Source organism: Lampetra planeri, chromosome 1 (genome assembly GCF_965212315.1).
Source record: "Lampetra planeri chromosome 1, kcLamPlan1.2.h2, whole genome shotgun sequence".
Taxonomy (NCBI): Eukaryota; Metazoa; Chordata; class Hyperoartia; order Petromyzontiformes; family Petromyzontidae; genus Lampetra; species Lampetra planeri.
In genome coordinates this window covers 18,843,154-18,915,082 of record NC_136107.1, presented here as the reverse complement: position 1 = coordinate 18,915,082, position 71,929 = coordinate 18,843,154, and the positions used below count along the sequence as shown (strand labels likewise).

Here is a 71,929-nt window from a genome sequence, read left to right as displayed (position 1 = left end):
GAAGCGGTGGCGACACGCGTGATTGAGTGCTGGTGTTCTCTGGGCGCTCCTTGCAGGCTCACCACGGAGGTGTCTGGAATGGGCAACATGTAGAGGGGGCTGCCTCCCTGCCCCACCCCCAACCCCGACCTGCCCCGTCCTGCCCTGCCCTGCCCTCTCCCACCCGCGCCCCGGCAACAAGCTTGGTCTCGACGCGTGCTATAAGATCTCACGTGCAGAGGCGGTGCGCCTGCGCAGGGGTTTTAGGGTGATGCCAAAAAACACCCCCGCATAAAAATGGAACTTTCCCGTAAGCGGTGCTTGTGTCCATGTGCCGCATCGCGCTCCTGTTTTTCTGTAGGGGTGTTTTATATCGAGATGTTTAAATTCACACCGGGTTCACCCCCCTCTCACACGGTATTTTATTAAATTTGGTTTAATAGCAAGGGGGACAGCATGTGTAACAACAGGCTGAGCATATTGGAAAAAAAAGTAGTTGAAAAGGACAACTTTAAAGATTTTCAGAAAAAAAGGATATTTTTTTTTTTTGCTTCGAAGTGTGGCTGATTTAGAGCACAGTGCTGGCAAGTCTTGTCAGTTATTACTGCCTGCGTGTAGTGCAAGTGGTAAAATTTAAGTGTTTTGACAATAACCTGTGCTGGAATTATTAAACTATTTTGAAGTGGAGGTGTCAAGCTGTACCAGTATCGGTGTACAGTCCCCTCACCTCTTGGGCTCAGTGAAATGCTCCAAACTTTCTGTTGTCTGAAGCTATGATGAAGCCTCTTGCTTTAAAACTTAATGATGTCTCCTTTTATACTACAGTACTATTGACATGTCAGTAAAGTCACTGTTAAAAATAAGCCTGTATAAAATACATTGTTTGATTTTAAGAAATAAACCAATGTAATACAGTATTTTCTGCTTTTTTTTGTTAATTCAAGAGAATCTCAGTGTAGTGGTCAAACGGGGGTGAGATCATTGTCTTCAGCAGTTTTAAAGTCATTAGTCATTACCATTGTTTTGTAAACATTAAAAACATGTTGGGTTTTTTTAAAGTATTCATTCCTATTGATATTGGGACGCAGGATTAAGCAGAGTTTTCACCCTTTCACTCATTATCTCCGTAAAGCAAGCCATGTAAGTCGCTTTCACTGGGCACTCGGGTTGGGGGTGCTGCCCGGGCCATAACTAGGTTTTGTTAGACGATTAGAAACGGACGTACGTATGCAGAACCCTCCTTTAAAGTACTGATTAGCATCGGCTTAAATTGAACTGTTTAAATGTGCAGTCTCTCCAATCAAAATAAGTGAACAGTGCTAATGCGCATACTTACTGGCACTTCCCGTATCTTGCCAGCGCATGTTTTATAAGGTTAGAAAAAACAAATGCTTGTGTGAGTTGTATTCAAGAGTGTATATCTGCATTCTGTACTGGAAGGTGACACATCCCGCGATTACGCATGCGCCCGAGACCTTTTGAGCAATACAAGACTTGATGTACCGGATTCTTGTGGTCTGTTTTATCGTTCTCCTAAAGTGAATGCAATACTCAAGCTTTCTCGTGACAGCGGCGTAGTGCTTGAAGAGTGATATTTCAGAATGAAAGGAGCTATTACTGGTGGTGTGGGGGTGTTTTGTATGGTGTGTGTGTGCATGCACTGTTTGGCGTGTGCATGTATGTTTTTTCTGTGGTGCCTATCCTCAGGAGTGCGCATGAACACTAGCTGGCCCATCCACAGCGATCTTCTAGACCAGTCGTTCTAAGAGCAAGGTGTCCCATGTTTTGGTAGTAAATGGGTCACGAAAGGTAAGTGTCAATTCATCAATGGGGAACGGCTTTAATGCAGTGTTTCCTGGCGAAACAGCATATTTAGGAAGCTGGGACGTCTTCTAGAATAAGTTATTGTAAATCCTTTAAGTGGGAATTCGTATATGGATTTTATTTATTTGGTTGTGATACATTTTTATACAACAGGACCCATTGGCATTGTAAGTGCTGTCACAAACTCTTAATATTCACACTACAGAGATTAGTGGGCAGTGGCAGTAATCAAACCATTCTCCATATCCTGCCTCGATGGGAAGTGTGCTACCGCCACTACCAAGACCAGGCAATGTCCTCCCAAACTGGTGGCTTCCAGAGGCTGGTGAATGCATCTGTGTGTATATTGAGATGTGTGCAATTTAATGCGAGGTCGTGAAGGCTAAATATTTTTCACCTGTGTGTGTATTGCTATTGCACGGTAGTTTTAATGCACGCAAAATTTTATGAATGTTTTCATGCAACCATTTCTGGTGTATTTTGCAGTGGCCAAAATGTGTTCAGAAAGTCCCCTAAAAATTGTGATGTTGACTACTAAATATTAGATATAAGTGGACCCTGCAGTTAACCATGGGCCATACTACATCAACAATCGTATTTGGCCCATTGTACCAAGTCCCAGTCGGTGTCTTTGGGCATCTTTACAGCAACCACAGAAGAACCACACATTCACTCTGACGGCCTCTTATTTTTTTCGATTTCACTTAAGGAAAAAACTCATGCATTTATCGCGTAGATGACATGTGTAGGGTGAAATCATGAACAGGTGGGTACAACATGGCCATGCCTGCTCGTACTGAATGTACCACGCTTCCTCAAAAAATACATCACTTGGATTCTATAAATTTCATAATTTTCAAGAGATTATTCGAATGTCATTTGCGTATTGTATTTTATGTGTGTACAGTTCTTTGCTATTAGCATTTAAACCTCATTACAAATGTAATTCAGTGCCCTTTAAATCATGTGACCCTTTTGAGATTCGTTTCCTTGTATTTCATTATTTATCATGCAAATGAAATATTTAGCTAGTGTTAAATGTGTTTTATGCTTGATTTGCATTTCACAACCAAGGACTCGTTTCAAGTTTTTGGACAAGTAACCTCAATAGAAAACACTGATAAATGAATGATTCGAATGAGTGAGATTTTTAAGTTGAGGGTTTTGTCCCATCGCCATTGGGTCATTTATTTTGGTTCGTATTTCAACATTTCCTCGTGACATCTCTTCCCAAGCACGACAACGCAAGTCTTTATCCTTCAGCTCTGTGCCCTAGAAACCAGCAACCCAACTGACCATTAACCATATAACCGGACCACAGACTACACCTATAGGGCAACATTAGATAGAACGATTATCAACTTTCTATTGATCGCTTTAGTATATTTAATAATAAATTTCAAGAATCATGTAACTGATAGTCGAATCCAGTTCAATTTTAGAAGGAATACATTTGTTGGTACACGTGAATGTCGACACCACACGGCGCGTTGCAAAGCGATTGGTAGTGGCAGCCATCATAAGGCACCAGTGGCAGGGATACTATCAGTCACCACGTGGTATGTACATGAGCCACACGAAGGACTGGACTTTTATTGTTTATGCTATTGTTCGACGTGTGCAGCAAAGCTAATCCATTGTTTTTATATTGCATACAATTTATCGATAATGCTAAAAACCTGCAATTAACCCTGTGGGTTTGTAAGCTCATAAATTACAGGTCCACTTAAAAATTTGACACCAACGTTATGGGGAATTTAATCCTACACGTCTGTGAAAGAGACGGTGCTTAAGTTATGGAAAAGGTCAGGACTCCATAGTTGTCTCACTGATGTATCTATTTTAGATGTGCATTTTGAGTTAATTAGATATTTTTGGATATTTTTGGTTCCTTGGTTTGGATACTCTGCTCAGGTTTTACATCTTATAATGCTGACAGCACCGTTAAGTTACGTTTTTGGAAAAGCTAGGAAAACATAAAACGTACAAAATGCTTAAGTTTCAGAAGGCGCCAACAAGACACCTGATAAATGTTTAATTAACATTTTGCACAGTATTTCACTGCATAAACAGCAATAATCCATATGCTCTGCTGTACACCAGAGTGGTTTCTATGATCATTAGGTAATATGGCCACGTGATGTGAAATACAGTACATTTGTTTTTGGGACCAAATGTTTCTAATATTGTGAGGCTCACCCTTTGAGGCAAGTTTATCTTGGAGCAGTATATTTTTTAAAGGTTAAATATTCAAGTGTGGATTCTGTTGCCTAAAACAGTGATCAAAAATGTGTGCTGTACTACGTTGAATTATGTGTATTGCTAGTTTTTTTGCATTATCCCATGACTTGCCTTAAGTAAAAATTCCATATCTCTATAGCTGTTTTGCCTTTAGCCCCTAGAGGTAGAAATGGGAAGGTCCCCTTGCTGCTTTCGTCTGATATACTGTGGGCTGGCGAGTGATTTGTCAATTTATTGTTACAGTATATCCTGCGGGTTCCATCATCGCCACAAAGATCTAATTAATCATACAAAACGTTGCATTTCACTCTGCATGCCGTAGTAACACCACACTTGCTGTGGCTGCCTTTGCTTTTACATTTCCATCGAGCACTACGTAACTCATCCCACGACTCGTATTTCCATGCATGTGGGAATCTGTCGGCTCCCGTCTCTCGTCCACTCTTGCATACTTCCGCTTCACTTGCAGCACGTAATTTATTTGTAAGCAATGTATCGTCATCGCCAAAATGCTTCCCCCAACTATGGTTGCAAACGGTTTCATGAAGCAACCGTACGCTGGCGGATAGCCGTAAATATACCTGCTACTTATTGACAAATGTAGTGTGGTATCTGTGGTGGGAATGAGTGCTGAGTTGGGGAGGGTGGGGCGGGCGGGACGAGGTGGTGGGGGGGGGATGCTTGCAGGCGTTTGCCGTACGTGCCTTGTTCTGCTCTGCCGAGGTCAGCCGCAAGTGACGCGGCGGAGGTCAAGGCTCGGAACCACGATGTGCTCAACTGTGGCGCATGCCGGCCCTCCCCTGTGACTTTCAAAAGGCGCCAAAGAACAACTTGAGCGACCGTCGGGCGTGGCAAGCAAGGAGCAACGTGGCCTGCCGCCGCAGGCCCCACGGCTGCCTCGGCTCGGACTTTCGCCAGGCCTCCTGGACGCTGCCCCCGGGGCCGTGTACAGGTACACTGCCCTGATGGTCGACGTGATAGTCGGCAGCGACGACCGTCGAGTGTCCCCCCCCCTCCCCCAGGAGTAAAAATCTGCACGTTCTGCCGCCATTTCCGGAAGTACAAGTTCACTCTGAAGCCACAAGGTCAAGCGAGAAATGCCCCTCCACTTGCGGGCGGGCTCATCCCTTGCCTCGGGTTGTAAAGTGCGCACCTGTACGCGTGAAAGCCGTAGCCACGTTAGTAATCTTCTTAAGGGCAGTGTCTGCACAATGGGCGACAAGGCTGCTTGGATGGACGTGGTTGGTGTCCTGGTATGTCCTGTGTCTTGACCGATCGGTTGCCACAAAGATAAGTTTGAAAAACTTTGGACACGAGAGGAAGTGCGGTTCTGCCGATCACCTTGTGTTAGCACGTGCTGCACACTCTAAAAATGTTTTACACAAAGGCTCTGCTTTTTGCCTGAGCCCACGGAGCACCTGTGCCAGCACCAGTCCCATTTTTCGTGGATATTCAGCAGCCACAAATGTTCATGAGCACAAGACGGCTGTAGAGCCATGTGGACCAGCAAACAATTTGCCTACAGCAGGAGAGGGAGGAGCAATCACCACGCCGGGTGCCCGAGAATGGAAGTAAAAAGTTGGTCTCTGAAGACTGCCGTAAATACATTGTTGCCTTCCCCTGGTTAATGAGCATAACTTGAGGTGATGTGACAAGTAGGCCACTCGGGTTGCCCTGTTGAGACCCTGGATGGAACTGCTGAACGGTGCTGACAAAAGTCCATCCATGTTCTGTTATGTCCATGCCCACTTAAGTTGCAAGCATTTTTTTAAAGAGACATTGTGAAAATGATTCCCAAGTTCGCTCTAAAAATTACTTCTTTAGCGTGATTATTATCGCTTAAAATTCGGAAATGTAAATATTCCAAAGAGGGTTATTCTTAGGTAAGCATTTGGGCCATGCATTCCAAAGATTCACTTCCAAAATCACAGCGGAAGATCTGGGACTTCAAGGAGTTACAAGATGGTTCCCACAATTCCAAAGGAGTCTTCCCTGGCCCACATTTGATGCCTCCATGAGCAATGCTTGAAAACTGGTGAAGGGGGACCGCCCCCCCACCCCTCCGTGTGTGTGTATGGAGAGTGGGAACATTTTGTGGACTCATTCTTGGAAGTCTGATGACAATGTTACGTCTTCCATAGCACTTTTTGCACTTCTCTAAAGGCATACAAACTATGGTGACTTTTAAGCTCCAACCCTTGAGGAAGCATCCATGAAAATTTCACAAAGGTCAGCAATTACATTTAATATTAGTTAATATTAAAATAATTATTGTGATGCTTAATATTTTGACTCCCGTTATCAAGGAAGATTTGTTTAAAGTTTGAGAGTTTTTAAAATGTTATTAATTGCACGGTTAGATATATTATTTCTCAATTGGTATCAGCATTAACGTTTAAATGTATACCGACGTAATTTTACATACAGCGTTGAAGCAAGTCAACTAGTATTTTCTTTGCAGAATATAGTTACCGATGTGGCTGGCACCACACGGAGGGGAGGATTGAAGAGGGTTGACTGTGTTCACACACGGGAGTTTCATCTCCTCAACTGTGGCCCTTGCCAGACAAATTAGTGCACACGTGTACAGCGTGCCATGTAGTCCGTCGGGAGGAAAGCGCCGCTAAAAACCCTGGGGTTATGTTTTTGGGAGGGTCCTGTATTTGGATATTTGGCCAATCCCAAAAATGAGTAGCTTGTTGGACAGAAAAAGTAATACCTGGATAAAACCCGTGTTTATGAAGAGTAGCACTCAACACTGCCAATTTCTGGCTACTCCATTTGAGTGCTCAACACTATCCTTTGCAATAGGTATTTGCATACGTTTACACTTAATATACCCATGTATTATTATTTATACGTTGCTATTTATATATTCGTGTAAAAATCCTTATTTCTCTGTTTGCCAAATTGTGCAAAATAAGTACCTACGTGGTTTTTCCCCCATCCATATGTAACAATAAAAATATAAATAAAAGGTCAATGTGGAAATTTAAACGCATCTCCGAATCTAAACATCACTACCATTTTTACCGTGACATGCATGCTGTGCCGGTGCATTGCCCCCCCCCCCCTTCGATATTTAGTGCTTGCATTAAATATTTCAAATTTGTTCTGTTGCACATGACCACAAACTCATTGGCCAACATGGAACCGATTATTAGCAATTTAATTCGAGATTAACACCAAATTTAGCTTTGCAGCTTGTGCGGATCTAAAAATAATTCTGGTCAAGTAATGCACCTCCAAAAAAAATTACGTTATCCTGGGGTGACTTAAAACGTAGGTTTTTTTTTGTAGCCAAATCAACGATCCATATTTGTTTATTAGTTTGGCGACATAGTTTTACGCCAACATTCAAATTAATCATTCGCTACCCGACAGAATTGTTAACATTTGCAGAGGATACTATTTCAACGCACCGATGCATTGATACAATTCTGACCAAAAAAATCCCTCATTGGTGGCTGACCAATTTTCACGGTGCCAGTTTAATATCCTGAAATATTGTCGACTAATGCATTGCAACTGCCCAATGTTTAGACGACTCGGGGCTCAGTGGTGCTGAGCGGAGCGAATGTGAAGAGGCAGCTTACTACTCCACTTTGTCCTATTACGATTGCGCTGCTCACCCCCATCGTGTTTGGTTCGTGGAACCTCTCGTCCCGGGGATTTCCAGATTTTAACTTTTACAAATCCCGAGATGTGTGCAGTGTGCAAAGCTTTTAACAAGTATTTGAATGGAGTAGATTGGTGAACGTGGAAAGGTGGACCATGGTGGTGTGCAAGCGACTGGATTTCGAGAAGGCCCCACGAACATGTTATTTACTCACTGCGGAGAATCTACTACGACTACTTACGTGGCAGATGACCACCACAGGGATGGGGTGATAAGAGCAGCTCGTGCAGATGGATTGTGGCTTCGCAAACTTGTGGGATGACGATGGTGTGCGGCGAGGCTTGTATCCAGCAGTGGATAGACCTTTGACTAGTAATGATCACTGATCGTCATAACTATTTCGATGTTTCTCTTTGCTGCCCTAAATATACTGTAGCTTTACAAAACTATAGGCCAGTCTGCATCAACATTACCTTAAGCATAAACATGTGCAGCAAATGCGTGCAGCTTGACAGCGACTGGAAACCCTCCGTGGTTTTGGCCTGCACTTAGGACATCCATCGGGTTCTGATTGGCTGAGCTACGATGTCCATACACTGCGAGCTATAATAATAGTGGAGATGGTTTAGTTGCGCTGGTGGTGGAATGTAAAGTGTCACGATGTCTATAGCTCTTCAGGTAAATGTTTATCGCCACTACATTGTGCGCATCCCACGTAGCTTTTTGCTCATGGCATTTTGTTTGAGCTGAAGAGCTACTGCTTTCTATTGTATGCCTGCACATGGATTAAATCGTAAGCTTTGACGTAAAAAAAAACATAAATACTCAACTAAGCTTATGCATTTCAAATTGACAGAAAGTGAATGAATGAAAGGTTTTTTATTGTATCAAGACAAACACAGATCCTACTCGACTCTTGTAAATCGCCTCACATTGGCTCAGAGTTTTTTGTGCACAATACGCTCGTGGAGTAACATATTAACACACGTTGTACTTCACACCAACACTACACACGACACAGCTTGCACTGTTAACAGTACGCGCTGGCATTGACGTGAAACATGCCTTGAATACTACAGGTGATGAAACGGGGCTTCTCAAATGGCAGTCCTGGAGTGGCCTCGGTGCTCGGTGGATGCCTCAGGACCGTGAAGAACACTGAGCTGGCACTGGCGACTTTGTTATTTCATCCGCCGAGACAGACCAGGTTCTCTAAAGGCGATGGCTTTTCCCTGGTCACCGATTACTGTGCTACACCGCAATAACAAAGGATGTCTAGAATATTTTGACTTTCAAGGCACCACAATGTAAAATGTCTTTTCAAGTACAAGTCAAAATATTACATGGGCCCTTTCTGCTCTGTATAAAAGTTAATCGGTTAGCTTGCGTGGATTTAGGCAGTGTTAACATCGGTCATGAGGTGTTTTCAGTCTGCTTGTACAACACGTCTCGTGCAGTAATTTGCTCGAATAAAGGTTCTGTGTCGAATTTGTATTGGCACAGCTCCGAGGGCCTTACTCGGACATGGCTCATGGCAAATCGTCACTTTAAAAGAGCATAAAGTGTAATGATGGTACCTGGGTCAGGGAAAGCCACCAATGGGACACAGGAAATTATAACCGTGGAAAAGACTCCTTTGTGCGACTACGGCTACGAACACCAAACCACGTACCATACAACTTTGAACTGCCACAAATAATAATGTGAAGGTGGTGTGTCTGCAATTCACAAACTTTGAAAGCAATTTAATTGATAAATGTCTTAGAACTGAAGCCCGTCATAGGTCATACGAAATCATACCGAGGTATCGTCACCGTCCTCAATAATTTCTGCCCGTGAAGATGCTGATGTAGGCATGTAACGATTGACTGAAATTATTCAAATCGCGGGTGTAAGAATTGATTGTTTACGGTGTATGCTATTATATGAAAATTATCTGCTGTTACAATTAGACGAAAGGAGCAAGCAAATTCGTACTAAAGAGACCAATGGTGCAAATACCACAGTCAACAGGAGACAAAGACATTGATTATTAAATCAAATCACGACCCCGGAGCATGGAAATTCATAACATTTCTTGGTTGCCTGACAGTACGTGCCTTCTCGGTTGCCAGTAAGAGGATGTGGATTTGTTGCATTTCCCGTAAGATTACTATTTTACTTTTACCATTTTTATTTTAGCAGGTAAGGTCCACACAGAGCTATGTCTTTTTTCAGAAGCTACCTTGCCACACATGAAAGCTCAACAAAGTGGCTTATGTGGAAATTTATATCAGCCAAATACTCTTTAAACACGTGTTTCTAAATGTGGAGAGAACAACCAGGGGACCCGGAGAAAAATCCGCTCGACCACGTGGAGAACATGCAAACTCCAAATATACAGGCGTTGGGGTTGGGATCGAACCCACAATCCTCTATACCAGGCGAGGTAGTTAACATCTCGCTACTTTCCTGAACATGTCAAGAGCCGTATGGCTCACAGGGTTTATACCTAATAAATGATACTGAAATGTGTAGGGAATCGCCGTCCGAATATCGGTTGCTTTTGGGCTATTTGCTGTTCATTGGTAAATGCCCTGCAACTCATACTACCTGGAATAGGGTGTCGATTGAGCAGTTTTCTCTGCAATGAATCGTGTTTCACTTTGTTCTTGAAAACTTCTGATGTTATGACTTACATGGCAGTTGAAATACCATTTGCGATAAAATAGTATAAATCGTTTGCTTATCTCCGCCCGGTTGTGAATGATGACATCCGTTAATTGATCAACACGAGGGCTGGAGTTTGAGCAGCCTTGCTCCGAGCATCGGATCGTGAACAGTACGCACGAGCTGATGGATGGACAACTTGGTAAGATACTGTGGTTGACTGGTGGGCTCACCTGGTTTGGTGAGAGGCTGACGAGGGGCAAAATAAAACACTTGAAAGCGAGATGCTGCAATGTCAGCAACTTTCATTTGGGCTAATTTAAAGGCCATTCTATTTTTAAGTGCATTTTCCTATGATTGTGTTGAATAATTAATAAGCGCATCGTTTCCCCTCTTAATATCCGGCTCTTAAGACGCTTATATCGCCCATCTGTCTAAAACATCAAGTTGCCGAGTTCCTGCAAACAGCGTGCCATCGGTCTCACCCAGTTGGGTTTATTGTGCGCGATGTTCAACAGAAGCAACTGTTTTCGTTGTTTTCTTGGGACATGTGGCCCAAGATTACCAAGTAAAATGTATAAACATCCCACGTCACAAATCAAATGCATACCATCATCACTCGCTTGTCTTATGTTGCTACAATATTTAGTAATTAAGCTGTTAAATTCTTTATATATACGAAATGGCTATTAACAGACTAACAAATCCCTCGCTTTGAAACAATTCTGGTTAATCCTTATCTGGTTTATCTCCATGTCACCACCACTCCCAAGCACCCTGGGGTTTACAGTCGTTTTAAAAAGCCACTGCCGAGGCCACATCTCCCACTGCACAGAAACCCATTTGGGTGGCTAATTGTAAGTGTGTTTAAAGTGCGTTATGAACACCAACTCAAGTGCGCGTTCATTGACGCCTCCCGCACCCATTTTATTCCAAACATCCGCGACCAGGCTGGCACCACGAGGTTCTAGAAGACACCGCGAGCAGCAGCAGCAGCCGCCGTTGGAGATCTCGTGAATCCCTCCATGAACCACGGCCACATTTTCGCACGATCACAAAAACTGCTTTCTATAACGTTAACGCGGTCACTTCGTTAATTCCATTGCTCCGACCAAAACCACAGGGATTGGAGACGAGTCATAAGACGACATGATTTCGACCACTTGACACAAGTTCTCAACTCCAAACCTCAAGGCCCCTCCATTACACGCCAATACGTGCCAAGGTCACAACGACCCAGTGTAAGTCACTAATGTCTATATTTCTCCGATGCATTTTCTTGTGCCGCGTGTTTGGCATGGTGTGCCAACGTTTCGCTCCCACAAGCTAGGAGCTTCAGGAACTGGGAGCTTGAGTACGTGGTGCAACATGTCGGACATTTACGTGGCACAACCTGAAAACACTTCAGAAAGGATATACAACACAGCTCAAACACGTGTGCAGTACCAATTCCTATTATTTGTAGACTTGATGTCTGGCCTCGATCGTCGAAGGGGGAAGTAATGTTGGTAGACATGAAAAGCTTTTGGAAAAGGTTGCAATAACTTAGAGCGAAGGTTAATGGAAGAACATTGTGGCAGCTTTTGTATGGACTGAGCCCAGTATATTGACCGTGTAACAGCGGAATATTTGACTCGCATGGCATAGAATGGAGAGGGCCTGGGAGGATGAGTGGATTAAGATTTTCCAAAACACCAATGCTTAGCACTGACTGCACTCACCATACAGTCTACACAGTAAAAAAAACAAATGTTTCTCAAGTTTCACACGTACTTTTACAAAAATATCGTTCACAATATGTAACAAGGAATGAGTTGGCGTTATAAATCGTGGCACTACCGAACGTGCAAGTATTGCATGTTGCAACTTCTTTAAGCAAGGAGTTTGTGTGGTGCAAGCTTAGTGCAATACACATTTCACTATTCCGTCCTGTGTCACTGCAATCGAGTTTATTTGACGCTGGTACCCAAAGGGTCATTTTAAGCGACGGACAACGGCAATGGAAACCGTCACAGCGTGTCCAAGAAGAAGTTTCACAGGATGCGTCACGTGCACATTGAGACGCTGCCATGGCTGATTTTTTTCTCGGGGGTGAGCCAGTGACTCAAATGTCACCTGCGCTGTTTCCGCATGGAAACTGCATGCGGCGGAGATGGGTGAAAGTTGGAGCCAAGGGCCGTGCGTGAACCTGAAGAAGAGACCGCATGGCTGCGTCTCGAGCGTTGGCCATGCCGCGCGCGCCGTGCCTTCGATGTGTACGTGAAGACTGGTGGGGGATTAGTAAGCATTGCAAGCTCGTCCAAGGGATGATGCTCGAGACGGACTCCACCTCTTCCTGCAAGCCGTCGGGATTGTGTTTGCTCAAGTCTGATGGGTCTGTCCTCATCTCATGTCACACACACACCCACGTATCAAGACTAGTTTCTCCAGCCGAATGTCCCATACCCTAAATGTCGACGTATCATTGAAAAGGTGCAGCGGTGATGTCAACGGTAAACATACAAACGTGTGTGCTAAATTTAAAGCATTGATCCAAATAAAATCCCAAATTTCAACCCTAATCCTAACCATTAACAACTTTCTGATCCTTACCTTATCCTTGACTCCAACCCTATTCCTCAATCTTGTCAAATGTCCGAAGCCCAAATTTGATCCTTCATTCTACCCCAACCAACATTATCCACGTTTTCGAGTAACTCGGGCAAATTATTTAATATTTTCAAAACGGAATGCCCCTTGGTAACAAATCCACCGCCGTCTCGGCCTGCGGTGGGGAGGCTGAGTGAGTGGCGCTTCCCTTTTACTGCCCCTCCTGCCCTACTGCCCTCGCCTGGAGCCCCACCCCAGCACCCACGGCTGCCTCCAACACCCGCAGCTTCCTCGCCGGGCTCCCGAGTGGTGCTGCGCCCTCCTCGGTCGAGCACGTCCTTCCTGACCGCGCATCTTTGGCCACGTTGGGAAATCCACTCGACAGGATCATCCCTTCCTCGAGCGCCCTTTTCCTAGTGCCGCCACGTGCCAGCGGTGGACGCGTCGATGATGGCTGCGTTTCGATGTCTTCGACGGAGCGAACGTCTCCTTCGGCGTCCGCGCACGGCTCCGAGTTTCTCTCGAGGAACCCTCTGGCGCAAGTCGCTGCAATCTCAGAATTCTCAGTTTCCCGAACGTCGCGGCTCGTGACCTCGCACCGAGATGTCTCAGCGGTGTCCTCATCCGCACAAGCGAGCTCGTCCGCTGGTGTCGTGGTAGTGGTTGATGTCCTGAGCCTCTTCATGTCCGTTCCCTCGCTGGCGACCCTTGCTTTGGAATTGGCATTCGTCGCCGTATTCAACAGCGCGGAAGCGCGTGCGAGATCGGCGAGTTCCTTCGCCCCATCTCTCCCGGATTTGCCGAACTGAGAATCATCGTCGTCCTCGTCAACCTTTGAACCGCACACCCCACCGCCGGTGGCGTCGCCCGCACCTGGTTGGTGGTGGTGTTCAGCCCAGCTCGCGTGATGGGCCGTGTCGTGTCCCTCCGTATAACCACTCACTCGCGTCGTCGATACGCTCGTGACATCTGACGCGTCCCCTCTGCCCGTCCCGTCCTTGGCTCCATTGGCACCTTCGCCTGCGCTTGGAGAGTGAGCGCTCGTCGTCGTTGGCAAGCTGTCGGTTACGATGGCCGAAACGAGGAGCGCTTCGGATTCGTCGCTTGATGGTCGTTCCTTACGGGATTGATCACTCGCTGGTGCTCGCTCATCAGCAACGACTTCTGTGGCATCTTGTGCTTCGTCGTTGCTTCCCAGTGCTTCGTCACTACCTCCTGGCGCTTCTTCGTCGCTTCCCAGTGCTTCGTCACTACCTCCTGGCGCTTCTTCGTCGCTTCCCAGTGCTTCATCACTACCTCCTGGCGCTTCTTCGTTGCTTCCCAGTGCTTCGTCACTACCTCCTGGCGCTTCTTCGTTGCTTCCCGGTGCTTTGTCACTACCTCCTGGCGCTTCTTCGTTGCTTCCCGGTGCTTCGTCACTTCCTCCTGGCGCTTCTTCGTCGCTTCCCAGTGCTTCATCATTACCTCCTGGTGCTTCTTCGTTGCTTCCCAGTGCTTCGTCACTACCTCCTGGCGCTTCTCCGTCGCTTCCCAGTGCTTCTTCACTACCTCCTGGCGCTTCTTCGTTGCTTCCCAGTGCTTCGTCACTTCCTCCTGGCGCTTCTTTGTCGCTTCCCAGTGCTTCGTCACTACCTTCTGGCGCTTCTTCATTGCTTCCCGGTGCTTCGTCACTACCTCCTGGCGCTTCTTCGTCGCTTCCCAGTGCTTCATCACTACCTCCTGGCGCTTCTTCGTTGCTTCCCAGTGCTTCTTCACCACCTCCTGGCGTTTCATCGTTGCTTCCTGGTGTTTCATCAATGCTACCTGGAGTTTCATCGTTACCTTCAAACACTTCATCATTGCTTCCTATTGCTTCATCATTACATCCTCGCGCTGCATTGTTGCTTCCTGGTGCTTCATTCTTGCGTCTGGGTGTTTCATAATTGCTTCGAGTTGCTTCGTCATTATCTCTAAGCACTTCATCATTACATTCTAGTGCTTCATCATTGCTTCCTAATGCTTCGTTATTACTTTCTAGCAGTTCATTGTTGCTTCCTGGTACTTCAACATTGTCTCCCAATGCGTCATCATTGCGTCTCGGTGTTTCATAATTGCTTCGAGTTGCTTCGTCATTATCTCTAAGCACTTCATAATTTATTCGGGGTGTTTCATAATTGCTTCCTGGTGCTTCATCATTACCTCCTAGCCCTTCATCGTTGCTTCCTGGTGCTTCAACATCGTCTGCATTGTCCTCCGCCATACACGTGTAAAGTTGCTCATTGTATCCTCTGGTTCCTTCACTCGGGCTGATGTTCACGGACGGCTCAGGATCGTCGCGTTCTTGTGATGGGGAGACCTCGTCTTTCGTGGAGCCCGTGACCAGGGCCAAGCATAAAGCGCTGCCTTGAGACGAGCCCACGCCGCTGTCCACACTCTCCGCCACGAAACGGCCTCTCCTGCCGCCCCATGGGAATATCGCGCCGCCAGTCATCTCGGCTCGCGGGCTGATGCTGGTCGATCCACAACTTGCAAAGCTGCTTGCAGCCAGGAGAGAGTCCTGGCTGCCTATGCTTGGCTTGGCATCGGCGTCCATCTCCAAATCGTCCATAAGTGACCGCGTTGCGACGCCACTCAATGTCAAACACGGCCGCTCGTCCACACTCGGACCTGGACGTGACGCACGCTGTTGACCGATCAGTTGCGCCAATGTTGCCTCTGCCGGAAAGTCGAGTTTGGAGAACAAGACCAAACAGCTCGGCGGTGAATTAACAGCGCAGAGGTCTGGGTCCGCTTGTGGTGCGATGATTTTTAACGGAGAGATGGCTTCATCGTCACCGCATCCTGCGAGAGACCCGGCGTCTTGGACCTCTTCGTCAGGCGTCGGCTGCTCATCTCTGATACGGGCCCTCTTAGCGTCGCTCGGCACCGTGAAGGCGGCCTCGCCTGGCCATGCCGCTGCCGCCGCTGTAGTCGCGTCACTCTGTGTTTCACACGGGTCCATGGATTCGTTCTCAGTCGCTGGTCGCTTGATGCCACGTTGTTGCTGAAATCTACTCTTGTGACTCAGGTTGAGCATCCTGGTCGCTGGTGTATCCTTCCTGCAGCAGATGCCCTCGTTTGTGTCCATGGGCTCACCAACAACATGGGTATGGCATCCGCTGGTAGGTGCGGAGTTGGAGTCTTGTTCAAGACCACGGCTGTCGTCTTGTATGCTGAGTAGCTTGTGGGAAATTTCCTGTCCGTGCCCTTCCCACTGGGTGGATATCGCTCCTGTATCTGGTGATCCAAGATCGCACGCATTTAGTGCACTGATGGCACTTTGCCTCTTATGAATCTCATCATCTGCCGGATGCACAATTTTTATATCACAGTTCTCTGTTATTCCGTCAGCTGTGGCCCTTTTCATGACCCCTTCTCCGCATTCTTTACCGATGCCGGGCTCCACGCGTTGCTCATGTCCACACGAAGCGAGTTTCCGTCTTCTGCACTCACTGCTGCAAGGCTTTAGTGAGCTCTCATGAAAGTTGGTGGAATGGACGATTGGTTTTTCTGCGCCGTCGGAGGATTTTGCAATGTTTCCAACTGTGCCGTCTGCCGTAGCGGTGACTTTGTCCGTTTTTTTAGGACAGTGTTCTCGCGTGCGACCTTCTCTCGATTCCTGCAGGTGGGCTCTTTCACACCGTGCCAGAGCTGCGCGTTCTTCTAGCACCCCACCAGCTTCTGCTCTCACGGAGGGGCACATCCCCTCTTGTTCGGGCGAGCTGCCATCACGCGCATTTTTATCCCCATCCGGTGAGGGCGAATCTCCACCGAACACCGCGCTACCATGCCGCCCCGCATCTCCACACAACTCAGAAGCCGTGACCACTTGCCTAGGGATGTCATCTTCAGCTGCTCTGGCATTCATCGAAATCCCACCACCCCACAAGTTGGAGTCCACGGCTTTGTCAACCCCAATGGTTGTGCCCATTACAGCGAAGCGAGTTTCATCCGTGATTGCGCTGGTCTTCTTCCATTTGTCACCAACGTCCTCCTGGAATGCACGGCCGCGGACATGTTTTGATTTATTAGCGGAGTCAACACTTATCTCAGTTGCGGAAAGTAGTGAGGAATCTTCGTCCCTATTGCCCTCCGTGGGACTGACAGCCGTCTCCTCATCTCTACGGTGATGCGAATGTTCCTCTCTGGTTGTACTCACCTGAACGCCATCAATGTCACTTTCTGGTCGCGTCGTGGCATCGGCGAGTCCGGAACTCGCACGGTCCTGCCCAGTGCTGTGTGCAGCTTTCGCCGTCGTGTTTTGCGCGTCCTTCGCATCGTGACACGTGCCTTCTGTCGCAGCACTTCCAGTTTTACGAAAATAGCCAGCACCCCTGTCATCCGTCATTCGCGTCATCGTTGTTGAATCGATAGTGGAAGTGGAACTAATATCGATAAGCGACGATGATAACGATGATGGTGATAAAACAGCACTCTTGGGCTGTGGACGTCCTGCACTGTAACGGGCGATGGATCTTTGTGTATCTTCCACGATCCCTGATGATGCTTGGTCCTTCTGGTATGCTCCTGCACGAGTGGTGTTTGTCTTGTTGTGTGCATTACAGATGTTCGTTGTGTCGGCGTTGGGGGACTTTATAACCTTTTCAGAGCACTTATCATCCGCTACACTGGGAGCAATACTTGATGTAGTCGTGGGCATGGTGCTAATGTTGATAACTGATGATGATGAAAAAATAATAACGGAAGCTTCATCAAAAAGTCCATGATTTTCTTCCTGCGTTCCAACCCTTTGAGCGTTATTATCCACTAGTCGGTGTTCTCCAGCGTCACCTTCATCAGGACTTTTAGAATTTGCATCCCCTGTATCTATAACACCCTCAATGGTGATTGTGTTGTCAAATCTCTGAACATCGCCAGCACCCATCCCATCTGCAGTCTCACTGACACGTCTCAATTCTGCACTGGCTGCGATGTTAACGTCACTGGCCGATGATGGATCAGGTGGTGCATCATCATGGTTACCCATATCTGGGGCAAGTGCATCATCATCAGCCCTGTTCTGTGCTACCTGAGAATCTTTACCGGTTTCACCGATTTGAATTGTGTCATCAAGACGTCGGTGTTTTTCTCTTCGAATGTCACATGACTCGGCACGGTCAATGACCTCTATCTGTGGATTGACACCTTTGATCGTGTTCGCTAATTTGTCTACATTTATTTCTCGACCTTTCCGGTTCCGGCAGTCAGTGTCTCCGTTGTGCACATGGAAGAGTTCCCGAGATTCATCCTGACCCGTTTCACCTGTTGTGGCATTGTCAATCCTTTTTGAAGAGCTCACTTCTGCAAACGATACAGGTGAATTATCGTCATCATCATCGTCGTCGATATAGATCACGCCCAGGTCTTCCTTGCGTACGTTGTAAGAGAGCTCTGCTCCCCGGGTGTTGGGGTCTTGACCGTCAGTGGCCGATTCCTGAAATCCAGGGATGTTACAATGAGGATATTTGTGCTTCTCAGATTCCCCAGCATCTGTTGCGCAGCCTTGGCGGACAGCACTGCCAGTGGTGTTGGCCGCGTCTTTCGCATGTCCTTTATTCATGGGTATTACACTCGTGTCAGTAAATGACGATGACACGGTCTCGTCGTCATCATCATCAATTTCTATGGGAGTCATATCAAGTTTGGTTTCATCGTGCAGTGGTTTCATTGTATGCACGGTTTTGACGAGATCAACATTACTGCCCTGTGACGAGCTCACTTTATTGTCAATGTGTTGTTTATCGATCCGCCGTATTTCCTCCTTGTCAGAAACCTGTGAACTTACATCGGCGTCACCTCCACGTGACCAGTTACCAACGGAAGCGGTTCCCGTGTGAGCTGTGTCATTCGTGTCTGACGCATTGCCGGTCTTGTTTCCCTTGCCCTTCAAGTTGCTGAAAATGTCATCAACTGTGACATTACTGTGCTCTTTCCATTCACCGTGGGATTGATTTAAATGTGTGGTTTTAGTACATTGTCCTGACGATACAGTTGCATTTGTACTACGGATCGTTTCGATAGGTGACAATATCACTTCATTGTCAATTTTCATGGGGCTTAATGTTTCAATATATTCATCGATATAGTGGGTTTTATCTTTCTCAGAAGCAGTGGGTTTCTTCGGTTGGTCTGCATCAGTCATTGCATCACTTTCCGAGACCCCTGCGATTTTGTGCTCCTCCTGGTTTGAATCTGTGGCCACTTCGACCGAGTCATCCAAGGCCCTCAGGTTAAAGCAGACGCAGTTCTGCGTGCGCGTTTGGGTGGTTCGCCAAAGATTAGCGGTGCCCATTCGATCGCTAATTTTTTGGATGCCTGATGGTGTCCACGTCGTGGTTGTGCTGATAACATCAATGAACGAGGACGATGATGGTAGCGATGATGATGATGACGTTGAGCATGACGATGACGTTAGGTCACCGATATTGCCAACGTCCTTGGCACTTGCAGTTTCTTCAGCGGCATTGCGCGGTGCGCGCTTTCCTTGCCGACTTTGCATTTCACAGAGTCTTGTATCACGCACGTACCCATCGCCGACGTCAGCTCGGGCTGAAGCTTCGCACTGCGTGGACGTCATCAGCCGGCATCTGTCCACAATGTCGCTTTCATCCGTCGCACCTTTAGGGTCAGCACCTCGATGGGGATTATTGCTCTCTGTGGGGCGGGCCATTTGGCTCTGTTCCGCGTGCTTTTGGGTTGTGTCTTTGGAGATGTCACGTCTGCTTCCCGCTATGGACAAGAGGGTGCCGCCAATGCTCATCAACACCGGCTCCTCTGTTGGATTGATGGCGACAGTCCCAGTGATGTCAACCCCTGGGACGAGGACAGTCGGTGGACTATGCAGGAGGTCACTGGCCGGTGTGCGTGCGTCAGTCTTTTCAAGTTTTACAGTCAGTCGAGGCACCGTGATTTCTTCACCAGACTTCTGTGGAGCCCCATCTTTCGCAACATCTTTCGCAACGGCCTCTTCGGGGCGATGAGTGTCCACGTCTTTATTTGCGCTTTTATCGCCCGAGCCTTCACGCAGCACCATCTTTGTCCTCTCCATTTCAGCGGCGGCATTTTCAGGATGCACTGCTGTTGCCGTGCCCACGTTTCCTCTTTCCGCTTTTATGTTGAAGTCGGTGGCCGCGGTTCCTTCTGCCTGCCTCGTGGGGTCCAAATCAGCTCTCAGAGCATCATCATCAGCAGTAGCAGCATCAGCAGCAGCAGATGTCACGCGTCTTTGCTGTGGGTACACGTGACCAGCACCACCCAATGGGATCGCGTCGTCGCTGAGCAAAGAGACCACGGCCTCGCTCTCGTCTTCACCACGAGTGATGTCCTCCTGAGGCTGATGGCAAACTGCGCTCGGGACGCCTTTGCTCAGTGATTGATCCGCCGGTTCCTCCTTCGGCAACACGTCCCCATCCACCGCCACTCGGGTGTTGTTCTCCTTTCTTTTGTCTGCCGCCTCCATCCTGACGTGCGCGCCATCCGTGTCTCCAAGACGAGCCAAAGGGAGTGTGGAGTCTGCCATGTCCACCGAGCTCTCTGGCGCGACTTCATCTTCACCAGTGAGGTCGATTATCACAGCCTCGGGCGCTTGCTTGCGGGCCCTGGGTGTGCCCCTACCAGAACAGTTCACCTTGTCCTGATAGACGCCAATGCCCGCCGCCTTACAGGCTCGGGGAGCGCCTTTTCTCTGATTGCTGACGGCAACCTTTTCCTTCATGGCTGTTTTTCTCTTTGTTGTTGACGAGTCTGTGGCGTTTTTTTTGTGTTGCTCGGCGTTTCTGTTTTTGGATCGTCGCTTTTTGGGGCGCTTCTTCTTCTTGCGTTTGGAAGCAGGCACCAGCGGGGGAGCTGGTGGCGGCTGCGGAAGCCGTTGTTGTTGAAGTGAAGCGCTCTCTTCCTCTTCATCCGTGAGGTCGATCACGATGATCTCGTTGGCCCTGGCGGCTGCCTCTGCGCTGCTGTCTCTGCCGTCTGGACCTGCCGGCGCCGACGTTGCTTGCACGGTACCTTGCGTGAGGATGCCCTCTGACGCATCCACCGACGTACTCGTGGACACGTCCTTCTTGCTCATTGGGCCAGATTTCGATTTGGCCTTCCTTTGCCTCTTCCTCGTTTTGATTCTGACTATGGACCGCTTTTCTTGGAAGTTTGGCGTGACGGGCGGTGCCGTGCTGGACTCCACGATGATCACCAAGTCTTCATCCTCCGTGCTGGTGCCGCAGACCGCCACCCCCGTTACCCCCTCCGTGGAGCCGCTGCACACCGGGTTAGCTGGCTGAGCACTGGCCTTGCTATGAGAATCCACCAGCGACGGCTCCTGAGTCCCTACACCCGCCTCCCTCCTGTCGCCTGCCACCTCCGCTGCTTCGCTAGTGATGCTCGCCTCTGCGTTAAAACTCGGTTCCCTTGGCGCAGGAGATTTGTTCACCTCTTGGACCCCCAGGCTACCCGCGCTCGCCACATTCGGCCCATTGACCGACACGATTTCGACATCGGCTTCCTCTACCTCCACCTCCCCTTCACCCCCCTCCTCCCGTTCTTCCTCCTCATCCTCCTTGTCTTCTCCCCCCACGTCCACCACGATGGCGGCGTCGGCGGCGATGCTCTTGTGGTACTCCCTGAAGCAGCGCGCACGGCACAGCGGCAGATCACAGATGCCGCACCGGAACGACGTCTGGATCTGCCTGCCCGAGCGCGTCTTCCTGCCGTTTTGCGAGCACTCGCGGCACACGCGCTTCCTGTTGGGGATCCTCACCAGCTTGTGCGCCCCAATGGCCTCAGCGTAGCACTCGGAGCGGTCGTGCTTCGGCTTGCGTCCCTTCGTCTGGCAGCGGCCCGAGAAGCCGGCGCGGAGCTGCTCGGCAAGCTCGATGCGGAACTGGAAGTGGTCGTAGCCCTTGGGAGGCGGCGGGTCGTGCTTGGACTCGCGGTAGAGGAGCCACGCGTTCACGATGCTCAGGTTCATGAGGAACCAGATGATGTAGCGCCACCACTTCTTGGAGGTGCGTCCCACGTGGTAGTAGCTGCGGTACTGGTCGGAACGGTCCACGCCGCCCATGTACTTGTTGTACTTCATGATGGCGTCGGGCTTGAGGCGCCCGTCAGACAGCGTGAGCATCTTGCCCTCTGAATTGCTCGTGAGCATCACCACCACACGCTTGTCCCTCCACACGGTCAGCACCAGGTTGCCCTTCTGAAAGAACTCCACGTCCCCCTTGTTCCTCAGCTTGAGCTGCTTGGCCTCGTCGGGCAGGCCCACGCGGTTCATGTTGATGGTAGAGCACCCGTAGAGGCTGCACTTGAGCATGTCCTCGAGCAGCCGGGGCGAGGAGAAGAAGCGGTCGAAGTAGACGTGGTGGTTGCGGTGCCAGTACGGCTGGGTGAGGCTCATCACCACCTGGTGGCCCAGCCCGTGGGTGGGTCCTGCCTTGCGGTTACGGCCCGTGTAGATGTCGAAGTTGAGGCAGTAGCCGGTTTCGGACTCGCACAGCTCCCACACCTTGACGCCCCACTTGGTGGGCTTGGCGGGCATGTGCTGCTTGAAGAAGAGGCGCCCCTTGAAGGGAATCATGCCCTCATCCACGGCGACCTCGCAGTGCGGGTAGTAGTACCTGCCGAAGTTCTCCCGCACCGTCTCTACCACATTGCGCACCTTGAAGATGGGGTCGTAATCGCGGCGGTCGATGCGCGGCATGCTCATGTTGTCGCGCACGTGCAGGTACTGGTTGATCTTTACGTAGCGCGAGTGAGACATTGTGCCCGAAATCCAGTCGCAGCGCAATGCCACGTTGCCCGCCCAGTAGCAGTAGAGTCGCGGCAGGTTCTTGATGCCCATCATGATGGCGAGCGCGAAAAACGCCTTGATCTCATTGATGGCCGTCGGCACCCAGTAGGGATCCTTCTTCTTCGCCGCGGCCATGCGCTGTTCGGCGTAGCGGTTCGTCTCCTCGGTGATCGTCTCAAACAGCGACTCGGGCCACAGCAGCGAGAAGTAGTCAAGTGGCGTGGCGTCGAGTGGCAGGCTGTGCTGGGGCCCGCTGCTCTGGGAGAACTCCCTGATGCGGACATCGGACAAACCCTGGCTCCACCGCAGGTTCTGCTGGTTCTCGGCTTCGACGCAGCAGCCCTCCTGGGACATATCTAAGGCCGCCGCCACCTCTTCCTGGACGACATTGTCGTCGTCTCCCTCGCCAGCCACTGGGTCGGGATCGAGCACGTCGATGTCGCTTTCCGATTCGCTGTCCTGGCCATCCCTGCGGTCCGCACCCTCGGCCGCTTGGTCCTCCTCCGGTCCCTCGACGTCCCCCTCCGTGTAGAAGTGGCCCAAGTGTTCGTAGTTTTCGAAATCGTCTACGTAGAACTCCATCATCTCTCGTCGGGTGCGTAAATTTCAATGCAAGGCGGGAAGCGGTCCGTTTTGTGTTTTGAGTCTCAATGATTGCCCTGGACGACGCTGCACAGATGGGGAGCGCGTGGTAAAGACTGGCAGGAATATATGGAGGTTCCACGGGACTCCGCAGCAGCGGTGTTGGTTAAGGTATTGTACTGAGGACGTGCCAGCAGCTAAGACGTCCCCTGCTTGTGGCCGTTTGAGAGTCTCCAAACGCTCCATTCAAGTAAAGTTGCGATGCAAATTTGCATTTCACCAAATAACAAGCGTCAATTCAAATTGTAAAATTCTTAAACCAAGGCACACATTTCAAAGCACCTGTAGTTACATGAATTGTTTATTTTCCTATTCATGCTGCTGCAGCTAAAGCAAAAATCGTCCGGGGATGACCTAACGCTGGACGCGTATTGTCGCTGCGACACCACAAGTCCGAGCCAACCAAGTGGCGGCAGCGTCTTTTGTGCCCTCCGACAACGACGGCTCCTCACGCAATCCGCACGGGATGTGGTGGTGGAGGGGAGGAGAAAAAACTTCTCCTGTCACCGCGTCGTGTGCTCCACCCTCATATTTAAAGCCAAACACAGGCCGTTAGAATGTTCCCGTCGGTCGCAGCATCGCCCCCGTATTGCACGCCGTGTCTGCGAGTCTGTGGACGACAACAACAAAGGTGCAGGTCAGCGGTGTTTTCATAACAGGCGGGGTGGTGGGGGGCAGATAGCTCAGTGGCTCTGTCTGGGCGATGCCATCTCACGCCGCCACGCCAGCTGCATGAAGGACTACCACTCTTTCTGCAGGTTTCCAAGTGTGGGGGGCTCGAGCAACGTCTCCATTAATCTGCCTCGACCAATTTGTAACAAAGTCAATCCAGCCAGCACCTCTGCTCGTTTTTAGCCAGTGCAGATTACCCTGCCGTGACGAAAAAAGGAGATGCAAATAAATATTTTTTGAAAAATAGAGTTCGTATGCATGGAGAGGCGTACGCTTGGGATTCAACTTACAAAGAGGAATTTAGCGGACATACACAAGTTAGAGACATCATATTAACTTAAACGTAAGTGGGCCTAGGCAGAACAGGTCGATAGAAAGGATGAAGCCCGGTGGTCAATACTAACAAGAGAGTGACAACTCAAAGAAGGGAGTATGCCTGATAAGTAATCTGCCACGGAGACTGAGTGATGAAACCAGCTCGTACGCAGGTGCTGGAGGGATTTTTGCAACGCAAGATCGTGAGTGATGATGGCCTTTATCCAGCAGTAGCTAGACCCTGGCTGATAATGATGCTGCCGGGGATTTAAGATTTGGAAGTGTGGGAGGTTTCTGAGGACGTGAAATATCATGGGATTTGGATTTAATCTCAGTCAAGTCTGTCCAGGTCTGTGACATAGGAAATATCTCCGCACCCAGGACACCACATCCATCATACCTTTCACTGTGGCGATGACTTCTAAGTTACAAGCTTACTTTAGTCTACCAGCGACTAGAATGTGTGGTGTTATAAACGTAGCACTGATGTCATTCCAAGATGCTTGTCTAACCTGCCATACCCCTGCAACACCCCACCACTCTACTGCTGTTTTCTCTAGAGTCATCAAAACCCAGTTGGTTGGGAGTGTCGCGGGCGATGCTACTGCTGGACTTACGCCTGCGTGCTCAGCTCTGTTCTGTCATCACGAAAGTGAGGGCTCTGGGAAACAAGGCGTATGAAGGGAGCTGGAGAGGGAGACACACACACGTGCAAGGCTTGTACACAGACCGGTTCATTGTGGCAAAGCATGCTGAGGGCTCCTCCAAGCTGGGTTCTGTAGAGAGTTGGTGCCATGACTAAGTGGACAATCTAGGCCCTGGTATATTACGCAGGGTTGTGACGATCGCCTCCCCCCTCCCCCCCCCCCCCTTGCAATTCGATTAATTGTCAAGATTTGGGGGTCGCAATTCAATGCAAGATTTGATTCTTATTTTTTTATTTTACGATTTAGAAATGTAGCACCTCTCGTGGCTGCAGGGGTCACATGAACCAATCACACGCAACACAATCTACGAATCGAATGTAACAACAGGTTTGTATCCGTATGACTCGGTGTATCACGCTGTGGGGTCACCTGACCGACTTAAATGTTGGGGGCGTGTGACGGTGCATCGAATCATCCGTTAAATCGATTCTTACACTTGCGTACTCCCGGTACACGCATCAAATCGTCCCGGTAAGAATGTGACATTTATGCTTTATGCAAATCATATGCTAATGTGGCACGCTATTGAAACGATTTACTCGTAGTTTTTTTTTATTTTAGCAGAAAAGGCCCACTGAGCTATGTAGCTCTTTTCCAGAAGTGACCTGGCCACAACGATAGCTCAACGAAGTGATTTATCAAGTGGAAATGTATAGCAGACAAATAAAATTTAGTCTTCCCTTTCTTTCCTACACATCGCCTCTCCTCATTCAGCTGCACTGGCTTCCTGTTTATTATCGTTGCTTCTTTAAATTCCTTACCTTAGTTTATAAATCTCTATACTGCCTAGTTCACTGTACAGCACCTTAGTTAAGGCGCTATATATATAATAATCACAGTAGAGCCTACATGCGCTGTGAGCACTAGTGGCACGGGAGGTAATGACAGGGGTATCCATTGTAAGTGCGAAGGGACTGGTGGCTATAGGAATGATCGAGAAGGGAGCGTGGTTAGGTGGCAGAAAAGGACGGTAGAGTCTGCCGGTGGAGCGAGCGTCCAGAATCACCGAGAATGATCGAGAAGGGGGGCGTGGCCTCTGTATATAAAAGGGAGATGCATGGGAGACTCGGGACTGTTGCAGTGGGGGTCTCCACCGATGTCAAGTGAACGTGTCTTCAATAAAGTTCCATCTCAAGAGAAGTCTGTCAAGTCGTTATAATACATGTATAAGATAAGATAAACGCACGTTTCTAACATGCAGCGGTGCATAACCGCAAATGACACGAAATATGAGAGAAAGCATTGCAATCTGGATTTAAAGCTTTCGTGACTGCAGGAATCCATACTCTTTGGTTCTTTCGGTAAAGTCAAGTAGGTAGAAAATTAATAGATCACTATGTTTCGATCGCAACACAAGCAACCGTCATCAGGTGAGACTTTTTCAGCAGTTTCCCTGCTGTGATTGTCTCACCTGATGACCTTCAGCAGTTTCCCTGCTGTGATTGTCTCACCTGATGACCTTCAGCAGTTTCCTGCTGTGATTGTCTCACCTGATGACGGTCGCTTGTGTTGCGATCGAAACGTCGTGATCTGTTATCTTCTACCTACGTGACTTTACCGAAAGAACCAAAGAGTAAGAAAGCATTGCAATGAGACGGAAAAAAGAAGAGAGACAAAAAATAATACAGGTAGGAACAACAGGTTCCACACTGCCCCCCAGGGATTATTTGTCTGTCTGTCGTGCATATCCGGAATTCCGCCCACCCATGCACCTCCCCACCGAACACCAAGCTACGCCGCGATTGGTTGACGATGTCGGGGAGGGTGGGGGGAAAGGGTAAACATGCCCACTCATCCAACTGCCCCCCCCCCCGACCTGAACGCCGCGCTGTCCAACCAAGTTCCTACCTGCCCACTCCGAAGGAACGTGTTCAACTCGCGGTGATCGTATTTGGACCTCAAATCTCAACAATTCGTCGAATCAATGGGAGGTGAGAGATGAACCTTTGGCATGGCCTAAATCTCAGCTCACGTCAGTGGTTTCACTCGCCCTCTCTGATAAAGAGGTTCCCTCACACCTGGTGATTTCGACGAATTGTTGAGAACCGAGGTCAAAATATGATTATCGAGAGTTGATAAAATGTTGTCTCTCTGCTTTTGTTACCGTCTGTAATTGGGACGGTTTCTCTCACATTTTTTGACAAACTAAACTATTTTTCTATTATACCAGGTAAGGTCCAATGAGCTACTGAAAATCGCTTTTTTTCAGAAGCAACATGGCTACAAATGATAGCTCACAGCCAATACTGCAAACGCGTGATGTTGATTCTAAATGTGCAGGGAAAAACCTGGAAGATGTGGAGAAAAAAATTCACACGACGACAGGGAGAACATGCAAACTCCGAATATACAGGCGTCAGGGTCGGGATAGAACCCATGGCCTGCATACAAAGTGAGGCATTAGCGGCGACGTGCAAAGCAAGGCGGGCCCCTATCGGGCCACTCACGTGCGCGAGCTGGCCTTGTTGAGCTGCTGCTTGATGGCCACGGCCTTCCTCAGGAGGCCTTCGACGTTGGAGAATGTGGTGGTGCTTCTCGCTATGTTATTGACTGCCCTGGAGGAGAAACGCACAAGACGCGTGCCGTCCGCCGTTTGCTCGCCGTTTGCTCGCGCTTTCTCACCCCGCTCCGGGATGTTTTGCCGACTCCCAAGTTCTTAGGTTTTTTTCGGTAAAGTGACGTAGGTAAAAAATTTAAATTAATAAAAGTAAAATAAAAATAAAATAAAAAATAAAAATCACGACGTTTCGGAGGCAACACAAGCTTCTGTCTTCAGGTGGAACCGTCAGCACGATAGCTGTATCAAGTGATTTTTTTTTACTGAAAAACCTAAGAATATGAATCCTTGCAGTCACGAAAGCTTCAAATCTAGGACTCCCAAGTTCATTTAAATCCCATGCTCGGTGCCTCCCCCTGGCTGGTTGGCACGGCTTGGCAGAGCGTGCCGCTATTGGCAGTCGGCTTTACGGTTGGTTTGCCGACCAAAGGGCTTCAAATGAGGTGCGAAGCCTCTTTCACAAATAATAATAACAAAAACTCAACACGTTTGCAGAAGGGCAATCCGGCAAAACCTTAACAATCATTCTAGATTTGAAGCTTTCGTGACTGCAAGGATTCATACTCTTTGATTTTTTCGGTAAAGTCACGTGGGTAAAAAATAAAATAAATGAAAATAACTAAATAAAATCACGACGTTTCGGGCGCCTGAAACGTCGTGATTTAATTTAGTTTTAATTTATTTTATTTTATTTTTTACCTACGTGACTTTACCGAAAAAAACCAAAGAGTACTTACCAATTTTTTTTTTCTTCTCTCTAGGGCTGTGTTATCGATGAATGTGTTGAGTTGTTATTACCTGTGCATGTGCACCACTGCCTGCGTAGAATCGCGCAGTATTTGGCGACAATTCTCGATAGATTTGCGTGAATCTGAAGAAATAAATGGGGTGTTTTTTTTTCTTCTCTTGAAATGAGCTTTGCTGCAACGCTCACAATTCCTGTGAAGTTCTTGGATGACACACAGTGGCTAAATTAAAACACACCTCAATCCACGACGTGGATGGATATTTTCCTTTAACACCTCTATGCCAGCGCATTTGAAAACGCTCTTGAAATTGATCGATTCCCTGCATCGCAAAACTCCTTGGCAGCGACACACGACAGACCAGGTGGCCACTGAGAGCCTACTTGGCATGCGTGGCACAGTGGCGGTGCTGCTCCCATTGAAAAGTTGCTCAATTACCGAGTGCACGCGTTTGTTAAACGCCGACTGCGTGTTCACGCGGCGAGTGACGGAAACGTTTTCACCCCTCGCTTTTAATTTTTCTACTTCGGCTTGCCAAGTCCAACTGCCCATGTGTACACCACGGGTGACCACGGGTTCATGGTCAAACTGTTAACGGAAGACGCGACTAAAAAAAACAGCTCATGGAACTTAACAATAATGATAATACAACACGCAAAACAAAAAGTGATGATTTTTTTTCTGACAGCGAAAAGGGGTGATTGTGGCCATCAGAACGGTCGTCCCATCGTCCTTTGCACGTCGTACGTATGTGTGTTGAACTTCTTTCGCACCGTACGTAGCCAACCAACACGCTAATCGGAGGTGCAGGGGAAGGACACAAACATGTCACCTGACATCAACACACTGCGTGTGTAACGCACACAAGCCTGTCTGATGGGCTCTCCTAGAGAGCTTCTCGTCATTTACGGTAAATTTAACCATTCGTTTAAACGGGTCTTTGGTTCTTTCGGTAAAGTCACGTAGGTATCAAATAAAAGTATCTTGTAGCTACACCCCAAGGCTGTGCGTGCCGGGCTATCCAACACTCTCTCGACGTCTCTTCGACGACAGAAAAAACCCGTAATGCGTTCATTACGGCGACGACGTCACGGTCACAGCACTCGTACAGCGATGATGATCAGGAGGAGGGGGGAGGATGAGGGAGGAGGACGAGGGAGGTGGAGGGAGGGAGGGGGAGGCAGATGGGGAAGGAGGAGAGGAGGAGGTGGGGAAAAAGGAGGATGGGGGAGAAGGAAGAGGGGGGAGGAGGAGGGAGGAGAGCCCCATTACCCGATGGCATAGTCGACGTCGTAGATCAAGCCCTGGCCCTGCTGCTCGAGGCTCTGCATGTCGACCTACAGCACAATGCAGTGCGACGCACGCAGTCAGGATTCGACTCGGACGGTGAAACCGTGCTCTTACAAATGTTTGCGTACACCACCGAGGAAGGGGGCGGGGGGTGGGACATGGGCTGGTGTGGGGGCTGCGGGGAACCCCATGCCTTGTGCTCCACCAGCTCCGGCAGGGACTTGCGCACGTGTTCCTGCAGTCGGAAGAGCGCGACCGAGGGCTCGTTGGCGAGGATGTACATGCTGTCCGTCAGCTTGTCCGACACTGCCACGCACACGCGCGCACGCACGCACGCACCGTCGGAGAGAGCCGATAGCCAGGTGGCTGTGGTGCAAGACAAAACGGTGTCGCCTCGCTCGGCGCGAACGGACACGCTCAATAAAATACGAGCCAGGTGGCCGTCGCTGCGGTCATCTTCACAAAAATCTATGCAAATATTCGGGGCGGTGGTGACATGGTCGGGCGGCAGCGCGTTCACACGACTGTTGCAGAGAGTCACGGTTTCGAATCCAGCGGGCCGCTCTGGTTATTACTGCGGACGTACTAATCGTATAAATACACGGGACGTGCATCACAGTGGGACGTTACTCGCAAGAGCATGCCGTTGGCCGCCGCCGCCGTCGTCATGAATTCAAAATTTGCTGAAAAGAATTACCCGCAGATTATTCAATTTTGGAATATGCAGAGCATTATGAAAACTCAGCAGGACTCTCTTGACAACGTCACGATACTCAGTGACGCTTTCCTAGGTAAACAAGTGCAATAAATGAGTAATGTATATACACTGCAGAAACATTTGTTGTAAGTAATGTGTTTTCCAGTTGTGAAGCAACCGACAAATATTTCCAATAGTTAAGCCAATGTTGTTGTCCATAGCTTGTGCTACGTTCACGTATCTCTTGTGCCCAACTTTTTAGCCTTTTTTATTAAGTTCGTCAATCGTTTCCTTGCAGTTCATTCATATTGGTCATTAGCAATGGCTATGTCATCAGAAAATCTGATACGGATCACATTTTCTGCATGTATACTCCTATCCCTTTGTGTCTCCTATCCAATGTTAGCAAGACAGCAAATCAATGTGAGACAGTCAAGCTAAAGTAGTTTGTAGCACCGCTGCAGTTGAAATGCAAGTCTCAAATGAATGCATGTTTCATGTATTCATCTAACTTAATCATGACCGCAAACTAACGTGGTATTTTACCCTCTGAAAATACATTTTACTCGCAACAATTGGTGTGTTAATTACTCCGAGACCTTCACCTTACCTGGAGCGCTGATCGATGTGAATGGATGGGTTGATAGCAATCGCATCTATAAAGCGAGCACGAACGTGTAAGGAGTGACCATCGTCCGTGTGCGCCTCTGTGTGTGATGGACTAGGCCAGGGGTCGGCAACCTACGGCTCCGGAGCCGCATGCGGCTCTTTACGGGCTGCTTCTTGACAATATGTACGTATGTACAGTATGTACTCAGATGCATTGCGGCTCTTGAAATACTGAATTTTGTACCGAATTGGAAAGAAATGGCTCTTCTTGTTATTTTGGTTGCCGACCCCTGGACTAGGCGGATGGGAGATGCGAGCCTTTTCGCGGCCCACCCTGGTACGTGTTTTCTCGTTACCTTAAACACAACTACCGTCACGTAGGTATAAAATAAAATAAATTAAATCACGACGTTTCGGGCGCAACACAAGCGTCCATCATCAGGTGGGACAACCACAGCAGCAAACAATTGCTGAAGTGGGCAAAAGGGCTGCTGTAACAAGAGGCTATATAGGTAAGAGAGGGAGGAGGAGCCAGGGAGGAGAGATAGAGAGGGGGGGAGTGGGGATCTGAAGCAACACGAGATGCGGAAATGAAAGCAACACCATAAAGCAGTTAAGGTTTTACCTGGTTAATAACATCCTTCCAATGATTGCTCAATTTGTATCAATCTTCTCGGTTGAAGTTACGTCTATGCTTATATATCTGGATGGCTTCATGAACAAACATTTGATAGTAGCCCGAAGGTTCGCAGAGCACCTGTGTTGCTTCAGCTCCCCACCCCCAACCCCTCTCTCTTCCCTTCCCCAACCCCCCCCCCCCCCGACATTTTGTTATCTGCTCGCTCTTGAATCCCTTCTAGTCGCGCTCCACTTGGCGGCACGCCCCCCCCCCTCTCTATCTCTCCTCCCTGGCTACTCCCCCCTCTCTTACCTATATAGCCTCTTATTACAGCAGCCCTTTTCCCCACTGCAGCAATTGTTTCTTGCTGTGGTTGTCCCACCTGATGACGGACGCTTGTGTTGCGCCCGAAACGTCGTGATTTAATTTATTTTATATCTACGTGACTTTACCGAAAGAACCAAAGAGTATGGATCCCTGCAGTCACGAAAGCTTCAAATCTAGATTACAACTACCGTCGTCTGGGCAACATGGGCATCGTTAATGAAAGACGAAGCCACAGTGCAATTGTGATCATGCAACCAAAAGCATGGGCCATACAGTAAACCAATGTAGACTGCACTCCCTCAACGGAGGAGGAGTAGCAAGACTACAGCAACTCTCCTTAAGCCCTCTCGTCGTGGCGAGAAGACCTCGACATTGGCATCTACCTCCTTGCTGCCATGCGTAAGAATAGAATTGATTAGCAGAGCGAGTGGTTTGTTTTCAAACGGCTGCTCCACTTCTCGCTAAACCGCATTGAAGATGAGGCCAAGTAAAATCCAGTTTGCATCGTATCCTATACAAAGTATATTTCCCCGGTACAACCGCACAACGTTCCTGAACGCCACACCGCCCCTGTACAACTACGTACCACCCCTGTCATTTGTAGGCAGCAGAGGCAGCCCAACAAAAAATACTTGTTGCAACTTGACATCTATGGCTCCCCACCACAACAAAAAATAACCTGCAATTACCAGCGTGGTGACGTATCGTCAATAACCCCCATCCCCACGACCCGAACGGCGTGGGGAGCAGGTCCTCATCCAGCAGTGGATTGACAGTCGTGGCGCAAACGTTATATGTACACGTATTACCAAATTTGAAATACACACCAGACAGGGAGCCCCGTATTCGACGTGCAGCACGCATTGTGTGTGTACACTGTGTGGAAGCTACCTGGTCTGTCACTCCGCACGAAGATTCAGATCTTCTCGGCCACGGTCATTCCCTCTCTTCTCTACGCTTGCGAAACGTGGACCCCCCTAATGGAGCATCGTCGCCGGTTAGAAACATTTAGGCTGGCCTGCTTACGATCCATCCTGGGTTTAACCAGGCTGGATTGTGTGAGGAGCTCACAAATCCTTGAAAGATCTGGACAAAGTCCCATCGGTGAGCTCCTCCAGCAAGGCTGCGTTGGCTGGGTCATGTAGCCCGCATGCCCAGCCACCGCATGCCTAAACAGCTTTTGTTCGGCCGGATCGAGAGGATTAAACGGGCGCGGCACGGACTAGAGAATAGATGGAGTGACGTGGTGCGGGAGGACGTGGAGCTGAGTGGACTTGCCAATGACTGGTACCAGCGGTGTCAAGATCGTCCTCTGTGGAGAAGGCTCGTGAAGGACGCTGCTGGGCAGTTGGAGGCAGTCGCCCTCCAACAACAACGGAGGGCGGAGGAGCGACGCTCACAACAACGAGCGGAGCGCCGGGTGGATAAAGCACAGCAAGTTGGCACAGTAGGGGGCACAGGTGGTGCATCAGCCAGTCGTCTCAGTCGACCTGTGGCATCTGGGTCTGCCCCGTGACCTCCTACCAGCGGGCGTTCGACACTTCACGTGGCCTCAAGGTGCACATAGCCTGGCACAAGCGTCGTGGTGACGTCACCGCCACTTAGTGGCGAATGGCGGTTGTTGTTGTTGTTGTAGTACACTGGAGACGCGAGCGGCTTCTGGCTGCTTTGTGTCACGCATTGTGAACAAAGTCTCACAACGCCCGCTGTGGGCAGTGTCGGGCTCTTGGGATTCACTGCCGTCGATTGACTGCGACTTGGCACGAGCCCTACTTAGGCTAAATATATATTCGGCGATAATGTCGGGAATTGGCGAGGTGTGGTTAAAATGTGAATTTTAACAAAGCATCCACGTCGTCTGTAAGATCACAGGCGTCGTGCTTGGCCGAGTTATACAAACCAACGTGTGAGTTAGATTTTTGAAAAATGTAAATTAAAAGTCAATATTGAGTCGTATTTAGTTTTTTTAGTTTGTCGCTAACTTGCGTTCGCTCCTTGGTCCATGTGGTGCTCTCTAAATAGATCATTAGGCTGAGAACATGGCTCGTATGGTGCGTGTAAGAATCGATTATTTACAACTCGTGCAAACCGGATGAACAGCGATTTGCCGTCACATTCACGCATGCAGAGTGAATGTTGTACAAACGAGACAAGAAAAACTCCGAGAAATAATACAAAGCGAAATTAAATTAAATAAAAAAAACCCCAACGCAAAATTAATCTGTTCTTGAATGGAAACGTGACCCAGCATCTCGGATAATCATCGCTTCGTTGGGATTGGAGTGGCCACTCAGTGATGCCGATCCGCGGGCCGATTGAGCGCCGGCACTGTCCTTGGTGCTGAACTAACTTCACACGTGGCGGCGACGTCACCTCGACTCACCGAGACCAATACAGGACCTGTGGCTGCTACCGCACTGCTGGTGCCGCCCGCTGATGATGATGTGCCACCGATTCTTTGTTTTTCATATTGTGTCTAGCCACAGCTAACCTCTCTCTCTGTGTGTGCCATGTCCTTTCTCAGAGACGCCGGCGACAGTGACCTTCCATTTAGCTCTGTCGATGATATGCTAATCAAAAACTTTTGCACTGGGTACGTCCAGTTGTATCCAATTTAAACCACGGCACTAAAACCCCGAAGCTAACGCATTAAGTCAACTCATTTATTTAGTCTATCATGTATTCACTCTTACGAAGCGTGCATGCTTGGAGTAGTTCAGATGCTGGGTCATGGTTAGGTGGTAGCATTTCGTAACGCCTTCAATGGGCGCCATCGATTCTCCAACGCGTCCACTTTGTTCTTTTAACAAAGCAACCGATGAGCACGGTTGTATACATACGGTGCGAAAGAAGTTCAACATACATATAAAGAGCAAGTTAATCCGTGACTGTACGTGTACAGCCCTTTTATCAATCCAATGCTGGATGAGGTGGGACGGGGGGTACGGGCTCATCTCCGTACATTTTGTGCTTCACGAATTTTATTCCCTTTTCATTGCCGTTGTGCCAAGTTTGCAAAACGGATCGGGTATCGGGTTTCTCCCGGAGGGGCCGCGCCTCGCACACGACCCCCGGCTCATCTCGTCGCCACGTCGCACACACAAGAGTCGCGGGGAGAGACGGAGAAGGGAGAAACAGCGCAGGGCCGGGCACGACGGCATGGAGACAAAGCACGCAATGCCGTGGCGACGTCCATCTTACAATACCCCCAACCTAAGTCCAGCCATCTTGCGCTCGTCAGCCAGAGATGGGGGTGGGGGTTGATGGTGGTGGGGGCGATACGGACCTCTCTTTGCTTTGTTCTCCATGTCCACCTCTTCCATGACTTCCCCAACAGAGGTCGGACGGAGCAGGCGCTGGCTGAGCCTCGTGCAGGGGAGAAAGGGAGGAGGAGGGGGGATGGATGGCGAGCGAGGCTGCGAGGCTACATCGCCCGGGTGGCCTCGTGGAGAGGCCCGGGATATCGCCGGCGAGCGGGTGCCCGGCCGTGTACCGCAGTACCGTATTCACGCAAACATAGCGACCCGCGTTAGGGGGAAAAAATTAACCCCCGCTCCACGCCACGCCGGAGCCGTCACACAAATCCCTCTCACACACACAGCGCGAGGCAGTCCGCCTAAGTGTTACGCAAAGACAGAGATCCCCCCCCCCCCGTATAGCTGTTAACAAACTGCGGCTTGCGAGTAGCATCTGTGGAGGGGCGACACGGCCACACGAGGGGGAGGGTGTCCGGCACCACGCCCCGGGGGCGTTTGGCTCCCCAGTGGCGATGTTTACACACGGCAGCGGGTACTCATTTGACGCTGAGTCTACCTATGGGAGGCACAGGACCTGGTTCAGATAATCGTCACTGATGTTAGGCATGAGCGGGAATCGAACTCGGGTCGCCGGGTTCGCATCACAGGACGCGAACCGCCTTTTGCACCGTAAATCAAACCCGAATATGTTTCTCAGTCAGCCTAGGTCTACTGTCGTGAAGTTCAACACGACACTATCAGATCTCGGTACAATCACTCGTGCCGACAGAATAAAGATATTGATTCCGGCAAACCTAACAGGGTGATCTCCAGAGCCGGTTCAGATATTATTCGCTACCGATGTTCGCCATGCCCGGGAATGGAACTCAGGTTTCCGAGTTTCATTGCGTAATGCGCTTATCACGTCTTATAACCAGACTAACATACAATAAGCTAACGTTTCGGCCGACGGCCCTTGTGCCTACTCTAGCCGCAAGTGCAATTCCTTTGCGTGTATTGTTTGGAAGGACCGCGTTGACTCCTCGCACGTGCGTCGCCTAGTGGCCGTGAGCTGCAACTGCCCATCCCAAAGTTTATCCTCTAAATGCCACAGGTGTCTCAATAAAAGCGTGTAAAAATACTTTTTTTAAAACCACGCTTTAATGAAATGTCCTGTCCGAGCTACTCCTCTCCCTGCCCCCTTCCCCCATCGCCCCTCCCCTCCTTCCACATCCCCCGCCCCTCGGCGTGGTTCCTAGAGGCTTGCCGTGACGTCAGGGACCGTGGTGATTTAGAGGCAACGTGAGTTGAGCGTCGACAATTAGAGCCGTTAAAAATATTGTTTAAAAAGAAATATGTTTAATTTTCAATGATAGAATATAGTCTTGTCATCAGTATGACACACCTATACCAAGTTTGCAGTCGATACGACATTTGGAATACGGTTGAAATTGAGTTGCAAGATGTTAGTATACGACAACACACAGAGTAAGTTAAATAAAAGCGTGTAAAATGTTTAAAAAAATATGCTTTGGATTTTTTATGATAGAATATAGTCTTGTCATCAGTATGACATAGCTATTTCAAGTTTGCAGTCGATAGGACACTGGGAAGTGGGTAAAAATTGAGTTACAAGATTTCTTTTTTCAGGATACACCATACGGAGTCAGTTAAATCAAAGCGGGTAATAATATTAATTCTAGATTTGAAGCTTTCGTGACTGCAATTATTCATATCCTTAGGTTTTTTCAGAGTTGTAGCCGTTGCCGATCATTGATACAACTCTGTGGGCTCTCATGAAATTGTCTTTTCCGAGACCAAGGTACTCTGCAAACCTCCTGGCTACCATCAAAGGTTTGTACACGAAGCCATACAAATATACAAACACAGACATAATTTAAACCGTGATGATTGGTACAAACTGAGTAATCATTGGAAATATGTGATTAACCATGCAAAAAAGATTTAACTACACATATTTGGACCATCTTATTTGACAGACAACTATTCTTGAGTTACTGTACAGGTTACTGATAGACAGCCAGTTTTGTTTTATCATGTTTAGCTTCTTTTTTCACACACTGGTTTCCTGCTATAAGTTTTACCCACCAAGCAACATAGCAGGAGGCTGTTGCTTCCTGACCTGCTTTTGTGCTTTTACCATCTACATGGCAGAGGCTCGGTCTCATTAGCAGCAGTTGCACTTTAACAACTCTGGCACCCCCCCCTCCTCTCAGCCAGTCTACATAACAAAGGCTCAGTCCTTTGTTATGTAGACTAGCCGTAGTCTCAAGCCGCACCTTACCATAATAGAGGCTCAGTCCTTTGTTATGTAGACTAGCCGTAGTCTCAAGCCGCACCTTACCATAATAAAGGCTCAGACTTTTGTTATGTAGACTAGCCGTAGTCTCAAGCCGCACCTTACCATAATAATAAAAAGGGGGCCGTTCCTGGCCCACCCCCCCTCAACCAGTTTATATACGGGGTAGTACCTCTTGGAATCTCTCATTTACTTGATACAGCAAGCGTGCTGTGACGGTTCCACCTGAAGACGGAAACTTGTGTTGCCTCCAAAACGTCGTGATTTTTATTTTTATTTTACTTTTATTAATTTTAATTTTAATTTTTTACCTACGTGACTTTACCGAAAAAAACCTAAGAATACGTGTAATAATACAAAGCAGGATCTCTCGCATGGCGCTCTCTCTGGCAGTGCTATAGCTGTCGTCTGTGTAGGCGGTGCAACTGCACAGGGACCGATACGCCTGACTATGGAGCCGGGGTGGGGGTGGGGGCAAGGGGCCCCATTTCATTGCCTGCACTACGCAGGGCCCACCGCGCGATGCAGGAAAGGGAATTGTCTATCAAGATTGTCCTGCAACCAAAAACGCAAATTATATTTTACGGCAGTAAAATAAATATATTAAAGAACATCTAACACCTGATGATTGCTCATTTACCTGATATTATTCTAGAACCCGAGATGATCTCCACGTGTCTTTCGGTCAGGGGGATTGCTTGACTCTACTTCGGGTTGGTGAAAGGGGGTACCTTTGACCGGTTCAGATATAATTCGCCAAAGTTTTTAGCCGTGACCCGGATTCAGAGCGCAATGAGTATGGGTTAGCCATACACGCATACCGTCTCTGTAACGTCATCTCATACAAAGACAAAGATCACCCGTGTAGCATACGCAGATTGTTGGGACGAGTTCTCATATTGGCGAGCGTCTGTTAAAGCGCACGAGCGGGTGGCGTGGGCAGTACCACACCAGGCCGCCAATTGTATCCCAAGAGAAATAATAAAATAATAAAAATAAAACAATAAAATTCTCACGACGTTTCGATTACAACACAAGCAAATCATCATCAGGTGTGAAAACCACAAGCTTTAAATCGAAATGTATCCCAAGAGACAACCTAAGCAGGCCTGGGACTGGTTCAGATAATCTTGTGGAAGCCAGGCACTCACACACACACACACGCGTGTTAGTCGTGGCAGACAACATAGCGAGTAACGGGGTATATGTCCAGCATTGTTAACTTGGCAGATACACTGCTTAGTGGAGTGATGAATATGCTACGTAACATAGGATAGGAGATCCACTTGAGTATAAACCATTGGAGCTTCTAGATTTGAAGCTTTCGTGACTGCAAGGATTCATACTCTTTGGTTTTTTCGGTAAAGTCACGTGATTCAATTTATTTAATTACAAAAATTACCTACGTGACTTTACCGAAAAAACCAAAGAGTACATTGGAGCGTATTCTGAATGGATGCCCTTCCGCCAGCACTGACGTGAGTGAGCAAGAAATTGCCGGGATTAATCCTTACCACCGTTAGCTATCATACTACAAGAGAGAGAAAAAGTGTTGCTGGCTGGCTGGCACCGCGCTGGAGGCCATGTCTTGCCCAGCGAGCGGAGGTGGTTGGGGGCATGGTTTGGGGAGGGGGGCCATTTCGATGGTGGGCACAGAGGGAAAGCGCGGGTGGGGGGGGGGGGGGTGGGAGTGACGTGGGGGGCAACTTTGGGGATAAGTGGGTGGAGGGGGGGCTGTCAGGCCCGGGACGGGGGCACCCAGGGATGGGTAGGTGTGGACGGATACTTTCACTCGATAGCAAATAGTTTAGCTGGCTGGCTGGAGGAACGGACGGACACGTCCACAATACGCGCGGCCTGCTAGTTAGTTTTTAACTACAGGGGGTAGGGAGTGCGTCTTATAATCCAGAGAACATTTTAAATATTGAGACTTTTGCACGGCCTCTCCCAGCCGGAGGACACGGGCACCCCGGGGGAGACATCGCTGATCTGGATCGATTCTGCCGTGGTGCAGACCTTCCCAGCACACACACGGAACCAATCAGCAATGGGAACGTTAGACGACAACTCTCTCTCGACCATCGCCATGGTCGCTGTCTCATCAATACGACAATGTGCATCCGCCAATTAAGCACGGTTGGCTATGTACGGTGCGAAAGAAGTCTGACATGCATACAACATAGTGCAATGTGTATTTTTTCCCGTGTAAACATCTCGGGCGGGACCCGGGGGACCTGTGTCGTGATGGATGTCGCCGCTCATCAATATTGTATTATTATTATTTTTCAAAGTAATTAAAGTGAGTTAAACCAAAAAAGTGGAATTTAGTGCTTACGTTTATATAAATTGATAATTTACCGCCCTCTTATCCAACAACCGCTGGATGAAGGCGCGCCCCGCCTTTACCACGTCAACAAAGCAGAGTCCGTGTGAGACCCCTCCAGTGCATAGGGGGCTCTTGTCCGCTCCTCGACCCCGCCGCGCATGTGCAGCTGCATTTGTAGCAGGTGAGTCTCCCTGGACGCTCATTGGCCGAGCGCTCACACACCCCCCCAAACACACATCCCTATATACAAGACAAATATACCCCCGTGTAGCCTTATAGCAGACTGCTGGGGCAAGTGCTGGTCGCAACCACGCTCGGCCCGCCTTTGTCTCCCGAGTGGCGATGTTTACACATTGCACCAGGTACTGTTCTCATTTCAGGCTAAGTCGTTCTAGGGGAGGCCCAGTGCCGATGAAATTATTCGCCACTGTTTTTGATCGTGGGCAGTGATCGACCTCGGGTCGTCATGTTTGTAGCGCAGTGCGCTCACCACTAAACAATCTCTCCTCCATAAACACACACAAAGACAAAGATCCCCCGTATAATCTGAACAGACTGTTGGGGCAAGTGGTGTTAGCGAGCATCTGTGAGGGTTTGCACGGCACACGAAGGGGTGGGTGGCCAGCACCACGCCCGGCCCGCCTTCGTCTCCCCTGTGGCGATGTTGACGCACCGCACCGGGTACTGATTTGAGGCTGAGTCGACCTAGGGGATGCATCATGACCGGTTCTGGACAATCGTCACCCATCCAAACACGCACGCACGCATACCCCGGAACGGAGCGCGCTTATCAGTGCGCGGTGGGAGTTAACATCTCGAGCGAGTTAACATCTCGCCACCGTGACGCCCAAATAACCAGAGTGATGGGCAAGGAATGCGCCTGAAAGGGGATTTGGGTGGGGGGGGATCCCCGGAACGATAAAGATTGCCGGGAAAGATAAGAGGCCGGAGGGAGGGGGGTATAAGGGGATGTGAGACAGGCTTGGGGCTCCGGGGAAAATCAGGTTGGAGTCAACAACAAGCGTCCACGCAGCGCCTGTCCTGCCCTACAGGTGTTCGTGTTGAACGGGAACATTGACATATTCTATGGTTCTTTCGGTAATAAAATAATAAAAAATAAAGATAATATTATTTTATTATTAAAGAACCATAGAATATGAATTCCTGCAGTCACGAAAGTTTTAAGTCAAAAGGACACATTCAAGTTCCCGAGGCAGGGCGACTTGCGTGGACTTCCTTTCGCGAAGACCCTCCCCATTGCTTTACGTAGAGAATCGTAGACTTACACATAAACCCATAGACACACACAGACTCATAGACTCGCACAGATCCCATAGAGTAATATAAATATCCATAGACTTATATAGAGACTCATAGACTCACAGAGACTCACAGACTCACATAGAGACCCATAGACTTACACAGAACCCATAGACTAACATACATATCCATAGACTCTCATTGAGACCCGTAGACTCACATAGACCCACAGACTCACATAGAGACCCATAGACTTACACAGATCCCATAAACTAAAATAAATATCCATAGACTCTCATAGAGACCCATAGACTCACATAGACCCACAGACTCACATAGAGACCCATAGATTTACACAGATTCTATAGACTAATATAAATATCCATAGACTCTCATCGAGACCCATAGACTCACATAGACCCACAGACTCACATAGAGACCCATAGACTTACACAGAACCCATAGACTAATATACATATCCATAGACTCTCATAGAGACCCATAGACTCACAGAGACCCACAGACTCACCTAGAGACCCATAGACGTACACAGATCCCATAGACTAATATACATATCCATAGACTCTCATAGAGACCCATAGACTCTTATAGAGACCCATATACTCACATAGAGACCCATAGACTTACTCAGAACCCATAGACTAAAATAAATATCCATAGACTCTCATGGAGACCCATAGACTCACATAGATCCACAGACTCACATAGAGACCCATAGACTTACACAGATCCTATAGACTAATATAAATATCCATAGACTCTCATAGAGACCCATAGACTCACATAGACACACAGACTCACACAGAGACCCATAGACTTACACAGAACCCATAGACTAATATACATATCCATAGACTCTCATAGAGACCCATAGACTCACATTGACCCACAGACTCACATAGAGACCCATAGACTTACACAGATCCTATAGACTAATATAAATATCCATAGACTCTCATAGAGACCCATAGACTCACATAGACCCACAGACTCACATATAGACCCATAGACTTACACATAACCCATAGACTAATATACATATCCATAGACTCTCATAGAGACCCATAGACTCACATAGACCCACAGACTCACATAGAGACCCAAATACTTACACAGATCCTATAGACTAATATACATATCCATAGACTCTCATAGAGACCCATAGACTCACATAGACCCACAGACTCACATAGAGACCCATAGACTTACACAGAACCCATAGACTAATATACATATCCATAGACTCTCATAGAGACCCATAGACTCACAGAGACCCACAGACTCACCTAGAGACCCATAGACGTACACAGATCCCATAGACTAATATACATATCCATAGACTCTCATAGAGACCCATAGACTCTTATAGAGACCCATATACTCACATAGAGACCCATAGACTTACTCAGAACCCATAGACTAAAATAAATATCCATAGACTCTCATGGAGACCCATAGACTCACATAGATCCACAGACTCACATAGAGACCCATAGACTTACACAGATCCTATAGACTAATATAAATATCCATAGACTCTCATAGAGACCCATAGACTCACATAGACACACAGACTCACACAGAGACCCATAGACTTACACAGAACCCATAGACTAATATACATATCCATAGACTCTCATAGAGACCCATAGACTCACATTGACCCACAGACTCACATAGAGACCCATAGACTTACACAGATCCTATAGACTAATATAAATATCCATAGACTCTCATAGAGACCCATAGACTCACATAGACCCACAGACTCACATAGAGACCCATAGACTTACACATAACCCATAGACTAATATACATATCCATAGACTCTCATAGAGACCCATAGACTCACATAGACCCACAGACTCACATAGAGACCCATATACTTACACAGATCCTATAGACTAATATACATATCCATAGACTCTCATAGAGACCCATAGACTCACATAGACCCACAGACTCACATAGAGACCCATAGACTTACACAGATCCCATAGAGTAATATACATATCTATAGTCTCACATAGAGAGCCATAGACTCTCAAAGAGACACAATGACTCACGTACACATTCCTGTGCGCCTCGCTAAAGGACGCACGTCTTAGGCCCCCCGCGCGCTTACGCCCACGCACGAGTGCGCGACACAAGGCTTACTTTTATATTTAATTAAAACAACAAAAAACATGTTTTCGTGAAGGTATCTCGGTGTCAATCTTGTCCCACGAACGTTGCTGTCGGTGAGCTGCGTGGTGACTGAGCCGAGCAGCGGTTTGTAGAACGTGGGCTGAGTTTCGAGACACGAATATGTCCCTGGCGCAGTGACACACATCGGGTGCATTGCCACCGGCTAACCAACTTAAGTTTGCAGATTCATGAATGACAACTAATATACGTTCATTTTAAATAATGACCAACGGTACCTTCACTCTGCTATGCTTGCGTATGGCAGTGATTATGTTCAAGAGCTCAAATGCCACGACGAGAGGAGAGTTTGTGCATATTTGCTGTTCCTCCTCCTCCTTAGAAGGATCGCAGACTGCAGTGATTTACGATATAGTCTATAGTTTGGGTTGGCATTGCCACACAGAATCAAAGAGTATGGATCCCTGCAGTCACGAAAGCTTCAAATCAAGATTGTGTCTTTAACTTAAAATGAAAATGTATTTCTTTAGAAGTGCTTTTTGTGTTCAGTGTGTTGTCCGTCCGCCGCGCATCCGATTAGCACGGTTGTCTACGTACGGTGCGAAAGAAGTTTAACATACATTTGGCTATTACTATGAGACATCTCCTTTACCAGTGGCAAAATATAGTAATAGGTTTTAACCCTTTCAACTTTTTGTTTGCATTTTGACTGCTTGTGTTGTGGTTATTGCAAACATGATGACTTGTATAAAGGTGCCAGTTTTTGTACCAGTTGAAAGGGTAAAAACCTACTACTATACATTTGAATGTTGATGTTCTGATTTGGTTGATCGCTACACCTGTGCCCGAGGAATGTCAAAGTCACGGGATGCGGTGATGTTTGAGTCTCGAATGAGGAGTTTTTTTTCTGGATGGTCCCCATTGTTCCACTCTGTTCGCACAGCAGCAGCAGCGTTCTTCCGGATCTGGGTGGTGAGATTCTAGGATGGGGACATCAGCGAGATCTCAGAAGGGAGACCGGGGCTTGAGTCGGCGGCGAAGGTAGCAACGTCGTTGACGCGACGTCGATGTTCCGTGCTGTTCAACATGTGGCGGTCACGTCGCAAAGACGCCACTAGAGCGCGCATGGAAGTCATTTTCACGGGCTGGGGGTGAAGCGGCTTTTATTCCCATTCATGAAGTTTCAGACGCGTGTCAGCCAGCCCCAGGAGACAATCATCCCTCGCTCGGTACGGACACGAGCGTGCCACACAATACGCGGAGTGCACTGGTGGCGGTGGTGCGTTCGGGATTGCGCCAAATCTACACTCGCATAATTCGCAATCTAATTGCCGGCGGTGAAACACACTTTTCAATCGAGTGCAATGCTGCTCCGCAAATGATTGTCCGAGTCTGAAAAACGAGAATACGCGTAGACACGTACGTACTAAACAAAAGGCAAAAGGTCCCCGTATAGCATTGGCAGACCTTTTGAAGGCCGGCATAGAAACACGAGAGGGGTGGGTGGCCAGCATCACGCCCGGCCGCCTTTATCTCCCGAGTGACGATGTTTACACACCGCACCTTGGTACTCATTTGAGGCTGAGTCGACCTTGCGGAAGCCCAGGACTGGTTCAGATAATCGTCAGTGCTGTTGCCCGTGAGCGGGAATTGAACTCGGGTGGCTGGGTTCATAGCGCGCATACAAGAACACTCCCCTCTTTTTTTCTTCTTGGTTCTTTCGGTAAAGTCACGTAGAATGACGCTGTCTTTCCGACAGCCCTGTTCTTCACCTGAGGACGACTGCTTGCGTTGTGGCCGAAACGTCGTGAGAATTGTATTTTATTATATATTATTTTATTGTTTTATTATATCCCTTCTACGTGACTTTACCGAAAGAACCAAGAAGATGAATCCCTGCAGTCACGAAAGCTTTAAATCGAAACTCCCCTCTTTGTCTTTCACAAGCCGTAGAGCCAAGTTGCACCTATGACGCGCGACGTTGATGATGTGTCCGGAACCACGCGCGGCCGCCTTTGTCTCCCCATTTCCTGATTTACTAATGCAATAAGGCCGACTCGACCTACTGGACGCTCAGGACTGGTTCATAATTCCCAGGGGCTCAGACATCCAAACCAAGCCGCTCTAATATCGACTCTTACAACGATTTGGAATTTTCGAGTTGACGCGGTTTGCACGACAGCCTGGATCGAGCAAATCTTTGACGTGCTGCAGCGAGGAACAAAATGCCACAATATCGTGTTGTTGTGAAATAGATTATGGCACATACGGACCGTTATGATAAAGCCCTCTTGCGTTCTCAATGGGTTTCAATAATATTTTCGAGGTGGGTCCTGCATTGGGGATGCTCCGTTAATGCGCGGTGGGCTTCCATGTGGAACGAAACCGGAGAAAACCCCACCGCCCATGCGAGGAGGTAACGCTCAGCACTGCCATCTCCTGGCCACCTCGCAGTCCCACGCATTCATAACCTGTCAAACCCTGGCGGTCATTCACCAAAGTCACAGGCGAATTCATTGATGAATGGAGCGCAAACGTAACGTGGGATGACGATGCACCACCACCATTAGTACTGAGCTCCCACCAGACCAGTTCTCCTGGAGAACTGTGTGAGCTATGTGCGGCCCGCCTGCTGGAGGAAGCGCCGATGATGATATTGCCAGAACATTCCAGTTTCTCAGTGGGTGTGTCTGTGAGTCTTATGGCCTCTGTGTGCGTCCGTGGGTGACTGTGTGAGTTTATGGGTCTCTCTGTGAGTCTATGGGTCTTTCTGTGAGTCTATGGGTCTCTGTGTGAGTGTATGTGTCTCTGTTTTGAGTCTACGAGCCTCTGTGGGTCTCTGGGTGAGTCTATGCGCTTCTCGTGCTGATCATGTCACTGCTGTCGCATTCCAGTTCCTCAGTAGGTCTGTATGCGGCTGTGGATCTTTCTGTGACTCGACGTGCCTCTTTATGACTCGATGGGTCTCCATGTGGTTGTGTGGATCTCTATCTGCGTTTTGGGGTCTCTGTGTAAGTACAACATTTCAAGGTCTCTCAATTCACCTGCACGCATTGTCACCTGAAACTGGAAATCCAGAGGCGGGATTTGTTGGCTCCGCCACCCACCACGTGTTTCAACCACACACTTTTTTTAAACAAATGTAAATGTTTAATCTCATAGCACGTAAAGTGTGCTGAGTCACACAACATTAAAAAGCGAGGTGGCGTTCCTTTTTAGTGTGCAGACGGTGCAACTGGTGGAGGGGCCGCTCCGCGCTATGGAGAGGGGACATGTGGGGTCCATTTCACTCCGAACCCAACCACGCTACGACACTGCCCATGTTCGTCACCCTGTGATATTCCGAGCATTTGTTTATTGCCAAAGATTGTGTGTTGGGTTGAGATGTCTCCTCCACGGTTAGAGGGTTCTACACTTTACGTAGGTTTTCGCGGTTGTGTTGTACGGCTCTCTTACGTGACATTTGGGATTGTACCGCGTGGCGGTCGACACGATGTCTGACGTTTCGCTGGAGGGTGCCTCCAGCTTCTTCAACGTTGGGCATCATGCCAAAAAAACCCACACACGTCGGAGAGCTGCAGAGCTGTAGCTGTTTGTTGAGCACGTTGTAGCCCCGTGTTGCAGAAGCACTTTCTCTGTAACAGCAGCGCGATCAAGGTTGTATTCGTTGAACCAGATGCAAACCCCGAAAGACCAGGATGCGTCTCATTTCAGCAAGAGTGACCCGTGACACGAGTCTGCCAGTAGGGGGCGCAATGAGTGGCAAATTTGGACGCAAAGGCCAACTCGTGCGAATGGCGACACGGGATCACTGTGGTCCACTATGAAGCAGACGGGTCGTTTTAAAGCTTTCGTGACTGCAGGGATTCATCTTCTTGGTTCTTTCGGTAAAGTCAAGTAGAAGGGAAGTAATAAAATAATAACAATAAAACATAATAAAATAATTCTCATGACGTTTCGGCCACAACGCAAGCAGCCGTCATCAGGTGAAGACCAGGTCTGTCGGGGAGATAGCGTATGTGGCCGAAACGTCGTGAGAATTATTTTATTATGTTTTATTTTTATTATTTTATTACTTCCCTTCTACGTGACTTTACCGAAAGAACCAAGAAGACAGACGGGTCGTATTATTGTTCCGGCGATTGCACACGGCAGTAATAATCGGCGGCAGCCGATGGATTCTAACCCTGAACTTTGGGGCAAACAAACAAAAGGGGACCGCGGTTCCGCTCGGCCACGTCCGCCGCCACCCTTGGTCGTGGGAGGCCCGTGGGTCGGTAGATCCACGCGGCGATTTGTGAGGGCTCACGAGCAGAGGTCGCAAACGGGTTTTGATTCCTTACCCGTACCCGTACCCAGCCGCACCAGGGTCGCAAACGGGTACCCGTACCCGGCCGTACCCGACCCGTACCCGGCCGGGTATCGGGTAGGGTACGGGTATCGGGTACCTGATTGCGACCTCTGGGATGAAGCCATGTTGCAGGCGCGGGTGGGTTGATTCTAGGAACTTGAATTGTGAGAAGAGACAAGACGTTGGGAAATGAGTGACAAACGGTTACTCACCAGTGACTCACGGCCTACCCGTACCCGGCCGCACCAGGGTCGCAAACGAGTACCCGTACCCGGCCGGGTACGGGTAGCCGGGTATCGGGTAGGGTACGGGTATCGGGTACCCGGTTGCGACCTCTGCTCACGAATCCGACGGGTGTCGCGAGACGGCCAGAAGGTGGCAGCGGAGAGAAGCGCGGTCGGTTGGGGTTACCTCCCAGGTAACGCGAAAGAAGACGCGAATATTGCACGGCTAAACATCAGAAAACACACACACACACATGGATGGAGACACAGCACGAGTCGTGATTAAACAACCAATTAATTATATTGCATTGTCTATAAAGCAGCATTATTATTATTATATACGTTGACACATCTATAGCCCTTTGTAAAGCTACTGCTGGATGAGGGCCTTCCCCACGCGGCGCGGGTCGTGGGCGGTATTTGTCCATACTTCACCACTCTAGTCAGTGAGGTTTGTAAAGCGAGGGAGCACAGGTGTGGGAGCAGGACGACAATTGATTTTGCGGCAATCCTGCCATCTACCACTTAACCCCCGCCGCCTGTATCACCTGAGATGCGTGGTGGTAGCCAATCCCAGCACGATCCAGGTTCCACCAATACTTTATCTTGCCATATCTGACGACAACGACCGCCAATTCGCCACTAATTGGCGGCGACGTCACCACATCGCTTCGTGCCAGGCTATCCGCTCTTTGAGGCCTTCACGTGAAGTGTGGAAGGTTCACTGGTAGGAGGTAACGAGATAGACCCAGGTGTCATAGTTCAATGTCAGTGTGCCATTTTATTGAGTCCCTGCTGTGTGCTATCTTAGTGTGGTCTGGGACTGTTTTGTGGTTGTTTTCGCTGCCTTGCCCAATCTTGATCAATCGGACTATGTAATGAATGCATTTATTTATATTTAGTTACTTGCTTACCATGTTTCGTGTTTTGCACTCCTATCGTTGTTTTTATCATTGTTTGCCGTTATAACTTGCTGACCCCGTGCCAATGCTGGACATCTGTGAAAAAAAGAGCCTCATCGGATCCGTCCTGCAGTCAAAATAAAGATTCTGATTACGTGACTGAGATGACTCTGACAGATGCAACTCATAGAGTTGTACACCTCTAGCTGCCACTGCAATTTAGTGGCCTAAAATACAATGTTTCGCTCCGGATGATCGCTGCAAAGTTTGCAAAGTATGCAAAGTATGATCTGTGTTTTGATTTAGTGTGCTGATCTTAAAGGTGCATTGAAAAATGTTGATACTCCGACTGATGCTCCTACTGTTGTGGAGTGACTCATGCAGCCAGCTATGGCTGCAGAGTTTGGTAGTACATGTTGTTTACGTCGTTTATTGTGAAAATTCGGTCACAGTTCCTATGACCACTGTTTAATTGCTTTTATGGCTTTATTTTGGTGATTTTCGAAAAGTTTTTTGGTTTGGCCATGTTTGTTTGTTGTAGTACAGAGTTAGACTGATGGCCTTAATCTAAGTTGTCTTGTGGTTGTTGTTGTTTGACTTGCATTCCACTGGGATATTTGCACAGGGTTGGTGTACGGTGATTTTTTTATGCAATATTTTGCGGTCTTTTCTTGGATTTTCTGTTTGCACATAGGGGGGGACACATCAAAGTTCATGTTTTTGTTTTTTGTTTGTTGCGGTTGCACCCGATTCAAGAGCCGAATGGCTCACAGGGCTATACCTAATAAATGAACGTTGAACTTAAATGAACTTTGATGTGTCCCCCCCCCCACCCGTGCCAACTTGCTGCGTTTTATGCGCACCCCGGCGCTCTGTTCTCCCAGTTGTGAGCGTCGCGTCTCCGTCCACTGCTGTTGTAATTGGAGGGCGACTGTCTTCAACTGCCCAGCAGTGCCCTTCCCGGACCTCCTATATACCGCACCTCCAATTAGCACGGTTGGCTCCGTACGGTGAAAGAAGTTCAACGTACACACACAGAGCATGCGCCGAATTGCCGTGGGCCATGTGGACATTACCTGCTATGATACGGGTCGGGCGTATTGGACAATGACGAATACGAATGGGGCAACATCTCAAAAGGATGCATGCTTGGAATGACGTGGAAGACCCGAAAGAGGAACCGGTGCGTGAGAGAGCACACTGCGTGTTATAGGCGTCATGCTGACTGTTGGAGGAAAGCACGTGGAGGCTGAGCAGGAGACGTCTCCAGAACGGATGATGATGATGGCCGGTGGGTCGAGAATAACGTCGGAGTGGCAGGCAAAGCGGTGAGACGGGAGGACGAGAGGTTGTCCCTTCCCCCTCGGAGATGGAGCGATGGTGAAATCAGCTCGTGTGCGGGTGCTGGGTGGATTGCTGCATCGTAGAACACGTGCTAAATGACGACGACTTGGGGAGGACTTCGTCCAGCAGTGGATGATCATGGCTGAGGCGAACAGAACCCGAGGCTTTAGCAAGGAACCACAAGACTACACCACACCGCCAGTAGCATGGGAAGATGTAGTGTGTGGGTGTGTATCACACGGACACATATCTGCCGTGTGGCCTTTTAAATAGACTTGGGGGCTAGTGCGATTAGTGAGTACCTATTCATGCCGGGACTGCAATGACCACCAGGTACTCGTTGAAGATGGAGTTGACCTACGGGAAGCCAGAGACCGGTTCGGATATATCTTGCTATTCTTGTGGCTGAGAATCGAGCTCAGGGTGGTCGGGCTCGTCGCGCAGTGCGCGAACGACGACGCCACCGCCCTGTCATGTTTATTACAAAGGAAGGGGGAGAAAAAAAACATATCCCGCGTGAGCCTTTTAAACAGAGAGAGTTGTGATGATTGGTGTGCGCGAGTACCACGGCAACGTACCTGTGGTGCGTCCGGGCCACTCCCAGCCACACGTTCCCCCCCAGCGTACTGTCATACAATGCCACCGTGTCACACAGAGACATATACACGGATACAAAGACCCCCCCCCCCGTATCGCCTTCACATCACTTTTGGGGGAAGTGCTGTTAGCGAGAAACTATGATGAAGGCGGGCACGCGACACGAGGGAGTGGGTGGTCAGCACCAAACCTGGTCGCCTTTGTTTCCCTAAGTGGTGATGTTTAGACACCGCACCCGGCACTCAATTGAGGCTGAGTCGACCTTGCGGAGGCCCAGAACCTGTTCAAATATTCGTCACTGTAGGTAGGTATTGGCCGTGAGCGTGAATCGAACTCGGGTCTCCAGGTTTGCAGCGCAGCGCGCTAACCGCTGCACGACCGCTCCCCCCACATGCCCGTGACATGCGCGCAAACACCACCCACGTCAACACACTGACTCCCACCCCACCCACCGCCCAGCTCTGGTGATGCCCCCCCACCCACCCCCGTGTCGAAATAAATGAAGGCGATTGCCGACGCGCGCGCACATCCACACAGGGGCACCTCGTGGAGTCGAGGAACGGCAGCAGCCTCTACGACTCGAGCCACGGTAATCACCTGCCTCGCCCCGCACACCCCCACACAAGCGCCGCCACCACCACCACCGCCACCACCACAGTTAGAGAGAAAGAGAGCGAAGCGTGGCTTTCCTGAGGTTCGCACACTTCTGCTGCGCGTGGCTTTCCTGAGGTTCGCACACTTCTGCTGCGCGTGGCTGCTGTTGATGTAGAGCAACAGCTGCCGTGTTTCATTCATTTGTGTGTGCTGTGTGTGTGTTAAGTTTGCTGCCCCTCCGGTTAGCACGGTTGGCTCCGTACGGTGCGAAAGAAGTTAAACGTACATGCAGTTGGTTGATGGGTCAGATGATTGCAGAGTAAGTAGTAGCGGAGTGGGGTGAATCGCTGCTGCGATGATGCCTCCCCCTTCGTGTTTATGAACGGAGCATTGAGTCGCATCGTGCGCCGTGGTTCTGTGTTCTGGGTTGATGACCACGGTCATGGCGCAATGCCTGGAGATAGTTTTAAAAATGTCCATTTGTGCATCATCATCATAATCGTCATCATCAGCTGTTGCTGCTGTCATTGTTGGCGCAGTGGATGCGGTTTAGGGTTTCTGGCCCCATGAGCTTCGGGGAAGATCGAAGCCAGGGTTCATGTGCGAGCACGCACAGCGAACGCGCCCCACCTCGTCGCATCTCGCAAGCTACAGCGCAGTTCAGCCCCGGTTAGCTTTGTACGTACTCGCCGCAAATGAACCACAATGCCTTGCTGAAACCCGTCGAGGAGTATAGAACATCACGCGAACTCCTCGCAGTTGCCTTTGGTTAGCCATCGAAAAACAAAGACGCGCGCTTTCAGACGCTCTTCTGCGGCCATTTGGATCGCTCTTCCGATATCAAGAAGCCACCGGAGCGACGCACTTTTCAATCCAGATTGAAAACTAATTTATTTAGAAATGCTGTTTGTGTTTATTTGTTGTCCTTCCCTCGCACCTCCGATTAGCGCGGTTGGCTCCGTACGATACGAAAGAAGTTCAACGTGCGTAGATACATACGAGTGTTCATCATACATCCGAATGTTTAACATACATACACGGGGGTGGGGGGGGGGACTATATGGGAATGTCAGGTGTTTCGAGGTGGCCAGGTGAAGATGGGTAGTAGAGCAATTTTTTTATTGAATCCATCTGTGCAGAATTTTGAATGCTCACCCCCCCACCCTGGCGTATTCGTTTGGGGTTTCTCCAGATTCTCTCTGATGCCCTCCCACACGACGTCAAACATGAGTCATAGACTCTTGTGGTTAGTCTTTGTCAAATGCAAAGATCACCACGATCACATTATAGATGTACGAAAAAAGTTATAAGTGAACAAAAACAAAACAATAGTAGTTTAACACGTCGGCTTTCGAGACCAATATGATCCATAATATAGTTTTTTTTTGTGTTAGATCGCGTAAATATATAAATGTGTCGTTTAACCCGCCGATTGTGAATGTTGTAGATTTGTTTTCCAACACACCGGTGTGCTGTACTAGTAATGAATTGGTGTACTGTTTACGTGAAACCCCTTTATAATTGTCTGTGGCGGGTTTAACGACACATTTATATTTACGCGATCTAACTCCCCCCCAGAAAAACCTATATTATGGAAAACAATAGGAATAACACTACAGCAGCAAAAACCCGACTGAAAATTAGTCTCGAGACCACTGTTTGTCGCTTTGGTCAGAGCACGCAGCGGGATCCACACAGTCCGTTCTATCCTTTACGGGGGGACAAGACAATAAAGTGCTACTTTTATTGCCAGTCGAAAGTGGTTGTCTTGTAGATACACTCGCCACCGCCATAGGAACGTGGAGTTCGGCTGTGCAAGGGACTATGGAGTGCAGCTCCACGCGAGACAGTGCAGGGTATTTCTGGTACCACCTTGAAGGGGTTTTTTGTTGTTGCGGTGGTGCTGCGATGGCACTCCGATGTGTTTGGGTTGTGCCGCGTGTTGTTCGGAACGATGCTCGGCCTTCTCGCTCCACGTGCTGGCGGCACGTTTCAGGTACTGAAACGTCGGACATCACGCCGAACAACACGCGGTTCGACACAAAAACACATCTGACAGCTTTACTGGCCGTTTGATTTGTTTTCATTACCGCAGTTTGAACGGCAAATTAACTGCACAATAAAGATATCATGAATCACGAGTAAAAAAAACCACGATATACAGCTTAATACCATTGCACAATAATGTGATTGATTGATAGGTCGCAGGCACACTTTTTATTCATATGGTAAGGTGAGGTAAGGTGAGGTACCATATGAATAAAAAGTGTGCTACACTTGCCCCTTCCCCCCTCTCCAACCATTATATAAACGGAGTGGTAGCTCCTGCAATCTCTCATTTACTTGACACAGCTGTCGTGGCTGTGACGGTTCCACCTGAAGACGGAGGCTTGTGTTGCCTCCGAAATGTCGTGATTTTTATTTTATTTTTATAAATTTTAATGTTTTACCTACGTGACTTTACCGAAAAAACCTAAGAATATGAATCCTTGCAGTCACGAAAGCTTCAAATCTAGAATATAATTATTGTCATTGTGGTTTTCATCAGCAGCAACAGCATCGCATTCTGCTTTCCATAGTGCGACCTTATGCTTAAACATAAATGTCGTCTCGGATTGCCACAAAGCGGTGCCACGCGCCGTGTCAGAGAAAACGGCCCGCAGAAGGAGACATCACAGAACTACTTAGATCCCTTCATTGAGACCCCTTTCTCCACGCACATACAAGTATATTGAATTTAAACCGAGATTTGTTTTCTCAGAGCAAGAATTTCGTCAACTTCGGTGAAAGTCCGCGCAGATAGTGTGATGTGTGTGTACAGTCATTTTGTGACCAACATGAAACCCATTAACTCGCAACAGCTTTAGAACCTCGTTTCACCAAAATTCTCAAGCCGGTAACCCAGATCCGAACCCAGTTGCTTGGCGGTGCGTGGCTCAAGAGGCTAAGAAAATACCACTACACTGTAGGCTCACAACAATTCACGGGGTTCAGATTCACGCGTGATTGCCGAATTGCTCCCCTTCGACTGAGTTTCATGGCGACACCGTGCTGCTGTTTCCGTCACCACCACTAAGGTTAAAGGCGGAAGCGGCACTACGATGTCCCGACCGTTTTCGTCCCCACGTGCAGGGGAACGTGAGCCGAGGCGTGTTCCGTGTCGCTGCGCAGTCCAACGTTGATGCTGCGTTCATCTCAGAGTATACCCTCCTCAGCCATCGTTATTCTGATTATCATCATCAGCCATGATCAGCCCACTGGTGGAAGGAAGGCTTCACCAAGTCCTCACTGTCTGTCACGGTCCTGCGACAAGCACCTGCACGCACCTCCGATTGGCACGGTTGGCTATGTAAGGTGCGAAGGAAGTTTGGCGTGCACACATTGCTCAGATGGCGCCTTTGGCTGCCACTCCGTAGTCAGTCTCGACCACCGACCATCATCCATTCCAGTGACGTGTCCTAACCCAATTACTTTCACGAACAGTCGACATGAGGACGCCTCTAACCTGCGTATGTTCTTCAGTCCACATGAGGGTAATTCCCTGCATCCTTTTCTCCATTGGTGTTCGCGTACTCTTCTGCGTTTTTCGTTTTCGCTGTCATTTTCCCACGCATATGATCCACGTCGCAACAGGTGATGTGCACCGATTGTACATCCTCCTATTAAGGTGCATTCACAAGTTGCCTTACGTACACTGTAATTACGCAAGAAGTATTTACAAGAAGTCAAACTATCCCCTGGCTCAAGTGACCGAGAAGGTGGTGCGCATCTCTGTTGGTGGCTTCGAGCCAGTTGTGGAAATTCCACATTTATATGACAGGGCCCGGTCTGCTATGACAATCACTGGGCATTCCACAGAGTGGTGTTAGTGAAACAAAGTTGCTATTTATTAGGCAGGTAGCGATCACCACCTCCATCCTATTCCAGCTGTGTTGAGGCCGTATTTCAGGATCGTGATTAGGTTCAACCGTCTATTGTTTTGTTTTTTTCCGTATCGCTTGTATCGTTCCTCGTTTGTTCTGTCTCATTTGTACCGTTGTGTTCGCCCCATCAGCCTTCATGTGTCATTGGCGTATTCGTGCGCATATTGCTTCCATAATTGGTAAGCCATCTGTTGTTCCGTGCAATAACCTGTGTATGAATTGAGAACGTAAGGACATATTTAATTGATTAAGCGATGCACATCGTTTCATGCCTAGTACTTTTCGCGTCCCGTTATTTAAACCTGCGTAGGTTAGAGTGTGTAATGTAATGAGCGTAGGTGGACCAATAGGTGATTGCAACGCAAAGGTAGCGTGTGTCGACGATGCACCACCACCATCGCTGGCATCCCACCAGGCCAGTTCTCCTGGGGAGATGCGTGCGGCCCGTGTGCTGGAGGAAGCGCTGATGATGATGATGACGCTACTGCCAGAGCATTCCAGTTTCTCAGTGGGTGTCTCTGTGCATCTATGGGTCTCTGTGCGAGTCTATAGCTATGTGGGCGAGTCTACGGGTCTCTTGCGCGGATGATGACGGCACTGCCATAGAATTCCAGTTTCTCAGTGGGTGTCTGTATGTGACTATGTGTCTCTATGTGAGAGTATGTATGCACTGTATGTTTAACTTCTTTCGTACCCTACGTAGCCAATCATGCGAAGTGGAGGTGCAGGGGAAGGACAACAAACTAAACACAAAAAGCAGTATGGGTTGTCATGCGAGTCTGTGGGTCTCTATGTGAGTTTATGGGTCTCCGTGTGAGCGTACGGTTCTCAAAGTGAGAAAGCACTGACTATGACGTTACTGGCAGGCCGTTCCAGTTTCTCGTTGGATCTACGTTTGAGGAGTCTATGAGTCCCTGTCTCTCGGCCTCGCTGTGCGCTGCGTTGCACCACTATCCGAGTAGTTAACCTCGCATTCAATAAACTTTCAGAGCCAGGGTGAACTGGCTCTGAATGAATTGAACGAGGTAAATCTGATGGAAAAACACAGCAAAATACAGCATCTGTTAATATTTGCAATATCGATACAATGAATGAAATCAAGGAGCATTATAACATTGTCTTAGATAACATGAAACTCAACAATAGGTCCTGGATGGACCAGGCACCTACATTAGCACTGATTAGCTATACAAGAGAATAAGCTACTGTGTTAAATAAGGTCACTTCGTGTAATCACCATACTGCAGCCTAAATGTACAGCGCTGCACATAACACTGAACTGTGGATTAGATACTTCTTCATCCTTGCTCTCAAGATCGCATTAAAGTTACATGGGTACAAATCAATTACAAGTAACATTCACAATAGTGCAAGTGGCAGGCTTCATTGTTAACTAGGCCTCATATTTATCATAACAATTTAACAGCATTATAAAGGCTTTTACAGCATTATAACGGCAATCCTAATATTATGACAGCATTTCCAGTATTATAAGAACATAAACGAACTTACAGACAATGCTTCTTAAAGTCCCACAATGAACAGATGCCCCTGTCTTCACTGAGACGCTATTTGTGTCTCCATTTTGTACTCTGTGTGATGGCTGACACCCTGCCTTATGGCTTAGAGAATCTTAAATCGTCACTTCCTGGTCACGTGACCAAACTCAACACCATATCAGGAAATTCCTGTGTACGCACACCCCCATACCTGCCGTGAGGCAGAACACCCTGCGTAAGTCTATGGGTCTCCACGTGGGTCTCTAGGGCTTCTACATTAGCACCTGGGACTACTGCGTCAGTCTCCGGGTCTTTATGCGAGCCTGTAGGTCTCTGCCTTGTAGTTGACGGGACGAGTGTGTGTGTGTGATGTTGTTTCGTATCAACACAGTTGCTGAGTATAGGCCCAAAACGTCAAGCGGCCAGAAGCAAACGGCACCACCAACGCTGTCAAAGATAAAGAGTTAAGAAAAAGTCTAATTGCCATCGGAGAATGGAGTTGCACGAAGTTATCCATAATAGAGAGCGCTGTGGCAGTTGCCTGATGATGCTGCTGGTTGTTGTTGTAATTACCGGCAAAACGTCACGGTACTCGAATTGTAAATGTTGTAGTCGGGTTAACTCTCCAATATGTGGTGGGTACTTCCAGTCAGGGGCCAACAGGGGACAAGAGCGAGTCCGGCCTGTGCCAAGCAGGACTCGTGGGTCAGGCATCCTGGGGGGACGGTTGGGAACCGGAGGGGTACACCCCAGGCCTCCGGGTGGGGGGCTGCGGAGGATTGCGCAACAATCCAGGTCCCTCCAGAAGGTTCCAGATGGTGGGCGTGACCAGGGGCGGGGTGACCCTGGGAGCCCCATAAAAGCCGGATCCCAGAGCGGCTGGAGTCAGTCCGCCTCAAGCCGAAGACCCAGAAGCCCACCTAAAGATAGGACTCTGGTCCTCAAGCCCCGCTGTTCTTATAAGGGCCGGGGCTCAGTGAGGCCAGGGGTCAATAGGCTAAGACCCTGAGGATCCCCTGACCCGACGACCTTCTCAGGGCCGGGTCTGTGTGGGCTGGGTCGGGTCAGCCTCCCCTAGGTCCCGCTAGCCGGAGGGCTAAAGAGTGGTTAGCCCCAATAGTTAGGGCACGTGAGCCCGGAGGCCGTACCTCCTTAGGTTGTGGGTAGAAGGGGCCATTACCCCTTCGTGTTAGGGACCTAGTGTTACTGTTATCGTTGTTATAAATAAATACGTGTTGCCTCCTAAGAAGACTCCGTCTCCATACAAACCCACTACAAATACACAACCGGTGTGCTGAACGACTAACGAATTGGCACGTTTTGTTTACGTGACAACCCCTTACTAATTGTCTGTGTCGGGTGATGGTGGGTTTTAATGACACATATCTCGGCCTCGCTGTGCACTGCGTTGCACCGCTAGTCGAGTAGATAACCTTGCGTTCAATAAACCCTCGGAGCCAGGATGAACGTCCAACTCCAATCGTCATTTATTGATTGTAACAAGGTAAAACTGGTGAGAAAACACAGATACAGCATCTGTTGTAATCCGGAAACACCCACACAATGAACACCACAGCATCAGAACATTGTCTTAGATAACAATAGATCCTGGAAGGACCAGGCCCCCACATTACCCCTGAACAACTAGACAAAGGCACAAGCTGGTGCGTTGCATACAGGCACATCGTGTATTCATCCCACTGCACCCCAATGTACAGCATTAATCTTAACACTAAACTGTGGATGAGATACTTCGTCATCTTTACTCTCAGGATCGCAACATAGGCACAAGTCTGACTCGACCTACTAAATCACAAGTAACATCCACAATAAGGAAAGTCGCAGGCTTCGTTACTAACTAGGCCTCGTATTTACTACAACAACTCAACGGCACCATAAAGGCATTTACATCACTATAACGGTCATTCCAACATTACAACAGCATTTCCAATATAGGAATATAAACAACTTACAGATAATGCTTCTTAAGCTCCCACAATGGACAAGTGCGGCTGTGGTCTCACTGAGATGCGATGCGTGCCGCCATCTTGACTTATCTGTGTAATGGCCGACGCCCGCGTAGTACAGTGGAAATCTAACATCGTCACTTCCTGGTCACGTGACCAACATTAGCATAAAAAAAACAGGAACTTCCTGTGACCGTACGCTCCATATCTGCTGTGATACAAGACAACACATCATATTTACCCGATATAACCCAAAAACCCTATATTATAGATAATATTGGTCGCAAAAGCCTCCTTCTCCGTGTTAAACTTGCATGAAGTTGTTTTGAAGGAAACAGCTACTTTCATTCCGCTTCAATCCATTGCTAAACAAAGCCGTCCCACGAGACACGACCCCTGCCCAACTAAACCTGCCATGCCACTCCTCTTAACTCACGTGATTTGCTTTCTAGTTTGGGCGTTCATGGCACTCATTATCTGCAGCTCGAAACTTCACATCCGCACCTCCTCTGAAGAAAAAGCCATTCCATTTATACACCATCACCTGCGCCACGCTGAGTACACACTCAGAGGCCATGTGGGGAGGTAGTTGTGTTATCGTCAGTTTATTTAGCTAAACTTTGCACCCATGGAGTGTATCTCATTCCTCAGTTATTTTGTTTGTTTGTTGGGGCAACCATCTGATCTACGACCAACCCCACTCGTGTCTCATGCCCTGCCATTCATCATCACCACCACCACCCACCCACCACGGTGCACGCCCAGAACCCACGTCGTTCTGGAAGGTATCTGTCGTTTGTCCAGGGTATGATCGATTCATTATACACAGTGACAGAAGCCAAACCTATTTTCCAGATTCTTTCATATCTCGCGTGTAATGGATGGATTTGACACATTGTTCAGCGACACACACTGAGAGAGATTTTCATACAAACAAGTCTCTTATTTATAGATATGTAATGCGAGCAAGGAATGAGGGGGCAGAGTCTGGGTCACGTGAGGAGAAGGAGGAGTCAGGGTCACGTGAGAGAGAGGATTTAGGGGGAGAACCGGAAGGGATCTGGGAGTTGAGAAGGAGTGGAAACAGGAGGAGGCCACGCTGGGCAGTGGCGAGAGGGTGGCGCGATTGCCACGTGGTGGAAGGCCACGGCACCGTCGGCCAGCGGTGTACGTGGGGCACAGCAGAGCTAGTGGAGTGTGGGAAGCCAGCCGGACGTGAAGAGCTGGCAGAGTGTGCGGGGCACACAGAGCAGCAGTGTGGCTGCAGAGCGGAGCAGCGGTGTGGCTGCAGACGGAGCAGCGGTGTAGCTGCGGAGCGGAGCAGCAGTGTGGCAGCAGGGTGTACGGTGGAGGAGGTGCGGGTCTGAGCGAGGACGCCGTAGGGGCGTGAGAGAGACAAGAACCCGAATAAAGGACAACGGACATCTACACTGTTGAAGAGTCCTTCATTACAGATATAAAAAAAAATCAGTACCAGCTTTTGAGATGTGAAGCACGGTTAATATTGGGTACATTCATTATATTCAGAATACAATTGGCACTACAGACTCTAAGACCCATTATGTTATGGTATCAGTATAATGCGTGATGATGATGTTATCCTTATGAGATGGTTAGGAATGTCAAGGAGTGATAATTATGAGCTCGTATTGATTTCCGGCACAATCTGTAGCAGACGGTCTCTCACGTTCGCGTTTAGGTGACACGGTGGACGCGTCGGAATCTTCTGAGTCACAGTGTGTGTGCGACGAATGTGAAGTCGTCGCTCGCACACCGTGTCTCGAACAGTGCAAATGGTACGAGAGTCAGATTGTTGATGCAGCTGCTGGTGACTTTTCAAGTGTGGTTGGTTCTTAATGATATTGTCCTTCTTTCTTCAACGTCCGATGTTACAGACATGTGCCTTCACCGTGAACATTATTCACGGACGTGTTGTTTTACACTTGTCTTTAGCTCGTGTCATCCACGGCACGTGACCTTGTAGCTCAGTTGGGTGCAATGTTAACGTATCTCCCTCTGTTTTCTCTCCCCTCCAATATTTCTTCTGCAGCACTCACTTTGAACCTCTTTAATCTCACTTGCCGTATGTATCAACTCTATAATATTCAACAACTGCATATCTTAAATTTAGCTTCTCCACCGTTTTACCACGATACCTTCTCCACTCAACCCGATACCCACTTAGCCACCCTCTCAGCCACTCACCTACCCAACCATCCACTCACACACCCACCAACTCACTCACCAATGTAACAACCCACTCACCTAACTACCCGCTCACCTACCGAACCAACACACCCCCACCCACGCATCCGAACTCCACCACACAAACACCCCGGGCAAGGTTGACCTTAGGTCCGCTCGCCGTCCCTGCCATCCGAGCCGGCAGGTGTATCGCAAGAAGATGCCCGTGACGGTTCCCCACTGCCCGCGGCTGCTGCTGCTCTTGCCGCCGCTGCTGCTGCTGCTCTTGGCGCTCGTCACGCTGCCGTGCGGCGCCAGAGTCCGGCCCGGCGTGGGGGCCGGGGATGCGAGCGGCGCGCGCGCGGAGCCGTTCGGCTCGGATCTGCTGTCGCAGCTCGGCAAGTTGGACCCCCGCTGCTGGGAGCTGTCGTCGCTGGCCATGCGCGAGCTGGGGGGTGCTCGGGTGGCTGCGCTGCGCCCGGCGCCCGGGGGCGGGGGCCTGTGGGATGCCATGGTGCGCCTGCGTCTGTCCGGCGACCCACAGCAGGCCAGCATGTTCTGGGAGCTGGCGCAGCTGTTCTGGGACGTGTATGTGGACTGCGTGCTGTCGCAGTCGCACGGCCTCGGCAGGCGCCGGAGGATCAGCGACGATTTCACCACTAAGCAGCCTGCCGTGCCCGGGGCCATCACGGGTGAGAGTCTGATGTTGATGATTATTATGATGACCGTAATGATCGTAATGATGCCTTTTGTTTAAAGGGTAAGGATTTGCATTTATTCCATCGTCGTGGTCTATACTTCAATATCCACCGTCACGTACAGTGCACTTTCCCTCATCTCCGCACCTGCGATTTTCATCCTCGCAGTGGCATTTGGCTACCTATCGAACAAAGATGCTCACTGGATCGCGCGCTTTCAGATGCGCTTCTGCAGCTCTCTGGAACGCTCTGCCGATATTAGGAAGCCACTGCAGCTATGCACTTTTAAATCTGGATTGAAAACTAATTTCTTTAGAACTGCTTTTTGTGTTTAGTTTGTTGTCCTCGCACCTCCGATTAGCGCGGTTGGCTCCATACGGTACGAAATAAGTTCAACATACATTAAATACATACGAGTGTTCAACATACATACACGGGGTGGGGAGATGACTACATGTAAATGTCAGGTGCTGCGAGGTGGCCAGGTGAAGGTGGGTAGTAGAGCCATTTATTCTTGAATCCGTCTGTGCAGAGTTTTGAAAGAAGTTCAACATACATACATCTCATGACCTACCATCACCTATACCGCAGCAGTCAACATCCACTACCCACTTAAAGCTCAACGGTTACCATCGCTGACATCCACTATGATGCTCTATAACCAAGGATGATGTTTAGCCGGGTTTGTCCAGATCTGGCTGCCAGACAATATATTTGTAACTGGCACACCACAAAAATTAATATTCTTTGGGTCTTTCGGTAAAGCCACGTAGATAGAAAAAATAATAAAAATAATAACAATATCATGAAGTTTCGATTGCAACACAAGCAATCGTCATCAGGTGAAAAATAGGGGGAAAGCTGCTGAGGCAGGGTGTTTATAAAGGTTTAGAGATGGGCGGGGCAGCTAATGTTAATGTAGGAGAGGTCTCCGTACCCGGCAGTAGGTCTACACCAATCAAAGAGCTGTTTACAAATGTTTCTAGATGCTTGTAAATCTAAGCTCGGAGAGAGATAGGAAAGAGCCATCACCACATGGAGGTGGAAAAGGATGGCAATCCGCCATTTACTAACACAGCTAACGGTGACTCAGAAATGAAGCTGTGGGGGTGGCCATTGTATTGTGAGAGATTAGCAGAGGTGGGACAAAGTCATTGTTATGCAAGTCCAAGTCGAGTCGCAAGTCATCAAATTCATGACTCGAGTCTGACTCGAGTCCAAGTCACATGACTCGAGTCCACATCTCATAGGTGGGACAAAGTCATTGTTATGCAAGTCGAGTCGCAAGTCATCAAATTCATGACTCGAGTCTGACTCGAGTCCAAGTCACATGACTCGAGTCCACACCTCTGGAGATTAGCATGTCAATGTAAGAAATTTGCTTGTAAATGTAAGCTCGGAGAGTGCTCGGAAAGAGCCATCGCCACATGGAGGTGGAAATTCAACCACATCAATTCCATACACCCAGCCATCAAATTCACCATGGAGGTGGAAAAGGATGGCAAGTTACCATTCTTGGATGTTTTAATCGAAAAGAGACCTGATGGCTCAATGGGACACTCTATCTACAGGAAAGCCACCCATACAGATGCCTACCTAAAACCTGACTCCCACCACCATCCATCCCAGAAGAATTCCCTCATCAAAATTCTACACCATAGAGCTCGTTGTATTTCCGACCATCACCACCTAGCCAGTGAACTGGAGCACGTACACCAAGGCCTCAAGAAGAATGGATATTCAGACTACACAATCCGTAAAGCTATCACCCCAACCGTTGGGAAATAACCATCTGAGGACCCAATCAAAACCATCACCTTGACATACATAGCAGGGGTCACCAAAAATATTTCCAAAATCATGAACAAACACAAGATCCAGATACGATTCAACACGGTATGTAAATTTCGTGATTTGATCCCATCTGTGAAGGATGTGATGCCTGACATGCAATACCCCGGTGTCTACAGACTAAGTTGTGTCTGTGGCAGCAGTTACACTGGGGAAACTAAGCGACATGTCTCGGACCGCGTTCGTGAACATAAGGCAGATCTGAAACACGGTAGGACCAATACCTCAGCCATGGCTGAACATTATTTTAACGCGGTGGGCACACACGAAATTGATTTTTCCAAGACGAAAGGTACTCTGCAAACCCACTGGCTATCAGCAAAGATTCGTTCATGAAGCCATCCAGAAAAATAAACAGACACAATTTCAACCGAGAAGATGGGTACAAACTGAGAAATCATTGGAAGGACGTTATTACCCAGTTTAGGTCATAACTGGCTGTGATGTTCCCTTCCTACCTACCAATATGAGCAGTTATTTTCGACTCTCTGAGTTACATTCACTAACACAGCCACCGTTAGCTGTGTTAGTAAATGGAGGCTTGCCATCCTTTTCCACCTCCATGTGGCGATGGCTCTTTCCTATCTCTCTCCGAGCTTACATTTACACGCATCTATAAACCTTTGTAAACAGCTCTTTGATTGGTGTAGACCTACTGCCGGGTACGGAGACCTCTCCTACATTAACATTAGCTGCTCCGCCCATCTCTAAACCTTTATAAACAGCCTGCCTCAGCAGATTTCCCCCTCTTTTTTTCACCTGATGACGATTGCTTGTGTTGCGATCGAAACGTCGTGACATTATTTTTTTTTCTATCTACGTGGCTTTACCGAAAGACCCAAAGAATATGGTACACCACATCCATCATACCTCTACCTATGGCAGTGGCTAATTAGTCACGTGCCACGTACCTTTAAAGTATTTAGCGAGAACTTATTTCAATCGTTGGAATTCCGCGGCATCTCAAAGGAACTTTCAAATTGCACGGAAAATACAAAACACATGGGGGGGAGGGGGGGGATAGAGGAAGAGAGGGAGGGTAAAGAAAAAGGAAATGCAAATAAACGAGAGATCAACGGCAGAGGGACCCTACTGACTGCCCACACAGCAGGGCTAATGGCAACTTAGAATCCGAGGGAACTTCGGAAAAATTACACAACGGGAACGATGATCAATGAGCAACACCTCCCATTAGCACGGTTGGCTACATACGGTTCGAAATAAGTTAAACATACAGTACACACACGGAGCAAACGCAAACTGGAGAATTCAGATAACCCACACAGGCACACCAGAGGGTAACACTTAAACACACAGTGGATTCGTGAATCCAGCAACACCACACATCCAGTATGCCTCTCGTTCTTGCCGTAGCTCCTAGTCACGTGCCACCTCCCAGAATTTTAGTGACGGGGAAAATAATTGTGCAATCAGTGAGAAATTAAGCCTTGGTCACACGGACTTCCGCTTTAGAAAATATCTCAAACTCGAGGTTTGTACTTCTTGCCTCTGCTATCCCATCAACCACCAGTCAATCTCTGTCAAGCAACTGGCAAATTTACGAGTGAATGGATGAGGAATGAGACTATGGACCACATATTTTCCCCCAGGTGAACGTAGTATCGCAGTCCATGGGAAAGAGAAAAGAAAGCGGGTGTGAGTGGATGTTGACTGTGAACGCAAACACGGACCAAACAACAGCACCGATTCCTTAGTCACTCTCACAGTGTCGTAGTGTGTGTTTGTGCATTTGTTTCAAAGGCCCTTAAAATAATCCAGTCTGACACGCTGATGTTTGTATGACGGCAATAATAATAATGTTAGGTCCCGGCAAACCCACGGCCCATCTCTCCAATGACAGTGAGTGCAGTCGATGTTCCCTTGTGTCCGACCAAAGCAGGCTCTAAGCATCGATCGGTTTCCCTCTCCACTGAGAGGGACGCAGCCCAGCGCTCCACCGAGGTTACATTTGGGTTCTGAAGTTCAGAGTTGCCCAACCGATGATCCCTGACCGAAGTCGTACGCATCTCAAATCAACGACATAATATACTCTATATATCTTCAATCGGATAAGAGGCTAATGTGCATGTCTGATACAATGGTAAGCTCAGCCTTATTTCGCACAAGGACTCATATCTTCACATTTATTAAACTTGTTATTTTACCAGGTAAGGGCCCACTGAGCGATAGAGCTCTTTTTCATAAGCGATCTGGCCACAAATGATATCTCAACGAAGTGGCTTATCACGTGAAATGTATAGCAGCCATACACTCTAAACGCGTGATTCTACATGTGGAGGGAAAACCAGAGGACCCGGAGAAAAATCCATGCGACCACGGGGAGAACATGCAAACTCCAAATATACAGCAGGTGACAGAGTTTAAGGAGACAGTGATGTCTGCTCCATACTTTGATGAATGGGTTGGAAAGGGTGTGTGATGAATGAGATGCATTGGCACTGGTGATTGTGATGCTTCAAGTTGTGTGGGTGGAAGCAATGAGAAAGAATATCCTCCCCATGGCAAATGTTCTGGAACGGACGGCTGTACCCTCAACAACTGTTGCTGCAATATTAGGCAGGTAATAGAGTGGATTTGGTGCTATGGATCTTGCCGATTGAGAGCCAACGGGTCAGACTGCCACTTGCCTATTGAACAAGAGGTAATCACAACGACACACGCGATTAGATCGGCACGTATGCAGGAGCAATTGGCACAGACGTCTATACATTTATATATATTTTTAAAAACATGATATGGCTCCATTTACGTGTGTGCCCGAACCGGTCTGGATGTCCCACAGGCTGCACCAGCCTGTGGGACATGACCCTTGCTGGTGACGAGACTCTCGGCCATCTGACAACCTGGGTCTCCATGTTGAGCTCGAATCACTGCAGTGATGCGAGTAGATCCAGGGCTCGGGCGAGAGTACGACAAAGTGTCATGCACGGTCAAGCCAATACAGCGTGAAAAAGGACTTTTATGATGGCTCCCATGTCGATTTAGCCCCCATTGTGAATTCATGTCACAGTGGATTCCCAAATCTACTTTGAATGGGGCTACTTGCAGCACACCCGATGGTGGTGGCTTTGTCTCATGTGAAAAACGTAATATTTGTATTTTTTGTGGTAGATTTTGTTGAGCTCCGTGAACCCAGGAGGCGGTCGTACAGAAAACAATGCAGTACTCAAAACTGCAATCGGGCGTTTGCCCTTGGGAGTTAACAGCGACTCTTGACAGTGTCGCATTTTGTGGACCTGTATTAATCCACTGCTGGATGAGGGCCTTCCCCACACCACGTGGGTCATGGTGGTTATTAGACCATACTTCACCACGCTGCTTAGTGCAGAACGATGAAGGCGAGGAGCATAGTTCCAGAGGTGAAATTTCCTGCGCTGCTGTCTGCTCGAGGCGTTAATCTACAACCACAAATTTTCCCAATTTCTCACTGGACATTTTCTGCGTGGCTGGAGTAGGTAGCACGTGCATCGTAGCCACAGCCATAGCAAGAGAGGTAATCTGGATGCAGTTAGTTCCTCTGCAAGGTGGACTGTGAGCAACAGGCATGCCTGTGGGGTTTTGTTGGCTGCTGATTCAGTGATGTAGCTCTCTGGGTGTGTGTAGGCGGTGCAACTGCACCAAGGCTTCTGGGCAGGGGGGGTCCAGGTGCCGGGCTACAGGGGGCACCAATGTCCTTACTTGTCCCAGGGCCCACGCCATACACACCACGCCACTGTGCCGATTGGTAACCGTAAGCGTGATGCAATAGCGTGGTGTTGGAGCCGTGAGATCTGGAGGTGGCCCACGGCTGACACTGCTGTTACGAGCAAGTGTGTGGAGTAACGGGCAATGCTCGTCAACATCAATTAACACAGTTAACAAGAAATGAACAGATTCGTCAATAACACTGGCCCTCAAAAGGAAAGCGATGTAACAGGTGACGTTTTTCCGCAACAGCCCTTTTTATAGCACGTAAACCAATTAACATAGTGTTGTCTGTATTTTAAAAGCATTACTTAGTCTGAAGAGGTGCAGTGTTGAGTGTACTATGCTTGGACCCGGCGACCTGAGTTTAATTCTCGGCCGTGGCTAACATGAGCTCAAGGAAGCTCAAGTTCAGCTTAAAGTTTAAAGAGGCCAGTGTGTAGTCTGATTTGCAAGGGTGTCAAGGGTCACCAAAATAACAAAAACAAAGATGAGAGTGCAGCAAGACTGATATCTGAATCAATCCTGGTACTCTCCTTTCACGAATCCACACCCACCAGTGTAGTGAATGATGGTCAAACAACCGCCCATGATTGACCTGGCATGGAGAAGCCTTTGACAAAATATTGCATGTTATTTATATATATTAAAAATGTTTATTCGGCTGATTGGTGTTGTGCTAAAAGCCCTGCGCTCACAATGGGAAAAGTTGCGAGTTAAAACTTTGCATGAGGGTCAATGAGATCCTCTACTTACGAACGAGTTAGGTTCCAGATGTCTGTTCGTAAGTCGATTTGTTCGTAAGTCCAACTTTACTCCTGTCCATTACAAACATGTTGAACGACATGTACACTAAACACGGGGAATGGTTTTAAAAGTTGTATAATCTCATGTAGATGTAGATGCCACTGGTTCTTCATATTATGCAGATGTAGATGCCGCCACCACCATCTATTGCACGGCAGTTGAACTGGACAGGTTTGTTCGTATCTCTGAAAGTTCGTAAGTCGAGTGTTCGTAAGTCATTGACTCAATGTACTACTTTGTTGTAAATAAACCGTGGCTGTCCTTGGGAAAGAAGGTGATAAACATGGAGAAACATGAGATGCTGGGAGGCATGGTTTTTCAGAACGGCTATTTTGTCAACAAAATTGGGATCTTTTTTGTTACACGCTGAACAGTGGAATGAATATTTTATTTGTTTGATTTTTTTGGCAGGCACAAGTGGGTTAATTTGGCCTGATCGGACGCAACTTAGCCCTTGCCAGATGTTCGGCACGTTGTTAAAAGATGTGGCGGCACCATGTGCCTCTGGGAAGATGCAAGGACTGGAGAATGAGTAAGGGTCCTAAAAACAGCTTGACTGGCATGGCCCCTGGTGCACAGAATGAAATGGGGCCACCTCCTGTCCAATCGTCCCTGCCTCTTCATAGCTCGATGATCAGGGCCACGTGGCCCACTGAGGGCCCTGGTGTAATTGCACCACCTGCACACTCTGTAGCTAGGCTACTTTCCTTCCTTCTCCCTCGCCTCGCCCCTCCACTCCGTCCCGTCCCTCCTTATAGACCTTTCGCATACCTGTCAACCCATATGGTTTACCCGTATTCTTGCACAGGGAAATTGCGTTTTCAGATCCATATGGCGTACAGCCATTTCAATACGTGCAACATTTGTTTTGTCTTATTTGTTTGTGTGTCTGCCTTATGATGGGACTTTCTTGGATGAACGTTGAGATTTATAACGGCACGGGGGGACCAATAAAGTCTGAATTGGTCTGTAATAAGGTTGGCACTGAGAAGGGGTTGACAAGTATGCTTTCGTGATCCCCACGTGCCCCTCTGCTACGGTCACTTTCGTTCCCTCCGCTACCTTGCATGCCCTTTGCCATCTAAACCACTCGAATTTTGCGATCGCTTCTAACCTATGTAAAGCGACGTGAGCTTCGGCGCTCTGTAAACACTGTAAGATTTGACACCTTTACTCTGTCGATTTTGAAACCGTCGTGGTGATTGCATTGAGTTAACCAGCGCCGATGTTCTCGCCACGCAGGTGCGTTGACCAGCAAGTGGCGGCAGCTCTCGAAGCCCAGCAGACTCCAGCGACATCAGCGCACCAACGCATTCTAACAACCCATCACCTTTGTCGGCGCAACCAACGCGTCATTAACGTCCTATATAATATAGGCTTCATAAATATAATTACAATTTTTATTTTATTATTATAATTCAATCGACGTCCGTCCGTAGGCAGTAGACGCCGCTTTAACATGCGCCTGCGTTTTTAGTACATAGCGGATCCCTCCGGAGCAGAGGAGAGAGATAAATTTGAAACGAACGTGACCCCTTAGAGGCACGGGGTGGCCAAACTTCCTGACCCCACGAGCTACACGGCCCAGAGCCACGGGACACGCGGCCCCATTCACTCGCATTGGGCTGTGCTGTGGAATCGCGCCTTTGGAATCGTACGGGGAGCGCTCCAGGAGCACTCCACTCGTGTCTCTGGCACCGCCGCCGGGGCCCCGACTAAACCGTGCCGCTCCCCCCGCTTGTCTTTCAACTGAAGTTTATATCTAAAAATTCAACACGAGCTGCGTGTGTCCCAACTCGCCGCCACCCCTTCCCCCACCGTGGCCGGATGTAGCTTGCGAGCCACGGTTTGGCCACCCTTTGTCTTAATCTCATGGTAGCCTTTCAACCCTCCACCTTAGCCAAACACCACCCACCCACTCACACCACACTACATATTGCAATGCACAGTGTATTGTAATGTACACCTGACCCTAGCTCTGCACGGGGGATGTGTTCTGGGAAATGACCATGCTGTGTGAACCCAGTTTTACAGAGTGCAAGGGTGGCTATGTTCACTGGCGGAGCCAGTGGGGGGTGGGGTGGCACGTGCCCCCCCCCCCCCCCCCAATGATCCGATCAAAATCCCTAATTTCGATCGGATCATTGGGGTTTATTAGTAATAAATCGGCATTTTGAGACCCCACTGCCACTGTGCAGCATATTATTACCTTCCAAGGACTCTATGAGATGAGAGGACAATATTCTGAGTCCATAATTGGCAATAAGTAACGGCAAAGCAGTTATAAGTGATTCACAGAATTGTGCGCAGTTGTGTATACAGGACACGACTTCGCTGAAGGCATTCACCTTCAGCGAGCGCGATGCCGATCACACAACGTGGTTCGAATTCGACCCTCGATCGATGGCTGTGCCATCGCCGCACACGCGTCAAATAGAAAAGCAAGGGACAAGTCCTTTTCTAGATTTGAAGCTTTCGTGACTGCAAGGATTCATATTCTTAGGTTTTTTCGGTAAAGTCACGTAGGTAAAAAATTAAAATTAATAAAAGTAAAATAAAATAAAAATAAAAATCACGACGTTTCGATTGCAACACAAGCAATCATCATCAGGTATAAATGAAATAGCAACAAAAAATTCTAACCAGATAAACTATAGACAGACATATAAGCAGACAGATATCACCAAGTTACATAGAGAGAGAGTAACACAGGTACAGAGAGGGAGATCTTCTCTGTTGAGTGGCCTTAAATAGGCAGAGGGGGCGGGGGCAGAGAGATGGAGGGGGTTAGATAAAAAATTAACATCTCAATGAGTGCGGAAAACGCGTAAAAAATTAACATGTCAATGAGTGCGGAAAACGCGTAGTAAAGTAAGCAAGATTGAACATTAGGAGAGAGGGAGAAAGAACACACTAAATTACATAACCTAGCAAAATATCGAAATGTTATGTAATACAACACAGAGAGTCGGTCAAAAATTCCAAAGAAAGACAAAACATAAAACAAAAGGAACGGAGACACACAGACAGAACAGAACATAAGAACGACAAAAAACGAGTGTAGACAGAAAAAAGTACACTAAATACACACTTACTAACAACTCCTCTATCATTTTTCATTGCTGGAGGAGTTGCCCCCCCTACCTGAAAATCCTGGCTCCGCCGTTGGCTATGGGGCCGTCCATAAATGACGTCACGCACCTGGGGGGGGGGTCAGACATTTGTGACAAAGTGTGACGAAGGGGGGGGGGGGGGGTGAGAAATGTGATGTCACATCAAAATACGCAATTTTAAATAAATGTAGACAACACGTTCTACTTAATTAAATATACTTTTTAATAAATATTTTCTCCTACAACATCAGAGTGCACCGCCACATTAAATGCGCACTACAATGACAAAAGTTTAACGCGATTTGAAGCATGATATATTTGGGGGGGGGGGGCAGAGCTTTGCGACGTCATATTTGAAGGGGGGTCTGATTTTTTGTGACGCCGTGTGACGAAGGGGGGGGGGGGGGGTCAAAAATCGTCCAAAATCGCGCGACGTCATTTATGGACGGTCCCTATGTTCTAGACCCTCTCCCTCAACCCAGTATTTTCAACCCCCGCTCTCACTAATGCACGTACAAAACTCAAACAAGGACATTAATTACTGTAAAGTTATGCATCGTAAAACTATACACGAGCATTGTACTCACCAATATGGCCTGCTAGTTAGGAACAATACGACGTAGGTGTAGGCTGAGCGTGGGAAACAATGCCACGTGCTCCCCGCCTTCATCTCGAAAACGTTTTGGTTTCGATGTATCTTACGCGTGCGTTCATTTCACTTTCATGTGGCCAAGACGCGACCAAGCATTTCTCCCAGTGGCTCGAGCAGACTGTGCGCTGCAAATCTTGTTTCAGGCAGAATGTTGCGTAAACCGAAACGTTTCCGAGACAAAGGGAAGGAAGGTTCGAGAAGCGAGGCGGTCGTCCGCGCTCCCCATTGTTGAGTACGAGAGCACGTGGCATTGCTTCCCACGCGTCGACGACTCCGCGTCCACAGCCAATCAGCGCGAGGCACGTTCCGCGCAGAGGCCACGTGGAGCT

At 48.5% G+C, this 71,929-nt stretch overlaps 3 protein-coding genes across 11 annotated transcripts in view; 2 read left to right on the top strand and 1 right to left on the bottom strand.

Annotated features, from left to right (window-relative positions):
- The window catches only part of LOC144719525 (poly(rC)-binding protein 3-like), a 22,131-nt gene extending 15,090 nt beyond the window's left edge, over positions 1-7,041 (top strand). For 5 of the 7 annotated variants that reach the window (XM_078595581.1, XM_078595556.1, XM_078595528.1 and 2 more), the window contains exon 13: positions 57-1,486. In XM_078595581.1, the coding sequence (XP_078451707.1) occupies positions 57-93 (37 nt within the window). In that variant the 3' untranslated portion in view covers positions 94-1,486. Of the gene's footprint in view, positions 1-56; positions 1,487-4,860 lie in introns of those variants that run through there. The other 2 variants (XM_078595565.1, XM_078595537.1) reach the window with 2 other exon arrangements.
- Positions 7,042-23,625: 16,584 nt separating this feature from the next.
- Positions 23,626-35,612, bottom strand: BORCS8 (BLOC-1 related complex subunit 8). 3 transcript variants are annotated; one of them, XR_013585612.1, is made up of 7 exons: positions 35,168-35,612; positions 29,823-29,935; positions 29,612-29,676; positions 27,484-27,591; positions 26,527-26,588; positions 24,947-25,016; positions 23,626-23,952 (listed from the first exon to the last, which is right to left on the bottom strand). XR_013585612.1 is itself a non-coding variant. In XM_078595603.1 (6 exons), the coding sequence occupies exons 1-5, from the start codon at positions 35,202-35,204 to the stop codon at positions 24,974-24,976; spliced, it is 366 nt and encodes a 121-aa protein (XP_078451729.1). In that variant the 5' UTR covers positions 35,205-35,612; the 3' UTR covers positions 23,626-23,952; positions 24,947-24,973. The 3 variants fall into 3 exon arrangements, 2 of the variants coding, with proteins under 2 accessions (XP_078451729.1, XP_078451719.1); XM_078595603.1 differs by lacking the exon at positions 26,527-26,588; XM_078595593.1 differs by lacking the exons at positions 24,947-25,016; positions 26,527-26,588.
- Positions 35,613-51,091: 15,479 nt separating this feature from the next.
- Positions 51,092-70,407, top strand: LOC144719516 (protein FAM237A-like). Its single transcript, XM_078595517.1, has 3 exons — positions 51,092-51,196; positions 60,641-61,466; positions 69,078-70,407. The coding sequence occupies exons 2-3, from the start codon at positions 60,995-60,997 to the stop codon at positions 69,152-69,154; spliced, it is 549 nt and encodes a 182-aa protein (XP_078451643.1). The 5' UTR covers positions 51,092-51,196; positions 60,641-60,994; the 3' UTR covers positions 69,155-70,407.
- Positions 70,408-71,929: the final 1,522 nt, after the last annotated feature.

Excerpts from the sequence above, each read along its gene's own strand:
- BORCS8 (XM_078595593.1), bottom strand. The coding sequence starts at position 35,204 with ATGGAAGAGGTGGACATGGAGAACAAAGCAAAGAGAG. Across the intron at positions 29,936-35,167 it reads GGAGAACAAAGCAAAGAGAG|TGTCGGACAAGCTGACGGAC; the intron begins GTCCGTATCGCC and ends TGTGCGTGGCAG. Across the intron at positions 23,953-27,483 it reads AACAAGGCCAGCTCGCGCAC|ACTCGCAGACACGGCGTGCA; the intron begins GTGAGTGGCCCG and ends TGTCGTCCACAG.
- LOC144719516 (XM_078595517.1), top strand. The coding sequence starts at position 60,995 with ATGCCCGTGACGGTTCCCCACTGCCCGCGGCTGCTGCTGCTCTTGCCG. Across the intron at positions 61,467-69,077 it reads CGTGCCCGGGGCCATCACGG|GTGCGTTGACCAGCAAGTGG; the intron begins GTGAGAGTCTGA and ends CTCGCCACGCAG.